The 72,089-nt window shown below is 40.0% G+C and overlaps 1 protein-coding gene and 2 long non-coding RNA genes across 7 annotated transcripts; 1 reads left to right on the forward strand and 2 right to left on the reverse strand.

Moving 5' to 3' along the window:
• Positions 1-11,448: 11,448 nt before the first annotated feature.
• SOX9 (SRY-box transcription factor 9) lies at positions 11,449-37,459 on the forward strand. Of its 2 annotated transcripts, XM_034412720.3 has the most exons (4): positions 11,449-11,545; positions 32,370-32,773; positions 34,288-34,541; positions 35,218-37,459. In XM_034412720.3, the coding sequence occupies exons 2-4, from the start codon at positions 32,370-32,372 to the stop codon at positions 36,033-36,035; spliced, it is 1,476 nt and encodes a 491-aa protein (XP_034268611.1). In that variant the 5' UTR covers positions 11,449-11,545; the 3' UTR covers positions 36,036-37,459. The 2 variants fall into 2 exon arrangements, with proteins under 2 accessions (XP_034268611.1, XP_034268610.1); XM_034412719.3 differs by lacking the exon at positions 11,449-11,545 and having other exon boundaries at positions 31,720-32,773.
• LOC148115380 (uncharacterized) lies at positions 34,244-40,047 on the reverse strand. The gene is made up of 2 exons (XR_015732462.1): positions 39,961-40,047; positions 34,244-34,605 (listed from the first exon to the last, which is right to left on the reverse strand). It is a non-coding gene; the product is annotated as an uncharacterized LOC148115380 (long non-coding RNA).
• A 1,264-nt stretch (positions 40,048-41,311) lies between these two features.
• On the reverse strand, positions 41,312-54,784 carry LOC117662951 (uncharacterized). 4 transcript variants are annotated; one of them, XR_015732460.1, is made up of 4 exons: positions 54,644-54,784; positions 53,908-54,088; positions 43,196-43,346; positions 41,312-41,374 (listed from the first exon to the last, which is right to left on the reverse strand). It is a non-coding gene; the product is annotated as an uncharacterized LOC117662951 (long non-coding RNA). The 4 variants fall into 4 exon arrangements; XR_015732461.1 differs by lacking the exon at positions 54,644-54,784 and having other exon boundaries at positions 43,196-43,271; positions 53,908-54,156; XR_004590557.3 differs by lacking the exon at positions 54,644-54,784 and having other exon boundaries at positions 53,908-54,156.
• Between the last annotated feature and the right edge of the window lie 17,305 nt (positions 54,785-72,089).

Raw genomic sequence — 72,089 nt, forward strand, 5'->3', positions numbered from 1 at the left:
CTTTGGAAATATTATCTTTCACAGCCAAAGAGGCCTTAGGCAAGTTTTTCTTTTCCTGTAATTATATGTCTTACTTACTCAGGATTAATTTAAATATGGATTAATGAATTAAACAAATGTTGTAGATTCACCTGACACAGTCAGCCACAAACTGACTACATGGGCTGAGTTTGAGTTTAACTGGGCTAAAATGATTGTAAATGAAATTATTTTAAATAAACAATGATTTTGCAACAAGGAAAATAATAGAGATTACTTAGTTTAGTTGTTGTAAAGGATTGCAATACATGGAGTGCTTTGTACACTTGAAAGTGCTTTATAAATGCTAATGGTTATTACAAATAATTAGGTAACAAACACTGTAGGTAGAGTCCTTGAGAGTTCACTGTAATTTTCATGTTTGTTACCTCTTTTCCGTGAAAAGGTTGACCAAGGCTAAAAATGTTCTTTACTCAGAAAACATGCCCTTTGCCATATCAAGCCCAAATGTAGCAGCTCTGAAAAGCAAACAACAATCTCCAGGCTTGACACACTAGAGAGGAATCTGATCTTGATAGGAGAAAATAACCTATTACATCCTCTTTACTTAGAATGAAAGTCATGTTTTTCTTTCTGGCCTGAAACTATGCTTTAAACTTTATTCCCTAAAACCCACTTCATACTAAACTACAGGGAAACAGAGAATTGGAGAAAATAAGCTTTCAGCTTCCTAAAATGGATCATCTTCACAAAGACAGGAGAGGCAAATGGGTCACTTCATATGAAAACCAGCCTTCATATGGAGCATTTCTCCAAGGACTAGGCCGGCTTCAAATCTGACCTTGCCCGAGCTCATTCCGATTGTATGATCTACATATCTTGATCAATGCAAAATCTACACATGACCAAAATTTCCAAAGCCATGTAAGAATGACAGAGGGCATGTTAGGGTGGGGACAGTGTGAATAATTGAAGACTCTCAATAAGACACCCAGGCAGGATTTAAATGAAGAACAAACAGCCACGGAATGAAAATGTGTTTGTGTGTCTGTGTGTGTGAAGGATAGGATTTGAGGTAATAAATTGAGTAGGTTACATTGTGAAGCTATTCCTAGCCTGAGATAGAAGTCTTCATGAAAACATCCCTAACTCATCTTTCTCCAATCTGGTGCTCTTTTAGAGATGCTGAATTTACAACTCTTATGGTCCCTAGCTAGCATAGCCACTACTTAGGCTAATGAAGAATACTGAGATCTCAACTCCTCTGAAAGTTGAGGTGAAATGGCACTTGAAGCCAAAAGATCCACATCCAACAAATGATCTACTAAAACTCAGAATGCCTAGTCATGCTTTTGAGACAGTATCCTACTTTTCCTATACAACATTTAGATGGGAAGTTAAAACTCAATTTCCTGTTAAGGGATATAAGAAAACAAAGCTAGTAGCCGTTTAGAAGAGGCAGTGAACCACATGCAAGTATCAAGATGTAAAGCCCTTAATCAGGGAAGAAACAACAATACACAGAATGTTCTGTATTTTTTGGCAAATCTTTCTTTCTTCCTTTAACTGGAACCTGAGAATACTTATCTTTCTCGATAACTATAATACGAAAGAAAATGCGCACGTACTAGATAATTTAAGGAACTCCTCAAGCAAAACAGCAAACACAACTAAATGTTTTTCTGTCAGCACCATGAGCCCTGAGCCCTTTGTTTCCCCCCAAAAAATATCAAACGCAGCCCCCTGTCAAAAAAAAAATGCCAGAAGCCCCTATAGACTATTGGTGGTCCTCGACTTACAACCACAATTGAGCCCAAAATTCCCATTGCTAAACAAGACTGTTGTCGAGTTTTGCCCCATAGGATGACCTTTCTTGCCACAGTCAGGGGTGTCAAATTTGTGTCGTCACATTGTCGTCAAGTGATGTATCGCGACTCTTTTTTCCCCTTCACTAAAATGGGGGTGGGCATGGCCAGCATGATGCATCTGACCCTCGGGCCACAAGTTTGACACCCTTGTGTTAAGTGAATCACTGCAGTTGTTACCTTAGTACAGGTAGTCCTTGAGAAATGACAAGCCATTTAACAACCGTTCAAAATTATGACTGACACACCAAAATTACAAACAAACCTATTTCAAAAGTTACAAAATGACACACACACCCCAGTCATTTGTGCTAACAACAAGACTACAGGGATGATGCAGTGAACCTCGCCTATCTATCCCCCCCACATTTTGCCCAGATTGAACCCCTATACTGTTTAGGCCTGGTCCCCAAGCTCCTGGCAACAAGTGCCATTTTTAGAGTCCCTAAAATGCTACTGCTTTCCCAGCTTTCTGTGCCAATAATTGCCCCCCATCAGTGGCAAGTGAGAGGCTTAAAGCTCTCCTATGGCTTTAGGCTTTGAGTAGCCGACCATTGCATAAAGACAGCTTCAAGACAGCTTTCCAAACCTTTCTCTGCCTTAAAACACCCTCCCTCTCCCCTCCAAAAAGCTATGTTTCTTCAATTAAAAACAACCTGGGAGGGACAGGCATGCTTATCTTCCTTCCCCCCAAAAAAATTAGGTGCTAAAGCTAAACTGCCCTGTCCTCTCCAATCTCTACCCCTTTTAAAAAAAAAACTTTCCTTGACCACAGACTGAAGAGTAGAGGAAGCAAGTAAACAAGATAAGAAAATCTACATTTTTTCCCCTAGAACTGGAGGTAAAAAAAAAATCACCTCCAACTAGAAACTTGTGATATAAAATGGAGGATGCTGAGTCTTTGCAAGATTAGGCTGTTTAACTGACTACCTGTAGGGGGCAGTCTACCATCTAGCTTTGAAGTCCTAGCTGAGCTCCACAGGCAGTCGGAGCTAAAGCTTGCAAAAACCATGCATATTTGCTTTATCTTTATTTCCCTTTAATGTTTGAGACTTCAGAATGATGATGATGATATAAAACTGCCCATTAAAAAAAAAAAAGAATCAATTAGTAATCTCAAGCGAAGAAGATCTGGGAGCTCATGTAAGATCACCAACTCTCTTAGACCAGGTGATAACTTAATATGCTGATGGATTTTGATCTCTTTGGTTCTACTTTGGTTTAAAATACCCTCAAAACTGTAAAATCTGCAACAATGATAAATATCTGTAGCTCGGGTGTAAGATGAGGGTGAAGGTTCATTCTCGGAGCTTGTGGGTTGGTTTCCAAACATTTCATTACCAGGCTAGGTAATATCTTCAGCGAAGTTTAGGGGAAACAATTGGAAACCAACCCACAAGCTCGGAGAACAAACGTTCACCCTCACTGTAGAATCTGTTAAATTCTGCATGGAGTTAATAGATTCTCCATCAATAAAACAAGAGATCATACAGGGTGTATGATTTCTTGTTCCCTTGATACATTTTTACATTGTATGTTTTTAATCTGATCATCACCTTAAGTTTTGTAAAGTTTTTAAGAAAAATTCTGGAACGAATAGACCGTGTGAGACACCCTTATAATAGGTTTCCTACTTCAGGACTTACCCAAGCAAATGTGATCATTGCCCTGAGATATATTTCAACATGTATTTTTATGGTTTAATATCAGAATTGTTTAGGAAGATTTGGCTGGAGAATGCATCCTTTGTTCATAAAACTGAGATCAGTAGACTCTCGGTTCATTCAAGCTGAATTATTTTCAGCGTAGATCGAGCCGTTTGTTTATTTCTCAATTGGAGCCCTTCAAATTTATTAGGGTGCTGTTTATAAAATGGAGAGACGCAAAGGAGGGAAGTGAAGGAAGCAGAATTGGGTCTTGTCCAATCCCAATAAACCCATTTCTCCCTTTATAGGAAAAACGTTCCTATGCCAATACTAATTTCCATACCACTCTCCGTATCAACAGCAGCTTGGTCTCTTATATTTGTCAGTAGCACCGATATATATGCAAAGATGAAATAGACTGAATTTCTTTCTCCCAGTCTCTAAATGCCCATTTTAAGTTGCTGGGAAAGGAATCTCGGCTTCTCCCTAGTATGGGGCATTAAAACGCAGTTTTGTCAGTTTACCTCCAATGTTTGTCTCAAATTTTTACAGCACAGTTAGAAGCCAAGCTGAGAAGTCTCCCACATGCCCTTGTCTGAGATGAGAGGCCTGTGACACAAACACCTACTTTGGTATCTTCCTCCTCTAACGAGGCAAAGAACTTCCCCAGGCGAGCGTATTTTTTTTTCAGAGCTCCCTTATCCTGCCTTCCTGTTTCTTCTAGTCAATGGCATGGAATGTAATTAACTCCAAGGTGTGTGTGTGTGTGTGTGCAGATGTCATATATATGAATGATATAGCTGCCTTTAAGTCAAGCTTGACATCTTGGCAATAGAGCAGAACAGAAGCGATTTGCCCCTGCCTTTTTCCAAGATGGTTTTGATTTACCAGTCTACCTAGACTCCACGTATTCCCTGGAAGTCTTCTGTACAAGCTCTACAGCAATTAAGGCCAACCCTGCTTAACTTTCAACCCAGGTTTAGCCAAGCACTACTATTTGCATATGCATATGTGTAGTATGTAAAAACATGCCTCACCACCATGATCAGAAAAATAGTCCATTTATTTCTGTGTTTGATAGAGGCATGCCTTGCATTTTCATACTCCTGATTTATCCATCTTCTACAACAGGGATGTCAAACTCACGGTCCGTGGGTTGAATGTGTCATGCGCTGGCCACGCCCACCCCCCGGTTTAGCAAATGGGGAAAAAGTCGTGATACGTCACGTGATGACGTGAGTTTGACACCCCTGTTCTACAACAACACTGGGGTGCTTGGGGCTGAGAGAGACAGGGCCTGACCCAATGCTAGCCAATTTTTTATTTTATTTTATTTTGATTTATATGCCGCCCTTCTCCGGAGACTCAGGGCGGCTTACAAGGCGTTAAGCAATAGCCTTCATACTTTTGTATATTTTATACAAAGTCAGCTTATTGTCCCCACAAACCGGGTCCTCATTTTACCTACCTTAAAAAGGATGGAAGGCTGAGTCAACCATGAGCCTGGTGAGAATTGAACTCGCAGTAATTGCAGGCAGCTAGAAGCTAAATACTACCTTTAACAGTAGCATTAGTCTGCTGCGCCATTCAGGCTCCTATTCAATGATCTTCCATGTCTGTCAAGGGACTCAATCCTAGGTCTCCGCAGTGCCACTCCAATGATTTAACTACTACACTATCTTTTATTTTTATTGCATATTATATAAATATCCATGTAGAACAGGGGTGTCCAACCTTGGCAACTTTAAGATGTGTAGACGTCAAGTCTTGTGGCTGGGGAATTCTGGGAGTTGAAGTCCACACATCTTAAAGTTGCCAAGGTTGGACTCCCCTGATCTAAAATATAGCCAGTTTCTTGGGGGGGCGGGGGGAATACTGTTTATGTCACAGCTATCACCACACCTGAGATTAAATTCTCCAGAAAAAAAGATTAGAGTGAAATTAAAAATCAGGACATTTTTCAGGCAGGATCCTTAAATGGCAACACCTGAGTGCATGTTTTCCTTCAAGCTGTCTGAGCAATGAAGGCATGGAACATACTAGTACAATTTTCTATGAGCTTGGCCTTACAACATGTCCAACCTTACGAGAGCCTTTTATTAAAATAACCTGCTCCAACTTCCAGAAGAGCTGGACTTCAGAAACTAGGAACTATGGAAATCCAATACATCTCAAGACCACTAGGCTAAAGAAAAATTAGAAAATTAATAAATTACTTCAGGTTGCTCACTATCTTTCTAATGCTCAAAATAAAGTGTTTAATTCTAAGTAATTTATTGTATTCCTTCAAGTACAATAAGCAGCTAACACAAGAAATCCCCATTATGAAAGCATTTTAAACCATCAGGATTACAGTAAATGGATTATGACATAGACAAATCTATGGGAATCACATGGATTAGGGATGATTCTGTTTGGCATATGGCAGAAATATTAAGCATCATTTAAATAGGAGGGTACAGCTGAAATAGTGAAATACAACATAACATAGAATGATCTTCCTTATGTCATAAAGCAGTGCAGTATATTTTTATTGCAATGGGCTACCAGTGTAATAAAAAAAATGGTTCTGGCCATAAATCTCGCAGGATGACGGCTTAGACCACTTGCCATCTTGCAGCCCAACCTATCTAAACTGATGACATCAAGACCCCTTCCAACTCTGTTACTGTTACTGCAACTCCCAGGTGGGGGCAGGCTATTTTTGACTTACAGAGTTGCTAGGATGAAGGGAGGGAAGGATTTCCTGTGAATCCATCAATTTCTTTAAGCAAGCTTGATATAATAGAAAAGTGCTTCATGATAATCACTAGCATGATAGCATAGAAATATATCATGAATGGGCACACCAACTCACCCATACCTCTCTTTGTGTCTGTGTTTGTACACAATAAATTATTATATAGTTGAACATATATTTATGTTTAATAGAGAGTCGTTGTGTAATGTAAATGTTAAAAAGGTTTTTTTTTCCCCTACTACTAGAGAAGAACCTCATATTCTTCAAGAATGTATGGTGCTGTAGACTCCAGTTCGACGTTTAGCTTGGCCAACAAATTGGAAATCTGTCTTATGCTGACAACCTAATTCACCTGGCAGAGAAATCCACTAGGTGAATGTGCAAAAGAAACATAATCATCTGTCCAGTGCCCTCCACTCGACTGATATGCTTAACACTAAAAAGTCCTTTAATTTTACCATTGTCAAAGGCGGGAAACATAAATGCATGGCCCTGATTCCAACTTTCTTTCAGTATGTGGGCAATTATCTCCGCAAGGGAGGAATGGTTCTGTTTGAAATTGTCCTTTCTTTGCCTGTAATGTTGATCCATCTAATAATAAATGTTACATAGCTGAATATGTATCTGCAGTCTTTACCTTCGTGTTATTGGACTGGTCAATCACAGGCTGCAGGTACTGAAGATTCTGATTGGGTTCAGTCCAATCACATTCCAAATGCGATCTCATTTCCTGCTCCCCAGGTCATTTTGTCCCTTTGAATCATTGTTGTAGACTGATGATGCAAAACACTGAGCAGAGCTTGCCGCCAATGCTCAGGGCCATCAGGCTCAAGGAGTGGATAATTAATATTGAAAGGTGTGATTGCAGTCAAGTGGGATGGCTAATCAGCTACTGATTTCTCTCTAATGTCTTAGATTATTTAGAAATCTAATCTCTATGGGGAGGCAGGGAAGGGGTCTGGGATGGTGGAATTGTAGTAGAAACATGCTATCTCATTTCAAATATAAACATGGAGCAATTATGCCAGCAAGCTGGTCTCATTATTCATTAGGCTGTGTCCTCGAGCAAGGACAAACTTTTCCTTGGCTGTTTCTTTGCCATTGCCAAAAACAGAGACAAAAATCACATTTTGCATCATGAAAGTCAAAGACCTGCACCATAAAACAGACTATAAAGGAACTAGACATTTGGGCATACATTCTTCCTATACCTTTGTGGCCTGTTCTTCAGATAGATAGATAGATTTTATTTTGAAATGAAGAATCCACATTATCGTTTTAACCACAGATGGGAAGGGAATGTTAATCAAGATTTGTAGCAAGGGAAACTGATGTATGAACATGTAAAATATATCACAAAATAAGTAGGAAGCATCATCAAGTTTCTTCAATATTCAGGAGCATGTACCAAAGCTGCGGGGCAGAAGTTCCTGTATACCTATATTTGAACTATTACTGTACAACATTGTTGACTCACTGATATCAGAGAAAGTACTTTGAAGAAATAATCTGAAGGTTGTGGCTCTTCCACCAATGAAAACTGGAGGTTTCAAGAAAACGAGGGCATTCACGTTAATAATCTTTGTTTTAAAAACAATTAAGATTCCACCAAAAATTGAACTACCTTCTAAGGACTTGATATGAAGAAGGCTCACTGGTCCTTTGTAGAAGATACGTTCTTACATTGCAGCCTCCATCTCATTGCCAGCCCAATACTGAGGCAGTACAAAGGTCAGCATTAGATATTCTGATGGATTGCCCAGCAGTCACATAAGAAGGCTTCCTATGCAGACTTTTAGAGTGCATGGAGGAAATTTCAGAAATTGTGAAGAGCAGGCTTGCTTTGTCCAAGCAGATCACCAATCTCTTCATTTCGGAGCCAGTTTGGTCTAGTGGTTAAGGCATCAGGCTAGAAATCTGTGAGTGAGACAGTGAGATCTAATCCCGTCATAGGCATGAAAGCCAGTTGGGTTAGTCCCTTTCTCTCTCTCAGCCCAACTCCACCTCATAGGGTTATGGTTGTGGAAAAAAAGATAAGTGGAGGGAGGAGCATTTGGCATGTTTGCCAATTTTTTTTTATTTTTTTTGGACTACAATTCCCATCATCTCAACCATTGTGATGAATAGCAAGGGTTCTGGGAGTTATAGTTCAGACAGTCACCACAATTCTAAATCCCTAAATGGGATTACAAGGTCATAAAAAGGGAGATTTGTTTTTGTATTTATCCCCCCTAAAGTCATTCAAATTGCTACTCCAGGGTAGTATGCTTTAAGGCAGGGGTGTCAAACTTGCGGCCCATGGGCCAGATGCGTCTTGCGCTGGCCATGCCCACCCCAGGTTTAGCAAAGGGGAGGGGAGTCATGATATGTCACATGACGACATATGTTCTTAGCCCTACATTCATCTAAACTCCATAACAGTCTTTGATGCCTTCAAGAATATCAGTGGAAATCAGTGGCTCAAACTTCAGTTCAGTCGGGAACTCTCTGGCCATAGCTATTTCAGCCAGTCTTCCTTTTTCAAAATGGAATAGGCTATCGCATGAAAAGGCTACATTGGTGAATGTAAGTCATTATCCAATGCTCAAGAAATGATTTACAGTCGTGATCCAGGAAAGTATAATTCACAGGTTCAGATATATCAACTGTATCTGATCTACACACATCCTTTCTCTCTGAAAAAGTGGATCATGACTCATTTTTTACTTAAGCAAACACCTGCATCCTTTTTGTCTGCACAACACTGAAATGACAGTCATTCTGTAAAAGCCCTGGGAACTTCTCTCTTCTGCTGATCCGTCTGGGCTGCCTCCCACCTGCTCTTTTGGGAAGGCCAACATTCCTTCAGAAACTCAGGAGGAGGGTGTTGGTGCTTGTTGCTCAATGAGGATTAAAACCAACGTCTTTTGCCCCCAAATAAAAATGCTTTATTTGTCTCGGATCTCTGGAGGATTACCGTGTTACTCGCTTAATTAAGAAAAACGGTCCTTCTGCCTTGTTCTTTTATTTTTTCCATTTAGCCTTGTCTTCTGCTTTGATCTTTGATCTTCTCTTCTCATCTGCTCTCAATCATTACCTGCTTCCTAGAAAAATCAGCTAAATACAGATCACTTCATTAGTCCCCATGATAGCACCGTGCTTGAGAAATCACATATTCGCCCGCCCCAGCCCTGTACTTTATGCATGTGTGTGTTTGCACACTTTCTTTGTGTGTGTCTCTTTAATTCAGTCTCTTGCCATACTGGGAGGGTGCATCCTTTGCAATGTCTGTTTGTTTTGGCTGTGAAGCCTAATGCCTCTGGGCTGGATGTTAGTCAAACTGACCTTTCCTGTTTTCCGAGTCAATGATCTTAGGTCCCCAAGTCAGGAACAAGATGTTGGGAATTAACCAGCATCTATGGATTGACAGGAAAGAATTTGGGCAGGGGCTAGGTAAGATCAGTTCTTAACTGAAAGAAGGTTCGGTGGTATTTTTAATTTTTAATTTTTAATTTGATTTATATGCCACCCTTCTCCGGAGACTCAGGGTGGCTTACAATGCGTTAAGCAATAGCCTTCATACTTTTGTATATTTATACAAAGTCAGCTTATTGCCCCCACAAACTGGATCCTCAATTTACCTACCTTAGAAAGAATGGAAGGCTGAGTCAACCTTGAGCCTGGTGAGATTCGAATTTACAGTAATTGCAGACAGCTGGTGTTAATCACAATGCTATCAGTCTGCTGAGCCACCAGGTATTAAACTTAAACATGGGACTCTTGATGACATATGCATTTGATGGGCTCATCTTAACCTACTGCAAAACTGACTTCCTGGCCACAGTCATAGGCAACATTAAACATGCTTAAGCCAGTTAAAGCAAAGCACTCACACAGTACTGTGTCCTATGCCTACCAAAATATGATGCAATATGCATACCAAAACATCTTTGCATGTTAGGCCTATTTCCTTTTTCTCTCGGGAATTAACTGTATGATATAAACGGATCAGGCCCCACCATCAGGCAAAGTGAGGCACTTGCCTGGTGGTAGATAGTAAGAGTTGGAAAACAGCGGCAAAGTAAGGGAACTGCAGGTGTGGGACCTGGTAGAATCAACAGGGCACAGTACAACTGTGGTACAGTATAAGGAAACATCATATTGAATGTTTTGGGTTCCTCTGCTCCTGAATCAGAGGCTGAGAAAGTCAAAGGATAATTAGGTCGCTTAGTAAACATCTCTCAAGGAGAGGATGACATGAGACTTAGCAGCCCTGCAAATAAATATTACAAATAGTACAGATGTATTTGATTCCTTGTAACCCTTTGTCCCAAACACCTCTACAAATTTGCTTTGGAACTACGTTTTGTACATATTCCTCTAGAGAACCTAATGCCAAAATGCCACAGCAGGTGGCAGCCTCTGGTTGACTTTGGCTAAACTTAAAAAAAAAAAAAAAAAACTAATCAAAGTCATAGCAAATCTGTCCCTGAATGGGATACCATCAGGAGATCCTAGTTTTTATTCCGTTGCCATGAAAACTATATGGACATGCCCACCTCCACTGTGAAATAGATTTCCATAATGAGGACCATCAATGGCACATGAAGGGAGAGATACTTAGCTGCTGTCACCATTCTTAAGTTGTTCTTCCACTGGACTTACAGAACTCTGTTGCACTGATGCTTAGCCTTGAACTCCATCTCTAACATCAGCCCCCTAAAGGTCATTCAATCTGCTTCCTGCCATTTACACCCCACTCATCCCCAAGCCACTCCACCCTTTGCTCCTGCCAACCCCCATTTTGTAATTATGGGCCACTTGCTCCTCAAAACCACCAGTCACCGAAGGCATCATCAAAGACCCTGTTTTCCTTCAGGTCCAGCCAAAGCAACGTTTGACACTGCCAGGCAATTTCTGAGGGCAAAATAATAAGCTGTTCTCAAGGAATGTCATCATGAACCTGTCATAGCAAGAAAAGAACCATATTCTTCCTTTGTTTCCAATCTGTACTCATACAGCCCGCCCTCTCCTTCTCTCCCCCCTCCCGCCTTTCTCTTCTAAAAAATAAAGGCAATACAATAGATCCTTTCAGGCTCTGCCAAGCTGCTTCTCAACTCGTCTCAGATAAGCACTGGCAGGAAAGGTGACTGTCATCAATATTTTGGTGAATGTTAACTACCTGGGGACAGCTTTGTGAGGGAATAATCCCAAGTAGTTTCGAAGCATGTTTTAAAACACAGCATGCAGGAACTCCTCCATCAGACCCTTCTTGTCAAACAAGCATTTAGGCAACCCAGCTTCCTAATTACAAGACCAAAGTCCTCCTTGTCAAGGTAGGTTCTCCCATCCCGGGTGCTATTTCTATCCCTTTTTTGTTCCTTCATTCAGAAAGATCTAAAAAAGTCTTGAGGGTGGTAGGACATTTTCCCCCTTAATATGTTCCTCTGGGACAGTACATTAAAAATCTTGTTGGGAAAAAAATTATGTAGATCTAGAACTGGAGATCAATATGAAAGCTGCAATCCTTGAAATCCCAGTTCAGATCTCCGATCTACAAATTATATGAAGGATTTTGGTTGAATCGCCACTCTTCTGCAGCACAGGAATAACGATCTGTTGGTCCCTGTACCATTTTGGTATTCAGCTTGTTGAAATAATGTATATGTGAATTGTTTTGAATCCTCGATAAGGTTTTACAATTTTTTCTTTCTGAATCTATGCCCCCTCTTTTAAATTTTTATGTTCTCTAGTGTTATATATCATCATATGCCACATTTGCATTTATTTATTTGTTTGTTTGTTTATTTGTTTGTTTGTTTATTTATTTGTTTATTTATTTATTTATTTATTTATTTATTTATTGGTTCAATTGATATGTCGCCCTTTTCCAGAGACTCAGGGCAGCTCACAATGCATTAAGCAATAGCCTTCATACTTTTGTATATACCTGCTTAGTAGGGCTTTCGCTCCCCCCCCCCATCATATTTTAAGGGACTTGCAATTTTCATAATAGATATTTTTGATATAAGATTATTCCACTTCAGAGTTATGTCTAGGAAAGGTATCTGCGACACCTGATACAATAAAACCATGGCAGGGACCATGATCGTGCCAAAGTATTATTTATCTGAACTTGACTGTGCAAACTTCTTAGGTAAACCCATGTTTGATTATCCTAGGGTTTGGGATGTCTCCCAAACCATAGGAATAAATGTGCATGTTTTTGTAAAAGTTGGGTAGCAACGAGACCTCCTTTGATCGAAGCTGCAATGATATATTTGCTGCTTTTGTTGCCTGCCATTATTTGGAGATATTTGCTTCTTTTGTTTGAATAATGTTTTCCACCTATTAAAACATAAGATGGCACGAAGGACACAGCCGAACAAATATAGGTTGATGATATGTGTATGCATGTGCGAGCTCATGTATATCGGAGGCATCCGCAGCTACAACTCTAAATGCTATGAAATTGGGGAGAGAAACAGAAATGTAGCTCAAATTTAGAGTATGATAAACTGTGGATTAGAAGGCCATTATTAATTCAGATCACTACAGTCTCTACACCTTCTAAAACACTGAGGGAGTGTGTGTCTTGGGACCAGTCTAGGTCAAGAGAAGGAAAAGTAGGGTGCTCCATATATTTTGAGCTTTCCAACAGGGCAAGGGGCTGTGACAGTCACAACTCAAAATTTTAGACTACACCAGACTATCTGCCCGCAGCACTGCCAGGACCTCTACTATACACTCATATTTTTATTTCCCACTTATAGGCATAGGTATGCATGCAAGCCAGGGGTGGGCTCTACTTACCTTTACTACCGGTTCGCAGAAGCATTTTAGTGACGTTGGGGTCGGTTGGCGGAGCCTCCCGCCAGTTTTACTACCGGTTCTATAGAACCGGTGCGAATCGGGGGCAACCCACTACTGATGTAAACACAAGGGCACTGGGTTTATCATATATGCTCACAAACATCTACTGCTCTGAGGCACATGATGAGAGGCAGAATTAGAACCCTTGCCATCTCACCACACAGGTGTACAGTGCACAACTGAGACTTGGTCTTTCACAAAAGGAGTTCCTATATTCTCTAATCATTCCACTCTGATTCTATATTCTGTAACAGAGAGATAAACTCAAGTCAGTGTAAAAACTAGTCTGTTTTTTGTTGTTTTTTTAGCCTAGCCTATTCTACTACTTTGTTCCGACAATAAAATTGGGATGAGGGCAATAATCCTGTATGCCATTTGCAACTTTTAGGAGGAAGACTCCAGATGAACTAATCTGTAAATCAAAAGGCACAATTCCAGGCAGTTTATCAAGCTACAGGCTGGTTTATTAGTTTACCATGCTGAATACAATAGTAGTCTCTATCAGTATCTTCAGATATTTCTTTTAATCAATGTTTTTGATTAGGCATGTCCTAATTGTATTATGCTACTGCCTGTTATAGACTTTTCCTGGAGATTTTGATTAATTTCATCAGTCATCCAGGGAAAGGCAAGCATTTTTATCATGGACTGTATGGGTGCTATCATCTAGAATTAATGAATAACTAAGAAAAAATGTCCAGATATAGGGAGTTATTGCATACAAACAAGTGGTATATAAATAGCAGTGGCATATAAATTTGTATCTCTGCTTACACTCATACAAAGCCATATACTTGGCAATCTGTACATATTATGGAGTAAAGCAAATCTGAGTTTTTAAAACAAATTCTCCATGTGTAAACATACTCCCCCACCTTGAGCAAACTTCAAGCAATCTCTGAACAGATTTTTCTATTTCTAAAATAAATCATTATTCCAAATGAGTGTGGACCTGGCAGTTAAATTATCCAAATGATTCGATATTTGGAAACAACTTAAATGAACTATTTTATAAGTTGAGAAGTGAATGCTTTTTCTTTCTTTCTTTCACTTTCTTTACTCTCTCTCTCTCTCCCTTTTCTTTCTTTCTTTCTTTCTTTCTTTCTTTCTTTCTTTCTTTCTTTCTTTCTCTCTAATTTGAAGGACTAGGAGGGGAGGGAAGGGAGGTGCTCTTTGGCCCATAGGAAATCAATGATCCAGAGACATCTGCAAATGATTAGGACACAGACTTCAGGTAGCTCATAGGAACACGTGCTGTCCATATTACACTCTGCAAGTATATTTCCACAACTTTACTTCTGCAAATAAACAGTCTGGCTTGTCCTGCATTAGTAAGAAACTATACAAACAGGTAGAGAGAATGGCTGTTCTATTCTCTCTTCCAGTTCTGATGGATTTCTCACAAGCCATCGCTTGGGCATGTAATTTGAACGGTTCCCTGGCAGTAATTTAACACGAGCCTTATTTCTAAACAGAATATGGCTAGCTTTAACTTACTGTCATTTATTTATCTCTGCTATGAAACATCATATATAATTTTCACAGGATGTTAGCTTTGACGTACATGTCGTAATTTAACAGCTGCTTGCAAAATATAAGAAAAATCAACACTGGGAGCAATAATAATAGTATAATGTAAAATAGACTGGTTTACAACATTGCTAACATAATTTAATTTTGAAACCGCTCGTAATTGCTTGTGTTGAGAGATTGTAATAATTTCTTGTACAGAGAGGAATCCGTGTACTTAAGACTTAAATCACTTATCTGCAATTTAAGTACTCTGAATTCCAGTAGATATATATAAAATTTCTCCTTACCTATTCATGCATGAATATTGAAAATATGGCAGTCAAATGATAGACTCCAATAGAATCCTGAAAATAAACACAGTAATGCTAAATAAAAATTATACTATGACTGAACTAGTAAAAAAAAAAAAAAAAAGGAAAATCAGGGAAAATAAATTATAGCTTCAGCTTTTCCAATATGCCCTTACTATCTGAGACTGTTAATAGTTTATGTTATAATCAGCCATACGGGGAAAGTGATTAAATACTGCAAAAGTCAGGGATCTCCCCCTTCAAACCAATAAAACTTTTATGAACATCATGTTGAAATCAACAAGGTTGTTGTAACCTCCCCCGCCGCCACTCCCCAGCAAGATTTAGGCTGATTAAGCTCTTTGGGACGGAAAGGGACCAATGAGATTTAAACAGTCAAACTGAATACCTTTCAACTCAGCAACTGCAATGAAATCATCCATTCATGAACCTGCAGAGGTATTCCTATTGATTGCTCATAAATAAATTCTCCCTTTTGAGTCAAACACGCAAAATCCCTTAGAATTTTTTCTTAACTGTGAAAACTAAGAAACAATGCACTGGAATCAATAGGGTTTTGGAAAAAGGAAGTTCTCCTGTTTGCTCTAAAGCCCAATGCTGAGGACTCCCCCAGGACAAGCTATTCAGATAATTTTGAGTCTAAAGGTCCTTGCTAGCTAAGGAAGTTCCTGCCCAGGTAGACTCTGTGTGCACATGTGAACCTGCAATACACATAAAACCAGGCAGAGCTTTATCAGATCGTTCTCAACACACATGGCAATAGGAAATATAATCCAGTTTCAACTGAATGCTTTGATAATCCATTGATTTTATCTAAGTGAAAGAAAAACAAAAGTGTTCAACTTGAGTTTGATTATCCTCCCTGAATGTTACACAATCATCTTTGTTTAATAAAGGGAATCTGCTGTCTTCATTGCCAGGCCGTTTTGAATGTGATGAATTCGCACATTCTTATCAGAATAATTTTAATATGCCTGAATGGAAAGTAAAATGGATTAGAAAAGCCAATATTTTCCAGATGCTTTGGTGTTCAACTGCTGTTAGGCTAAGGCTAAGCCAATATTTCCAGTGGAAAGATAATGAAGGCTATAGTTCAAAGCACCTGCCTGCTTCTGCTCACAACCCTATCTTTTACATTTTGTTTAAGCGGAAGGAAGGAAGGAAGGAAGGAAGGAAGGAAGGAAGGAAGGAAGGAAGGAAGGAAGGAAGGAAGGAAATGTTGACAAGCAAATGATTCTATGCATGTACTTCTTAAGTTAAAAAAAAAGTTCCAATGTGATGAATATTAAGAAAAACATTGTACTCATCCTTTTCCATAAAGTGCTTAGGATTCACTGCTCACTCAGGGCAGAAACATGATCAAGATGTTTGCTTGGCATCATTGTTTACATCTTAGAAAACTGGCCAAAATGCCCTGAATGGGCATTTACTGCAAGTCCAAATCTCACCAGGCTCAAGGTTGACTCAACCTTCCACCCTTTCGCGGTAGGTAAAATGAGGACCCGGATTGTGGGGACAATAAACTGACTTTGTATAAAAAAGAACACCACTTAGGTGGGTCCGAAATCCCTACTAAGCAGGTATATACAAAAGTATGAAGGCTATTGCTTAACGCATTATGAGCCGCCCTGAGTCTCCGGAGAAGGGCGGCATATAAATCGAACCAATAAATAAATAAATAAATAAATAAATAAATAAATAAATAAATAAAGGAAAGTAATGAGATCAACAAAGATGAGGAAATATTTAAGCAAACACTTTAAGCATGTTTTGAAGAGGGGGGGAAATTAAAGTGTATGTGTAGAGTGGGGGATTGTCAGAATTTTGCATATCTATATACTTGAACTTTTTAAAAAAATTCATTGAGGCACTACTGTGGCCCTCTAAAGTTTCATTGAAGAATTTTAACTGCATCCTTATGTCAGCTTGAAGACAACTTTTCATTCTAAAGAAAATAAATTGTAGCAAAGCGGATTAGAATGAATTATGGAATTTATTAGTTGGACGGCATATTTAAACTAAAGTCAGAATCCAGTACTCTTGTTCAGCTCAGAAATCCATTAAACTGCCTCTGAGAACTGGGTACCCAGTCCCCATTATAAAACCTTCAGCAGTGGGAAGTCAACAATTATTCCAGGAAGATGGATCCATTATTTAACAGTTTAGAAAAGTCCTTTAGCCTTAAGCTCCTTTTTTTTAATTTGGCCACTGGTCCATAACCTGCTTTCACTTGCAACAGAGAATACCACTTCTTGCCCATCACAGTGTTTCGCATGGATCTCTACAGGGGGAAGTGATCAAATGTCTCCCACCGGACAGTTCGCTCCCACAGAGAGGGCCTCCTCAGGGTGCCGTCAGCCAGACAATGTTGGCTGGCGACCCCCAGGGGGAGAGCCTTCTCTGTGGTGGCACCTACCCTCTGGAACAATCTACCCCCAGAGAAACGAGTGATCCCAGACCTCCGGACTTTTCGTCAGGCCCTCAAAACCTATTTTTTTCAGTTAGCCGGGCTGTCCTGATTTTATGGTGGGTTTTTAAAATTTGAAATTGGTTTTGAATTGAAATGTTTTAAATTATGGGCCAAACTTTATTTAATTATTTTAAATCTATTTTAACTTTTGTGTACAAATGTTTTACTTTGGCTGTTCACCGCCCTGAGTCCGAAAGGAGAAGGGTGGTATAGAAATCTGAAAAATAAATAAATAAATGTGCATCCTATCATAATGCAAGATCCTTTTGAATATAAGCCATGATGGTTCACATGGGCATGTAAGATGCAAAACTTACATGCCACACGACAAACATTTCATTATGTTGACAGAATCTCAGTTTACTGGGACTGTGATATATTTGTAAATCACTATCACCCCATCCCACTCAGTCTTTATTTTTATAACAAGCCAGACACCTTTCATAATTCTTCATAGGTGGTGAGTTCCAGATCTTCTATCATCCTTGTAGCTCTCCTTTGAATTCACTCCTGCTTCTCCGTATCCATTGACATAGCACTACAAATATGGTCTAGCCAGAAGCCAGCAAGTATAATGGAATGATTGCCTCTGGTGAACCAAATGCAATGATTTGGTTAATGCAGGCCAGGAGTGCTGTTGCATCACAGGGATTGCTCATGTTCTGCTGGCAGTACACTGGTACTCCTAGATTTTCATTTGCATTGCCAAAAACCAAACCTTCCCACTCCCTAATTATGCTTTTGATGTTTCCTACCAAAAGGCTTGTCACAAGTGAAAACCATCCTGTTGGTTAAGACTACCATAAGACCGTCAAGGTCATTTTTAATTATGATGCTGTTCTTTAAATCATTAACTAATCCTAGATTAATGGCTTAAGCAGATTTGATAAATAATCCTTCCATTTCATCCTCCAATCCATTTATAAAGAAGTTGAATAGCAGTGAGTCAGGGATGGAGACCTTGGGGATTTCACCAAATATTTCATTCCAAAACGATGCAGAACTATTAACAAACATCCTTTGTATCTGACCTAGTATTGTTTAGCTACATTTCTCCTTGTCCCACAAGGATATCATGAGAGTGACACACTACAGTTAGTCCTCGACTTACAATCATTCATTTAGTGACTATTTGAAATTACAACAGCGCTGAAAAAAGTGACTCATGACTCGTTTTTCACACTTACGACTATCAGAGTATCCTCATGGTCCTGTGATCAAAATTTAAAAACTGGCAACTAGCATGTATTTATGTTAGTTGCATTGTCCCCAGTCATGTGATTATCATTTGCAACCATCCTAGCCAGCTTGCAACAAGCAGAATCAATAGGGGAAACCAGGTTCACTTAACAACCACATGATTCACTTAACAACTGCAGTGCTTCACTTAACATCTGTGCCAAAACAGATCTTAAAATGGGGCACCTCTCACTTAACAACTGCTTTGCTTAACAAGAGAAATTTGGGGATCAATTGTGGATATAAATCGAGGACTAGCTGAACATCTAGACAGAGGTGGTATTCAGCCGGTTCGGAACGGTTCGCCCAAACCGGTAGCGGAAATTGTGGGCACGTTTTTGAGGCCGGGCACATGCGTGGAAGGTGCACGCGCAAGCAAAGCACATGTGTGGAAGGCTGGGCGCATGCGTGGAAGGCAAGCGCGCCCGAAGCAGGTGCACACGGAGCAAACATATACGTGCATGGCAAATTGGTAGTACCATAATGTGAAACTCACCGCTGTATCTAGATCAGTACCTTGGTTGACCACACTAGTTACCTTGTCATTTAATTTGGTTTTAAAAAAGAGGAAAGGAAAGGTTCATCTGATATTACCATATTTGTTCTTCAGAAATTACATGTTAGGACCTGGGAATGGTAGTTCCCCCCTACCCCTCATATTGAGAGTTCCTTAGTGCTCTCTTAGCTTGCTTGTTTTCTTGCAGATGTTTCATTACCCAACCTAGGCAACATCATCAGGACTGTTTGAGCTCTTCTAGAGCCCCACCACCACTAGAAGCCTTTTCCCCTTTTTGAATATTAAAAGCGCACATGCTCTTCCCCAATTTCTGCAGCTCACAGGTTTTTCAAGGGTTTTCAGTGATTACGGGCAGCAATTCAAAGATCACTTTTACCAGGTTTTTTATAAACCTGGAATATAATTCATATGTTCCTCAATATACAAATTTATATAAGATTGCAATGTGGGTTCTTTCCATATTTTAACAATTCTGAACTGTTTTTTTTTTTCTTTTTTTTCCTTTCCTGGATCACGTGAGGAAGTTCATTTAAAATGTATATATAGCCGCCCATCTTTCAGCCATCTCTGGGCAGCTACCAATCAAAGAATAAAAACTTCAGCAATAATCATTAACTATCACGTTAAAAACTATAAAACACAACCAGTTATAAAACTTTGAAAAATCTGGTGAGGATTCTGAGAGAAGACAGATGCAAAGAATATGTTAAGCAGCTCTACCTTTTCCATATTACCTGATAATATTTATCTAACTTTTTTATGCAACAGATTAATAGCTTGCTTGGCATCATTTATTTTGCCATTGTATAATTTTATTTTATTTTGAAATAAACGGAAAATCAGGCAGATATAGAGAAATAACAGGTGGTCTCCAGGGGTCAAAACTTGACTCAAAGGTACAGATATACAGTATATTTCATTCTCTAATGGATCATTACAATTTTATTTTATTGTAAGAGATTACATACCCATTTTCTAATCAAATTCCATGTGCTCCTCCTGTTAAGCTTTCAGCTAAAATATTTGCTTGACACAACTCATTTCATTAAATAAGACTATAAAATATTAAATCAAACATTAAATTAATGCTATGAATTTTATAGCAAATTAAGACATGCACTTTAAAATCTAGATTTTGGACATGGAGCAATTCCATGTATAAAATTGCAGTCCAAGAATGGCTTCCAATTAAAATTAAACTCTATATTGCATTTATTTTTCAAATACAAAGTTTTTCTAGACATCAAAACATACTCCCACAATTTAATTAAACATTCCTCCAAAGAAAGAATCAAAGAATTTTTATTGGAAAAGTGTATGTAATTCTTGTAGCTGCTACAATGCAATTCAGTATATTATGAAAGGATATATGTTTTAGTGAAGGTTAGCAATAGTTTTGCAACTTTCAGAATTTGTTGCCTTCTTTAATAAATCATTTTCCAATATTATAAGGCTTTATAATGTAACTACTACATATGAAAAAAAGGATCCAAATTCCTTATATTTCCAAAGTTTTTTTAAAAAAAAATAATTGTTCATTTTAACAATCTAATCTAGAGTGATATACCAATTGTAAAACATCTAATAATCTAAGAAAAAATGTTCCTTCAGACTTATTTTATTAATATGTCATACCCAAACTTTTCTTCTTAAATTGCTTTCCTCTCCAGATTAACCTCATTAAAATTTTAGCCTTCCTAATTTCCATTTGTGTTCATCTGGTTAGTAAACTCTTTATTCATCCACACAGGCATCTTGAAGCATTGCACCTGAAGTCAATAAATTCGGTCTCTCTGAAGGCTGAGATACTTGACTAACTAATCTCAATTTTGTGGCATTTTTGGCACTCTGAATTTGGCGGTTTGTTTGCAGATGTTTTATTACCCAACTAGATAACCTCGTCAGTTTCTTCTGACCGTGTTGTCTTAAAGTCCTCCATGAAGTTGTTGCTTTTTCCCCAAGATGTCTAAAACCTTTTGTCTATCAACCAGTACTTCTCTGTCAGGATTAAATCCAGAATTACTGACTTTTTATTTCTTCTTCCACTTCTGGAAGTGGTTAGCAAGAGAGATCAGACATTTTTTGAGCCTTCCATGCTTGGCTGAGTTAGTTTTCCCTCAGATTTCAAGTCGGTTGAAGTCTCCCATTATTGCTATAGCCTGCCCTTTTAAGAACTTGACAGTTGGTTTTAAAAAGCATTTATTGTCCTCATGTTCTGCCTGGATAAGTGTCTAAGTTCTCACATTAATATCTCTTTTGTTTCCTACTCATTTTAATCTTACACACACACACACACACACACACACACACACACACAGGTTTCTCACCTCCTCCCTTTTTGCTGGATCTATTTCTTTTGAGTAGGTTATATCCTTCAAGTTCTACTTTCTAATTCTGACTCTCATCCCATCATCTTATGTGATAATTACCATTCTTGTATGATAAATATCACATTTGTTTTTCCATATTAGGACTTTCAGTACCTCACTCCCATCCCATTTGTTCTCTGGCCATTTGTTTACAAATGCTGGAGACTATCAATGTTATTATTTTCACTATCATGTTTGGAGGATTTCTGATACCATTTCCTGTTTCATACCTCCTTATCATATGCCACCATATTCTTAGGACACAGCACTTATTTTATTTTTCCAGGTTTAGTTTAAATCCCTCCAAGTCAGTTTTGCACGGCTCTTGCCAAAATATCTTTTCCCCTCTGCTTATGAGCTTCCCAAGAATATCTTCTATTACTCTTTCAGGCCTCTTCCAAGCATCCTATTATTCTTGCTGACATCTTTTTAACCAGTTGGTTCCCTTCTCCTATTTTCTCTTTTTCTAGATAACTTTATGTGCCCTGTTCTTCTCAGAAGGCTTTTTTTTTTTTTTCTGGGCTTCTGTGAAATCTCTCTGTGCAATAACTGTGGGCTCTTCCATCTTTCTAAATAAGACCTAAAGAAGAAAGGCTGGTCTCCAGGTCCTTTCATCTTCTCCTCCAGTAAGGAATCAGGCCTGTGTTGCCACAGGTACATTTGGTTTAGCATATTCTTCTGGGAGTTTCAGACCTAGCAACTAGCAAATCCCTGCTGTTTCTGCCTTAATATCAACCTTTTTGATTTGTTCTTTCGTTCACTAAATTCCATCACCATATTCCCAGTTTGCTTTGCTGGTCAAGAAGTTCTCCAAGCCACTGGCTGAGACTACTGTAGTTAAAAACAATCCATAGTAAACTCACAATACTGGTAGGTACAACATAAGCCTTAGATTCAAGAAACATAGTCCCAAATCCAGCAAAGGTGCTCCAAAAAAAAAAAAAAAAAAAATAGACACTATATATATTGTACTAAAACTGAACGAAAAGGAAATCACTTTTAGTTCAGTTTTAGTACAATATATATATATATATAGCATCTATTAAATAATCAATGTTGCCTATTTGTTTTAGCCAATTCATTGTTTTATAGTACAAATTCAGTTAGGTCATAGTGTGGAATAAATTATCTGTATTAAACATCTTTGCAAATTTCAAATATCTGACAAATGGGTGATTTATAAGCAGGAAAGAAGCAGAAAATAGGATAAACCGATAGACAGATTTTACTAAACCTCCATAAGTTAGTTATTCAGTTTCACAGTGTATATTGCCACCACATGTAAAAACAAGAAAGGAGAAAGCACATTGGTTTATCTCGATGTCTGATAATTTTGCTGAACTAGATATCCTTTAAACCATTCAGATAATCTACAGCTCCTATACACTCTGACAAAAAGGCAATAGAACTGTTCAAAAATCCCCAGTAACAAAGTTTTCTGATAGAATCAGTGTGATGTTATAACTCTTGAGTTTATACAGCAGTCTTACTGGAGTTCTGATTTGCTTACAAGAAGTAGATTAAAAATCCCTCACTAGCTCTTTATTTACCATGCTACTGACTATGTCTGTTTCATGCTGAGATCCCTCCTCACAGAAAAATCTTACAGTAAGGGTGCCTACTCACAAGTAAATTCCTACAAAGTTCAAGGGAAATTTCTCCCAGGTAAGCGAGTACAAGATTATTTCATAATTTTTTCAAGAGAAACCATTTAAATAGAATGCATTAGTCTGTTTACCACTAAATGGTGAAGTTGTTTCTTTTGAATTATAACTACGTTGTATTTTTTTTTAATATTTGAAAATAATATTTTTGCAGAAGTGCAAATCAAATTGGTAGCCATACTGTGGCATTGTGAAATCAATATAATAAATATGTAATTATATCCTGTTATTAAATTTTATCCTTAATTTTAAAAGAAAGGGTTTTTTAAAATATGTATATTTAACATAATATGGAAAACATTGAATATAACAAAACAAGGAATAAAATAATTTGGGGGATTGATATTAGGCATAGAAAGCAAACTTTCCAACATAGCTGGGAATTTTGGAGGTTAGCAAATTGGGAGATGGAAATACAAAGTAGTGTTTTTAATGAATGAATCAAGGACTCTTTTCTCTAAATGTATAAAATCAAGAGACATAACACTTATTGTTTTATTTGTATATCATTCTACGTCCACAGAAGTGCAACTGCAACCTTATTTATATCTCTTAAAAATAAATACAGAAAAAGGTAATGAGAGGAAGCACAATTTTAATGGGTTTAGAAATTGTTGGAAATTGTAATTATACTCCAATGCAAATTAAGTATCTTTCAGTGGAGCGGTAGTAAAATGTTTAGCATGCGATTCATCATCCTAGTGAAATTATTGTAATGCAAAAGTTTTTCTTAATCATTTTTTAACTAAATCATATCTTAAATTGCCAAAATGGCTAAGAAAATATATCAAAGAAATAATTTCTAGAAGTGGGTTTTTATAGGTGTTAACTGATGCATACTAGAATTTCTTGTAGAATAATTTATTTCTATAAAACCTTTCTCTCCAGAATCTTAAATGATTCCACTTCACTAATTTTCTTTCGTTCAGAATCTGCCTGCTTGGGCAGCTTTTGAGTATACCTAAACATAGTATTTATTGCATAGACAGGCACACATGCATATATGTATATGTACAGTATATGTATATGTATACTTATATGTATGTACATCAGGGGCGGGTTTCAAAACTCGCAGCTACCTGTTCACTCATGGGCACACGCGTGAGACGCTTATGCACATGCGCAGAAGCATCCGGGCAGGTGGCCGGAGCCTCCCGCCGCCGCCGCCGCCGCTACCAGTTCACCCGAACCGGGGCGAACCGGTAGCAACCCACCACTCGTGTACATGTACATGTAAACGCACATGCACATGTGTGAATCAAGTAACTGTAAATCACTATTCCTTTCTGCACGAAAATGCAAAAAAAAAAAAATCTCTTTTGCTATATTGGCAAACTTGTGGTAATGGATATTAACAGCTAGATTTCATGGCCTTGCAGAACAAGTAGCCACAATGGATGACTTAGACTTAGACTAACTTTATTGTCACTTTGAATGTACACTAATCGGCATACATTAAAATGAAATTTCATTGCATACAGCTCTCAAAGAGTCATCACCTCCAGTATGCACTACATAAACATGACAAAATAAATACATACAAAATTATGCATATACCCACATATATTATATGACACAGAGAAACAACACAGTCTAGTTCGGATGTTCAGATAGGGAACAAACACTCTGCATAGTGGAACTTGAAAGTTTCAATCAGAAGTGGGCGTTGCAGATTTGGGGAGATATGCAGCATGTCTTATAAGCACCTCATCACTAGCCCGTAAATCAAAACTCCAAATTAAGCTCCAAGTAAAATTAAATAGAACAACAATAACAACAACAGAGAGCAGATGAGTCAATGGCTCACTCTACTCCACCAATAGGCTTATTATACAGATGGTGCTCAAAGAAATTATTGCCCTTGATTCAGGATTTGAATACTAAACTCTTAAAATGTCTATTAAAGCCAGGCCTGGTCAAAGACAGCCATTTAAAAAAGGGGGAGAAAGGGAAATACCAAGAGTAGAAGATGACACTGAACATAAGGCATTGCAATGTTTTTTTTTTTTTTTAAATATCAATTTTAAAATAATTCCTACAATTAAGTGACTTCCTATTAACTATTACATGTTAAACTATGGGTGCTCAAAAACTCTTGGCAGCAGCTTACTGCCTGTCATCCAGAGATCAGCAGACGATTTCAGATGTCTCTTTGATCCCCTTTTGATTTCTCCCAAGATTAACCTATAACTTTGTGCAGCAAGTCACCAGAGGTAAAGCTTGACTTAACAGCGTCTTTACCTTTCTGATTAGCTAGAGCTGAGCTTAAGGAAGGAACTTTACCTGAAGCTCAACCAAACAAAGGATGAACAGGATCTCATAAAAAGAAATTGTTCTGCGACAGGTAATTTCTACAAGTCTAGCAACACCAGCCAGCCAAATTTTCTTCACTATAGTAAAGCACAAAGAGTACTTGCTCACTCACTGTCTATCTCTTTGATGGTTGGCAAGAAGTACGGCTGAGCTTCTCGCCACTGCCTATTAAAAGTAGAAATAGTAGAATTCTTTATTGGCCAAGTGTGATTGGACACACAAGGAATTTGTCTTTGGTGCATATGCTCTCAGTGTATAAAAAGATACATTCGTCAAGAATCATAAGGTACAACACATAATGATAGTCATGGGGTACAAATAAGCAATCAAAAACTGGAGCCAATTCTGTTTATAGTGATGTCAACTGTGAAAGGCATAAAAGTGGTTCCTCGGTTTTAAGACATGTCCCTTTTTCAGAGAACTTGAAACGAATATCTGTCCTTCTTTTTATTAAGAAACAGGGGAACGAGGGAGATCAGGATGTACAATATATTCCTCCCTGTAGCCTTCTGAAATTGGAACAATTAAAAGTATCTAATAGAAATACTGTCCCTTTCTTGGATACATTTAAAAACTTTCCTCTGTGCACAACTAAATCACAGCCTTTGGATTTCCAACATACAATATTTCCAGGGATCTTTCCTGGGGTAGGTGGGTGGAATGAATAAAACATTATAAAAGGAACTGATATGGGTAAAATGCCTTTGATAAAAGGTGAGCTTTTCCAATAACAGACAAACAAACAAACAAAAAAAGATTCCTATCATACACTTTATTTAAAAGTGGATTTGCATAGTTTGGAAACACTGGAGGGAATAAAAGGGGACTATTTTATTCCCGATCTGGGGTGCTTTGGGTGGTGGGGTTGGCGGCAGTGAAATTCATTAGTTAGGCGAAATTTGCATAAAGTAAAATCCAGGATCCTCTCTCCCCATTGTGTGCCTGCGTGCATTTCGAAACCTCTTCCAGTGCGTCTCTAAAATAGATGCCTTTGATTTATTTATTATTCAAACTTCTATACCGCCCTTCTCCTTTCGGACTCAGGACGGTGAACAGCCAAAATAAAAACATTTGTGATGTGTCGAGAGCAGTGGCCACTACAGTCGTTAGAAAAATCGAGTTTCCTTCCGCGGCGGCTCAGAGAGCCCCCAACTCTCCAACCGGCATCGCCCCACCAAAAACTTTCCTCGCGCCTCTCTCCACGGTTGTGTTTCCCCCCCACCCTCGTCCCCCCTCGTCCCCCCCCACCTCCCCAGCGCCGGCCGGCTGGCTGGCTGTCTGGCTCTTTTTGCTTCAAACCTTCTCGCCGCTTCGTCACCGCAGGTTTGCGGGTGACATCACGCTTTGCAAACAACAGCTCGGGGGCCCGAGGGCTCAGCGCGCCCAAGGGAACGAACGGGACGCGTTACAAAAAAAAGTTTTTGGGAAGCGCGGGGGAGGGAAGGAGGAGGCGGGGGGGGGGACGACGTGATGCTGGATTTGCAAATCCTGCAAGTGACTCCAGAAACTAGCTGGTAACCTAGCCCGGGATGCTAATTTATAGCACTTCGCAAGGACCCCCAAGACGGTGTCGGGTTTGCCTCTAAGCTACAACGAACCTGCTTGGACCTTGGTTCGCCTGATCTGCACCCGGAGCGGTCCTAACCATCCCTCCCGATCACCACTACCCCCTCCGGTAGCGCAGCAAAGAAGCGCTCCGAAAACTTTAGGGTAGCAATGCGGTCGAGGATAAATCCGCCGGCCCCCTCCTTCCCCCGCGCCGCTTTTTTTGGAAAATGCAACTTCTCAGAAAACTCGATACTTTCCCCTTATTTCCAAATTGGCTGTAAAAAGATAGGAATAAAAGGGGAGAATCAAAAGACAATAGGCGTTGCGATCTATCTCCGCACCCATCGGGAAATCCAAATATAAAGCATTGATAACGGCAGGGTCTACATGACCTCTCTAGATATCGAATTGGTATAGGGTATGATTCCAACACCCATTTTTATTATTATTATTATTATTATTATTATTATTATTATTGCTCAATCAGATGAAAATGAAGTTTATGGGTGGGCAGAAATATAGATCCATAGACAGGGATGGAGATGTGATCACGATAATATTGTTTCTGCTTCGGGACAATTGATATTTTAGAATGAAGGCAGTTAGCCTTAGTTGCTTGCTTCTCATAACGTCATTCCACGAAACAATTCGTTTTTGTTTATTCCTGCCTATTCGATATAAAAGGCGCAAAACTACCTAGTTTTCCCGATCTCTTAATTTCCGACAAAGTCTCATCTTTTTTCCCCTTTTCTTTTCCGAGGGATGGGGGGGGGGGGGGAGAAGAAAAAAAAAGTTTTTAGTTTAACAGAAGTGAAGCTTTTTACCGCGCCGAAGAAGCCCTGAACAACAATTCTCGCTTCCACCTTCTCAGTTAAAGGAAAGTGTTCGCCCCTAAACTCATAACAAAAGAAGAGCATTAGCCTCTTTTAGTTCCCGATGGCATTTAGGACTAAGATTTAAGCCGAATGCAATAATTAACTGCTGGCAAATATGGTGCCAAATTGATCATTTGTTTCCCTCTAAACTAGGGAGTGAAATGTACTGTTAAATGTTGCGAAAAATATACAAAGCGATAGATTCACTTCATGTGTGTTTTTATTTATTTTTTTTCCCTTGTGAAAGCTTCTCCCTTTCCTCGGCTACCCCCTCATCGATCGGTTAACTCCCCCCACCACCCGTTAATATATTGTGGGCGGGGAGACACTACTATATTGGCGTGATGATTAAAGAAACAGATGTCACAATTTATATTCTGTACCTCAAACCTTTTCAAACAATTTTCCCCATCTAAATAGAATATCCAATCGGATATTAGGATCATTCAGTCCGTTGTGAGTTTAAAAAAAAAAACAACAACCCCGCACTATCTCCTAAATACAAGTGGCCTTTGGGAACGGTCTAAGCAGCACAAAAGCTACACGGATGGAGGGAAGAGGACAAACCGAGTTCCGATGCAGACAACTGGGAGTTGGAGCTGCGCGCGGATTCATCAGAGAGGCCGCGGAGTCAATGCAGATCGCCTTTGCAAGGAGCAGCCCCGTTCTACGGGGATTCTTTTTTTTAAAAAAAGAAAAAAACTAGGAGCTTACGTAAACTCTCGCCCCAGCATGGACGTTGAGCGAAGAGCAGGGCGCAGGTTAAAAAAAGGGGGGGACAGGACAGGAACAAACCTCAAACAGGGCACTCTTTCATGTTTCCCTGTATTGATGTTAATGGCGATCATACTACAATGGGAATTGTGATACTTTAATCATATGATCGTGTGAAACGATATTTTTTTTTAAAAAATGCACCTAAGAAACCAACCTCTGCAGTCTGTGAAACGAACTAGCAAAACTAGAGCAAACTCAGTTTAGACTGTCGTGTCTCGAAACCGAGCATCTCTCTCTTAAGAAATGTCTGCGGGTTGGTTCAAGGCTCGGAGAAGCTAAAATGTGCAGGCAAATTGCGGCAGACAATTGCTTCACCCGTTCTCACTCGGGACGGCAAGGCAGCTGCCTTCCTTCGCCCTCTTCTCTCGGGATTGCGGGAAACGGGCTGCGCGTATCCTTTTCAGCCTCGACCTCACTTGGCGTACTGGGGTGGGGAGAATGAATAAGCATCTTTTGGCAACCCAGAGGGCTTGGATTTCAAAAATGGCTTTCCTTCAAATAATTCGGAGGGGAGAGACACATGTCTATGTGGTACTTCGCCATCTAATCTGGCAAATGAGACCCACTGAGGTCAACCAAACATTTTCCACCTTAATATCGCGCTGCGTTTCCTCAGAATCATTTCCCCAAGTTTTTTTTTTCACTGAGATTTACTCCGAGGTAAATAAGTATGGCCGTCTTCACCGGGGACCCCGCGTGTCTATATTTCCTACTGATGCGCGATTGTTCATCAATGTTGCGCATACCTACGTTGCAGCCTTAAATGCAAGTGGTAAATGGATGATAATGCAAAAGAAGCCATTGTTGCACATCTGAGAAAATTCTGGGAGGTGGGCGCGGAGAGGTGATTTGAAGTAGTCAGAGCCAGGGGGAAGTTCCACTCTCCGCATCAGCGCCACCGCCACCTTTATAAATCTCTTTGAAAGCAAGAACTGCCCCGTTATTCTAAAGCCCTTTGATAAGTTTATCACGTGCATTTCATCAGCAGATTTCATTAATTTCATCCTTGAATCGCAAACGGGGCAAAGGAAAATATATGACATTGAAGGCTGACTGATGAAATCGCCCGAGACTTAATCCGTGTTTTAGTGTGCGCGGTGGGGAGGGGGCGTGTTCTGCATGGATACGAGTGTGCCTGTGCGCGCGTTTTAACAACCTTCAAGAAACATCTCTAACTTAAGCACCAAGGCGGTTAGTTTCTGAGCCTATGGCGCCCCCTCTGGATGGAACTGGGAATTACACTTTATCTTCCGCAAAGGTGATTTGTTTTTATAGAAATAACTGTTAAATTCCAAGTTTAAAAAAAAAAAACCAAGACTGAAAGGAGAGTGGAAAAAGCGCAAGCCAAGCCAAGCCAAGGGAAGGCGCCTGTCCTCCCAGGCAAGGCAACATGACAGCTAATGATTTAAATAATCGACAATGCAGGAAGCGGCCATCGCCACGGGCTCCCTAAGAGACCTTTGCGTTTGCAGAAGATGCCCGCGTTGTCTTTCCAGCCTCGATGAAAGGGCGATTATATCAAGAGGCCAATCCATCACCAAGTGCGCCCGGTTTCTTTTTGGGCCCTCTTGACTGGAAGGCCAGATTGTTTTGTTTTACTCTTCCGCCTCATTTTCCCGGGCTCTGCACTGACAACTTAAATCGTCTGGTCAGTGGCATACTTTTCCTCCTCTGCCTCAATTAATTTTAGACGAAAAATTGTTCCGGGGATTAGCCTTTATTTTAAAAGTTCAGAATCACGGACTCTGAAATCAGCGAGGGCTGTCGTGGCCTTTAAAACTAATTTAGTAAAATTGGTCGCTTCTCTGGGGGAAGGAGGTCAGTGGGAAGAGTACGAGGGAGATATACCCTCTGGTCTGAAGTTTGTCGATACGTTCAATAAGCAAACTCAGATCTTTAATAGAAAGGACTTCGCTTAAAAGAAGAAAAACCTGCGTCTCTGATTATGATATATATTTCCCTTTGCGAGCATAGTCTGTTCCCATTTCCTACAAGCAGGCAGTCCGCGCTCTGTGTGGTTTAACTCAGTCCTACTGGATGCAAAGGAAGGTTAATTCCAAAGTTAAATCGGAAGTCTAACCTAGATATACCTGCTCTATTTTTTACTTTACAAATGCTTAGTCAACACAATCTGAAAGGGAAGTTTGCTCATATATGCTTCTATTAAGGGAACATTTTTGATAACATCGTTGAGTTAGAGAAGAAGGCTGAGCTGTCATTTAAACACTTTTTTTTCAAAAAGAAAAACAGGCCATTAGCCTTACTCGCACAAAGCGTGATAGGAGGCTTTAAATACTAACCGCTTGTCTAGAAAGGTTATTCTAAATGACTAGAAAAACGTCGCCTTACTTAAGAAGTATCCAGCTCGATTTTCTTCCTCTCCCGCCCCCCAACCACCACCATAGCCCACTCCACCCCCGTCCCGCGAACGGCAGCTTAGCGCGTTGTCTCCTTCTTCGCCTTGAAACTTTTCAGCACGAGCGAAGCATTAAGATGAGCAAAATCAAAACAAAACCCTCCCATAGGAGAATGAGTCACAAAACACTGACTCGGGGGGGGGGGAGAGGAGGAAGAGGAGGAGGAGGAGGGTGAGAGACAGAAAGAACCAAGTTCTTTCTCCGAGCAAACGGGAGGTTGGTTTGTTGCGCCGCTTTCGGTGAAGCGATACTTCTGCTAGCGAGATGTCCAGCCTTTCCTTCCCTCTGCAAGCAACCCCAAAGATCTGCTTCGATCGATTGGGGGGGGGGGGGGGAATGAAAAAAAGCAAGGAGAAATTTACTGGGACGTATCACAACTAGCGCAACAGTTGGGAAGTACAAAGAGCCAACTGCAGCGTGCGACCAACTTTCTCTCTCTTCCACCTCCCCCCCCCCCACCACACACACACCTCCCTTCGCCTCGGCGCCCCCTCCCTCTCCAGAGGGAGGAAAAAACTTTTTCAGCCAATCAACGCCGTGCCAGCCCTTCCCAGCGAGGGCTGTCATTGGCGTTTCTAAGGCGAAATAAAGCAGAGGCGAGGTATTTATTAAAGAGAGTCGCAAGTGAGCTTTAGGAGAGCCGAGGTTGAGCCTCGCCAGGCGATTTCGAGGGAGCCTTCTGACTTTTCGCGCGCCCAACCACCACCACCACCTCTTCCCCCCTCCCCAAGCCGAGGAATTCGTCTCCCTTTTTTTCAATAGGAGTGGGGGGGGGGGATTTTTTTCCCCTCTCTCTCTCGCTCCACCTCGTTCAACTTTCGCTCTCAACCGACTCCGCTTCGAGCGTCCGCGGACGGAGCAGCAAGCCAGTCCACATGCGCGTTTCTTGAGAGCGGGTTTTTCCTCGAGCGGCGACTTAAGCAAAGCGCGCCCGACAGCCGAGTTTCTGCAAACGCCGCGGCTTTTTTTTTTTTTTTTTTTTTGGCGCGGGGAGAGCGAGACGCTTAGCCTGTGGGGCGCGCGCGGGGGCACATTTCTCCTCTCCTCCTTCCCGGCTGTCTTTCAAGAGACGTCGCTCTTGCCGATTGCTTAGGGGGGGCCCCCTTCCCTTCCCCGTTCTCCTCCCCCGCCCCTTTCTCCCCTCCGCCTCGATTATTTTTTTGTTTTATTCCCCCGCGCCCGCCCGCCCGCCCGCTCGCTCATATTTTGGCTTCGCCCTTTTCTCGCATGAATCTCCTCGACCCCTTCGTGAAGATGACCGAAGAGCAGGAAAAGTGCCTGTCCGGGGCTCCCAGCCCGACCATGTCGGAGGATTCCGCGGGGTCTCCCTGCCCTTCGGGCTCCGGCTCGGACACGGAGAACACGAGACCCCAAGAGAACACCTTCCCCAAGAGCGACCAGGACCTGAAGAAAGAGAGCGACGAGGACAAGTTCCCGGTGTGCATCCGAGAAGCCGTCAGCCAGGTCCTCAAGGGCTACGACTGGACCCTGGTGCCCATGCCCGTCCGGGTGAACGGATCCAGTAAGAACAAGCCCCACGTCAAGCGCCCCATGAACGCCTTCATGGTGTGGGCTCAAGCGGCACGGAGGAAGCTGGCCGACCAGTATCCGCACCTGCACAACGCCGAGCTGAGCAAGACGCTGGGGAAGCTCTGGAGGTAAAGTGGGGGTTGGGAGGGAGGAAGGGAGGGAGGGAAGGGAAGGGAAAGCCGCCGAGGAAAGGGCGCGAAGGCTTGCAGGCTCGGCCGGCCAAGCGCCGGAGGGGCGGGGACAGCGAGGGCGAAGGGAAGGGAAGGGAAGGAGCGCCAGGGCGGCTGGCTTGGGTGGTTGGATGGCTCGCTCGGCGCCCCTTTGGCTTTGGCGCTTCTTGGGATCCCGAGGGATGCCTCGCAGGAGCCACAGCCGAAATCGTGCGGGGCTTGAGTTCAGGAAGGTCATTGGATGGCAGGAGACTGGAACCGGGCAGGAAGGCGGCGAGCCTGGGTGCAGGCAGGGATGTGGAGATGGCTGGGCTTTGCGCGGGACTCGCTTTCAAAAAGGGGATCTTGCCCCTCCCCCCCCCTCTCTCCACCAGCCTAATTTTGGTTTAGGAGCGGAGGGGAGGGACAAAGACTAGAAACCACTGAGTTAGAATAGAAACCACTGAGGAAAAAGATGGGAATGCTTTAGAGAAGAACATTGTGGAAACTCATTAGAAAGGCAACAAGATCGCTTTTTTACACCCCTGAAAGACAATAAAAATATTCCTTAAAATATAGGAAGAATACTCTTGAAAAGTATGTTGTATGTGCCCAGCAAGGCTTCTGTGTTTAGATATTTGGCCTAACTGTTGAAGAAAAAAGAAAAAAAGAAACGACAAAGTTAATAACTTGAGCCCTGCTCTGGAGAAAAACAGGAGTAGAACATCTTGGGTGTAATGATGATTGGCACAAGTTAGCAAGTGCCAACCAATAAGAAGTTGGCTCAGAAGGATGACTAGCAAGAGAAATGTGGGGTGGGGAGGTAGGAGAAAAGAGAAAGTGAGTCACCTGGCTGAAGCATAAGCTAATGACTTGCAAAAAAAGGGGGGGGCTAAGGGAGCCACTTTCGTGGATGCAGAAGGCTTGGAGTGAGTTTAGATGTTAATTCCCCAAATGCCTAGAAGAGGAATCCTGGTATCTGAGCTGTGGCTGAAGCTGCATGTGTCTACAGTGTTTGATTGGGATGAGAAGAGAGAAAAAGGGTTGCTATCTTGTGTCTTCTCCTTTCTTGCAAGGAAGAGAATAAGGCCGCAGAGTGATTGAAAGAATTGCTGAGAAAAAAAATGAAAGGAGTGGTTTGAGTCTTTTTTTCTTTCTTTCTTGCAAGAGGCTCTGGGAAAGTTTGCAGTGTGTTTCTACCCAGAGGGGAATTCTGGAATAGCAGAATGCTAAAGGCTGCCTTTCCTGGTGCCTGTCATTTTATGGTGGATTTTATACACCTTATGTTTTGTCCTCTGCATTATCAGAAGTTCATTCTATCTAGATTTGGGGCTTTTGACAGCTGCCTGCAGCAATGCTGGCCTAGAGGTGCAGTGGCAGAACGTAGAGTAAATTTCTAGCAAATCAAAGGTTCTCTAAATAGTAAAATCATGAAGCTTAAGCTTTGGGTAGAACTTAATCAACCAATGCATGGCTTTGTTTTAATTGCTCAGGTTATTGAATGAGAGCGAGAAACGCCCATTCGTGGAGGAGGCTGAACGCTTGAGAGTGCAACATAAAAAAGACCATCCAGACTACAAGTACCAGCCACGAAGGAGAAAGTCAGTGAAGAACGGACAGGCTGAGCAAGAAGAAGGATCGGAGCAGACCCACATCTCTCCGAATGCTATCTTCAAGGCCCTGCAGGCAGATTCGCCTCAGTCTTCATCCAGCATGAGTGAAGTACATTCACCTGGAGAGCATTCTGGTGAGTGTGCCATCTTCCTCTCCTTGTAGACAATGAGGAAGAACATCCCGTGTAGACAGGTTTTCTAAAGGAGCATCAGTAAGGCAGTCCAGTTAGCAGTCTTTTGCTTTTCTGGAGCAGTTTGCCAAGGAAACATAAAAGAGCTAGATAGCTATTGGGAAAAAGCAATAGCTTTCGTGTACCTACAAGACAGGTCTTCAAATAATATTACCCATCACACTCATGGGAATTAGATAGCCGTAGGTCGTCCTTCAACAGTTCAACATCAACTTCATTGCTTTACTAAGCCATTCCACCAATAGTACTAGTCTTAGTTTTCATCTCAATGTATTACCACCCCTTATAAACTATAAACACCTGTTATTGTAGCCTTATAAAGGAGCCAGTTTTCAACTACATGCAACAATCTGCATTGGTATTTCATTCTTATTGGCATGCTCTCCATCGTCTCCTTTGCATCCAGCCAGAGTTAATCTTTAGCTAAGTTATCACTGCCATGCAACACCTTCTGCTCATTAAAAGTGGCCGCTGGTGGGAGCTTTATGGCCCTCTGGCTGTGCCTGTTATCAGAAGGGAAAGAGACCCAGGTGTGGCTTGCTTGCCCTGTGACTTCAAAGGCATCAAAGAGAACCTGTCCCCTTTGTAACAACTACTATCTCCTTTGTATTCCTTACAGGGCAATCTCAAGGGCCACCTACTCCTCCTACCACTCCTAAAACAGATGTCCAGCCTGGTAAGCAGGACCTGAAGCGGGAAGGTCGCCCACTGCAAGAAGGAGGAAGACAACCACCCCATATTGATTTCCGAGACGTGGACATTGGGGAACTCAGCAGTGATGTCATCTCTAACATTGAGACTTTTGATGTTAATGAGTTTGACCAGTATCTCCCACCCAATGGCCACCCAGGAGTTCCAGTTACCCATGGTCAGCCTGGCCAAGTCACCTATACAGGCAGCTACGGGATCAGTAGCACCACAGCTACCCCAGCAGGCACTGGGCATGTCTGGATGTCCAAGCAGCAGCAGCAGCAGCCACCGCCTTCTCAGCAGCCACCCTCCCAAGCTCAGCCACAGCCACCGCCCCCACCACCGCCGCAGCACACACTCACCACCCTGAGTAGTGAACCAGGTCAGCCTCAGCAGAGGACACATATTAAGACCGAGCAGCTCAGCCCCAGCCATTACACTGACCAACAGCAGCATTCACCTCAGCAGATCAGCTACAGTTCCTTCAATCTCCAGCACTATGGCTCTTCCTACCCGACCATCACTCGCTCCCAGTATGACTACACAGACCATCAGAGCTCCAATACCTACTACAGCCATGCTGCCAGCCAGAGTTCCAGCCTTTATTCTACATTCACTTACATGAACCCCACCCAGAGGCCCATGTACACCCCGATTGCAGACACTACGGGGGTACCTTCCATTCCTCAGACCCATAGCCCACAACATTGGGAACAGCCAGTCTATACACAGCTCACCAGACCATAAAGTTCTGAAGGATGGTGTCAATTCTCCAGACTTACAAAAAATATTTTAAAGCTAAAAATGAATGGAAGAGAGGAAAAAATATCCCAGAATGTGTTGTGCACTACAGCACCCCTTCAGAACTGACCAGATTATTCTCAGTCAAGAAACATTCCATGATGGACTAAATCCTTTGATTTGAAGGCAGTTTTTTATTTTCTTCAAACAGCCAGCTTAGCTTGCATAGGTATGAACTTGTTAATTATTTTTTAACAATAACTAAAAATGAAAAAATATAAACTCTAAAAGTATTCCTCTGTGAGGAATATTCTCTATTTTAAATATTTTTAGTATGTATTGTGTATGATTTGTTACCAATATGATGGGATTTATACGTACTTGTTTTTAGAGAAACTTTTAAAAACTGCTTTTTTCTTTTTTGGGGGTGGGTGGGATGGGGACAGTTGAACCACACTTAGCAAAAGAATATGCCTTAGCTTTTTTCCCTGCTGTCAGAGGTATTTTTCTATAGTTAACAGTCACTTTTAGAGACTAAAATGTGTGCATTAAAAATCAAGGAAAAGGAAATTTTGAGGAAAGGAAAGAAGTGCCCATTATCATGATTGTGGGAATTTGGAAAGAGACTTCTATTTTTCTAGCATGGAAATAAAATACGGGGAGAAAAAATAAAGAAAGAAAAAGCAAGGATACCTTGAGCCTTAAACTAACACTATCAGACGCCTTAAAGAAAAATCCTGTGAAATCTTCCAAAAGACTTGCACAATTATCTTCCACCCTGCCAAGGGAAAAAATGGAACTCCCAAGAAGAGAGCTCAGTTTTACAGGTCTGAAGCTTTTTAATTATTATTATTATTTTATTTGCAACTACAAGCACCAAGTTATAAAGCCAGAACCAGCATTCTCTACCTTGATCCCTTTTCTTCAGCTTCCAACACCAGGCCAACATTTGTGAGACAAATGCGGTCACTCGAAAAACCAAGAGTCTTCCCTGTAAATTACATAAAAAACTAGAATTCTTTATTCCATGAAGACAGCTTACAAAAGAGGGAGATGGGAATGACACAGGGACACCAGCTTTAGCAAGGTTCATGGATGACAGTAGTAGGTGGTTTTTCTTCTTTTAAAATTATATATATTTATTTTGTGAAAAAGATGTTTTTAATCAAGAGGTTTGTTTTTCAATTTCCCCCCTTCCACATTAGAAATCTTTGTAATGTAAACAGAAATACCAGCATCTTACTCAGAGGGTATATGGTGCCTAATTGTTAAATTATGGTCTAAATCAATAACCCTTTATTTATCTCTCAGTCTTTGTTTTTGTATTTTATTATTCCTTTGGAAAGTGTCTTAGGTTTGTACAAATACCTGGCTCCCGTTTGTCTTTCTATCTTTTCTATTTCTTTGGTAAGAATAAACTGGAAAGCTTTTGTGTTGTTTTTCTCATTGTACAAACAAAGCATGGCTAATTAGTGTATCACTGAGTTATTTCTCCCTGAATATTTTTGGACTCATGATTTGGACCAGACTAAATTAATGGAACAGTATGCAGAGCAGAGAAAGTAAGAGTGGACTTGAACCACTCTTTCGTTTATGAAAAATCCCCCAGGTTAAAGCTAACCAGCAAACCTTCCTTTACATGCGGATGTCTGACTTGCAGGGATTTCATTTTGCATGAAGGAACATTTAACTAATTTCTTAAATTGCTCTCCAAAGTGGTCCAATCCACTGTATCACCTTAAGGTTCCACCTCTTTATCCTTTTTTCCGGGTAGGCCTAGGCTTATTCTGCATAAGTGAAGCAAAGCAACAGTGAATGTAAACCAACAAAGCAGGGAGGGGCACATTTCCATTAGGGCTTTATTTATCTGTCCCTTGAAGGTGCCATAGATAGATCTATTCCAGCAGAATAGATGCTGCTGGAACCACCAGACAATGGATGCTTCTCAATTTGCCTAACCAGGCTTTCACTTCATTTGGGAGGAAAATTAGGGAAAGCGACACTGGTGAACTTGTGGCCAAACAGTTAAAATATTGCTTTGGGAAAAAGTTAGCCAACTTTTTTTATTTTAAAATGTTATATTTGTTAATTATTTTATAGGGAATTCAGTAGAAGAAAAGCTTAAAGCACTCTTATCATATGGTATCTTTTCTACTTCTATATTAAAAAAAGCAGATCTCTTGAAAGTATTTCTGTAACTTAAGTAATGTCCTTTCAAAAAGATTAGTTTTAGATAAAAAAACACTTTTTCAGTCATTTTGTTTGCAAACCCTTTGGGTCTCTGTAAAACTTATCTTTTTGTATATTATTGTTTGCAATAAATATACATTGTATTAAACTTGGAATGAAATAGCTATTTTAGCTGCAATTCCGGAAGGGATCCTAACTATCCTAGCGAAGATGCGTTGTTTTTGTTTGATGCAATTACATCTACTGGTGACCTAACCTATGCAATATACTGGAAAATGTGTATACTGTTCTGACCAAAGTCGAATTTGGAGTGTACAGCATTACCCATCTACAACTCTTTAAGGCACCTGCATCTTTTCCTGGGAACACATAGTTTGGAAAAGTCACAACTGGTTTAAAGAGTAGAAACAGGTGTTACATTCATCATAGTAGTTCTGGAACTGGGTCTAGAGACTTATACAACCCTATTCTATAATAACATAGCTATCAGATTCAAATCAGTTTACAAATTATCACAAAATTAGCTAACCAACTTTTTGGGGTTGACAGCCTGTTAGATGTGTTGCTTGCTAATTCTCTTGCAAAGTAAATGGAAGGAATCATGGATGTTCCAGCATTTAAAACTACTGGAGGTTATATTTTCCCTGTTTATCATTCCAGGATATTATTTCTTACACAACCTGAAAATACCATTTTCTTTTCAGCACATGATTACATGTGATGGGCAATGTTACATAGATTAACTTAGTCTTGTTGTCTTCAGAATGCACAGAAATACCTGACCAGTTCCAACATCTTTGACCAAACAGCATTTTTCTAAAGGAATTACAAAAACAAGGCTGAATGCTTCAAGAGTCAATTTGAAAACCATGTAATACAAAATTTGGAACATTTGCTGGGCCTTATTTAAAATGGTTAAGGAAATATGATTCGGAAACATAAGTTAAAATTTGTATGATTAAATGGATGTAGCATTGAAAACAATATGCACAACAGTGGGAATTTCAGTGGAATAAAAAAAAAGTAGTAGTAAATATCATACTTAGAGAAAACTGGTATTGCAAATAATATACCATTCCAGTATGGATTGTTAAAGATGGTTATTACATTTTCTTAAAAAAAAGTATGTGAAGTGTAACTATCTGGTTACTTCTTGCTCTCATATTAATGGCAATGTATAAAGCCCAGGAATTTGGAAGAAGATCTATAACAGAATGAAACTGATTCTAAAAGCTGAATTTCCTTTCCAACTTGGAATCTTTCTATTAGATATTACTAAAACTTATTTATACAGAGCATACCGAATTACCTTTGTACATGCCAACAGTATCTAGGGTACCTTACATTTCTCATTAGAAAATACATACAATTCCTATAATAGATAAAGAGCAAATACAGTATCCTTCATTGTCTAAGATGACTTCACATTTTAAAAATAAATCTGACCCAGAATTTAATTTAATGTGGAAACTAGGTTTGGACTATAATTCTACCCATGGACTTGTACCATATCTGAAGTCTAGGCTAGTCGTTATTTAAGGCATAGATGTTTTTGTAAATCAAAGTGGATTTTTTATAAAATAGGACTAATTTTTCACTTTAACTTCATCAATTTGAATAATGATATTTTCAAAATGACATAGGATACTTAAATCTCTGGGTGAAATGGGCAATTTAGAATAGGAAATATGAATATTGAGGACTAAACTTTATCCTCAGGATGTGTACTTAATTTACTTACTCATGTGATCCTTGTAAATCTCTTGTTTATTCACTTTGTGTTTTCATTCTTTTCTCCTGGTTTCTGTTTCTTTCTTTCTGCCTTTTTTTTTTCCTTTAAAAAGTTCAATTAAAAATATTTAAAAATGGGTAAAGGCAACCAATTTATGAGCAAAGGATGCTAAAGTGCATGCATTGGCTCATGCTCCCACCTGTCATTCATGTGAACCACTGGCTACACCCATTGGGCAAGTCCCCTTCTACCACCCTTCATTCAGAAAAAAATGATCAGATATGGATGGTGCTGAAGGCTGAGGCAGCCAGTTAGAAGAGAACAGCAGGTGCTTTTCAGATGCTTTTGGAGTTCATCCTCCATAACATCTGTCTTTGGCTATTCTGCCTGGAGCAGATGGGAGTTTGACCTTCCTTTGCCTAGCTCTATGGTTAATGCAATACAAGCCCACATTTGGCCTCACAAATCTCAAAAAGACTTGCACTTGCCAGCTTTAGGCTGGATGGCTGCCTGGAACAGAACCCTGGCTAAGTAACACATTGCCTTGTTGAAGGTAATGACGATGGAAGGATACAAGGTAGACTGCTTGCTTTGGCATGAATCACCTAGGGAGTTCACAGGATCATACTGGCTTGCAAATCCTCTCCAGCAAAACAAACAGATGAGGTCATTCCTTGAACTTCTGGGTTTTAATCTAAACTGCTGCTGCTTAGTGATTTTCTCGCTCTCAAAGCATTGGTGGAATTTCTCCCCACAAAGATCTTGCTCGTGGCATGAACAACAGAAAAAGTTAGCTGCCCATGAAAAGCGAGATATGATTCCATCCAAGAGTTGCAGTAAAGCCAGAATAATGATGGTCTTTTCCAGCCGGAGATGTCGATAAACAGTTTAAGGAGAAAACAACAACAATATAATCTGTTTTATCAAGTCAACTAATCACTGCTTCTGTTGTTAAGGGGAAAAAAATAATATTTTTGTGTTTTGGAGGGGTCTGATAGTCAGCTGCCTTAATTTCATTTTAAAGACAAGGAGGACAGATGAGTTTCAGCAAGGAAACATTGAGGGAAACAATATGTTTTGGAGAAGTTACTAGTCTTGGTAAGAAAGGATGCAAAAATAATTCTTAGCACCAGCAGTAGCAAAACATGGTTAGGCCAAAATGACAACATGTTCATGATGCCATCAGGCAAATCCCAGCATTTATGTATTTGTGTCCTTTCTTTTGTCACAGGTAAATTGTACCAGTAGCATGATGACGATGACGTGTATCTATTGTCATTTTTCCCTCTTCCAAACCTCTCCTACAAAATGCCCAGGAACTATTCCGACATAAGCTGCTATTCCATTATATTATATTATATTATTTTTTTTGCCAGAAAACATTGGAAAGAAACCCCAGCTCCCTTTAATTTGTCCAATGTATCTGGAAAGAAAAAAAAATCAGATTTTATTATTTAAATTCTTAAGCCCAGAGAGAGAGGGAGACAAACATATCCAAGCTGGAGAAACAGACCATCTAAGTAAAATCTTTGACAAAAACTGTGATTTTAAATCAAAAAATAATAATCCAAGAATTTGATGAAATCCTCCCACTATCTGTGGTAGTCCTTTAACTTTGTACCATCTATGACTCCAATTTAAGAATAGACAACTTCCGACACCTTTTCATTTTACCACATAACACTTTGCTTCCAACTCTGCCTCCCTTCTCTTTTGTAACTCCTTGTTTTTGATTCCCTATCCAAGACTCCAAAAGTCTATTGTAAGTTCCAACTCAGCCAGAAAAAAGATAGAAAAGATACCCTGACTGCACTGAACAGTGCAAAGAAATAAGTAAGAATTGTTAATTGCCATGAAGGAAGTGGTCCTGTAAATCAGATGACTAGTTCATTCTTGGTCCCACTAAGTAAGAAGTGTTCTCCAAAGTTTCATAAAGAATATTTTTCTTCTTTTTCCCTCTTGCAGAATTAAATGATTATTATTACATGGTTACTTACAGCTAGATAAGCATATTATTAATTATACTTGTATGTTGTGTATGCAAACACACATCGATATTAAATACTTTTAAATATTTTTAAAATGACTTTCATTCCACATAATAAAATATATATTCTTTGCTGTTCTGGTTGAAAAGAAAAAAACACTCGCTGTTATTAGAAAACCAATTTAGTGGTCTGAAATGTAACAGCATCTATTCAGGGACCAGTTTGCATCCAGATTGCGCCTTATATATGTTCCCATGCATACAAAAATGGAGAGTGATAGACATAGAGGAATAATTCTGGTCTCTCCCAACAAAATTAGGACGTCTGGCCGTCCATATTTGTCTCTTTTCTTCACTGCCAGCTCATTACTGTACTCTGAAAGGGCCGGGCTTCAGGGAATGGGTGGGTGGGTGTCAACTGAGATCTTAATAGGGATGCCTAATCAGCCAAATTCAGTTAATTGGGCAAGTCCAGCCCTTTCCTGTTTAAAAAAATTCCTTATATTCATGCAATCAGACTTTCAACTAAACCCACCACCAGGAATTCAATTTGGTGTGTTCAGAATGATTTTTGAAACCCTCTGGTCAAAATAATATGCCAGAGATTCAAACTGGAATCAATGATCTTCGTGCTGCTTGTTGTGTCAAATCCCGTTTTGCAAATAACATTTAAGGGCCAAGCCAGAATTGTTCTTTTCATCCTAGCTCTGTTCTAAAGACTGTCTATTTTGGGAGTTTGAATGATGTGACCCTGACAGATGTTCTCTTGAGAAATGTATAATCTGAATTATAGAAATAGAGTGCTTTTATAGTAACTTCTCTTTCAAAATGATGTTTTGGATTCATATTTGTTTGTAAGTTAAAGCACATGTGCATGTTCATGATATCCTTATCAATTTTAGGGTAGTTTGGGAAACTAAATCAGTTCAAAGTTGTGAACCAAGACAGTTTTTAACTCTCATAAATTCCGAAACAAACATCTTTCCCATAATATCCCTCACCTATAAATATTTCCCTGCCGGTGCAGTGACCTCTATGTCACTTCTTGGTTTTAAAGGCTAATAGTTCCACTGCAGATATTCCATTAAAGAAAAATAGCGTCTACATATATAGTCAGCAAAAGTGTAAGGGAAAGATCAACCATATGAATGCACGAAATGAAAATGAAGTTTAAAAGGCAGAACTGGCTCAACTACCATAAATCTTCAACAACATCTGCCTTATGATGACTCTTAAATATTTCCAAATCCAAATCACCTGTGCAAAATATAGCAGCCTTCTGATCGTGTGAACCCAGTGATGCTGTTGTTACATTTCTTGAGGGAATCAGCTTCTAAATATCACCAATAGCAAACATAATTTTCTGACTATTTCCATATCCCGATTTCTTTTTGTGAAAGAAAGCAATCTTCAAATAAAAAAAAAAAGATGTAGATAGAGATGAGTTAACATACTATGGAATCAGACAAGGATTTGCAGATTATTTTAAATGAAGAATCAAGGGCAGCACTATGGAATTCACTTGCTCCCTATGTACTTATTCATATCTTTAAATGGTTCTCAGAGAACTTGTCCTCTGCCCTGCCTTTAAGTCAATCTTAAAATATCATGGTACAGGTCTCTCATGTAATGGCCCCAATTTGTGACTTCATGAAGCTCTGTACTTTCGTACAGCTTTTGAGCACATCCTTCAGATGGAATGGGACAACGTACCACAACCAACTCGCTGTGGCCAATTCGCCACAGCCAACTCACCATGGCTAACTTGCTGCAGGACAACTTGTCATGGTCAACTCGACATGGCATAACTTGGTACAGGGCAATATAACAATTCTATTTAATTATTTAAAACAAATAATTATTTTAATTTTGGCCATTCACATATCATTCTGTCCTTCTTTTTGCATCCTTTCTTTAATGATTTTATTCCACTATTTCTTTGATATTAGTATAACTCTTGTCCTGCAGCGAGTTGGCCGGGCAAATTGTCACAGACCCTCCTCAGAATCTGTTTGACCAAGACCTTTATTGCTTTGATAACTTATGAACTTATTGCATTTTAATTTGCAACTCATATAAAGATTTTGTTTTTAAGAAAAATCATTTTGGGAAGCTTGTTCTAAAAGAGGGGATATATTGAAAAAAGTGAAAGAGGAGAAGGGGGGGAAGTATATAACACCAAGGTTTGTCCAATAGTATGACGGAATGCTAGAGCGTGATGGGGACATTTAGGCTAACAATTTCGCTCAGTGTAGGAATCAAACTTAAAATATCCCAGACAGATGGCTGCCTGCTTTGGTTGCAACTTATTTAAGGAAGGAAGCTCACCACCTGTCTGGACAATTGGTTCCATTGCTGAACTGTTCTTAGTGTTAGCACTGCTGAACTGTTCTTAGTGTTAGCAAGTTTCTATTAACATTCAGTCAGAACCTGAAACTTAAATCCATTATTCCATAACTTGCACTCTGGAACTAGTTGGAGCAGGCTTTTATCTTCTTCTATCTAACATTCTTTCAGAGACAGTAAACCCTCAGTTTATCAGCCCTTGATACCAAAGAGTGCAATGATGTACAGTATATTGCCACAGTGTTGTACTATTATATTTAATGGATATTCATCAAAAATACCAAACATCAAGTTAGTTTGCTAAAATGCTGTTTCACTGAATTTGAAGAATGCTGTTCTATATGCCCTTTGTCTTCTTTTCTCAAGAGTAGACTTACTCAAATACTTCAATCAAATATCAATATCAATATCAAATACTGTTTCTAGCACCTTAATCATCCTGTTTGCTCTTCTCTGAACTTCTAGAGATAACTTGAGAAGCTCGCAATAGGTATTGAACCACAATTTTTACATCCATGCATTATTTCCTTGATCCTAATTGCAATTCTTTTCTGCACTTTCCAAGTCTATCTTATTTTTTTACTTATATTTTTGAATTTATATTTAATTTTTTTAAAAAAAAATCTCAAAGTGGGATGCCATGAATTTTAGCATACACAATGATAAAATTCCATCAGTGATCTGTATGAAAGCATTATGATATTGTCCTTCATTTATTTCTTTTCCCAAAGATACCACCATAGAAATACCTTTTCTACAGCTGTTGCCCACAGCTGTCCACAATTTCTCCTTAATCCTTTTCTTAATCAATTACTACAACTTACAAGAGAGACTCTATCACAACCATATGCCTCAATTGCTCAAACAGAATTGCAATCTTCATCCTTCCATTGTAAGAACAATCCATTTATGAATTAGTTAGGTACATTGAGTTGGACCAGCAACTGTATGAACAAATATCAATTATTTCAAATTATCCCTGCAAATGTGCAATGACCTTGAGCATCCAGTTTTCACCTTTGTTGTCATAGACATATCATTGTTGTTCATGATGTTTTGTATATTTACCAATCCTTTCCTCGCTGGAATTGATATCTTTATTCTCCAAGTATTCTCCAAATCTATTTTTAAGCTCCCAAAACAGTGATCTACCATGTTCATATCTTTGATGTCAACTGTAAATTCACTTTGGAATGATTGGAATTTCATATGTATTTAACATTAACATTAATTTACTTTCATAATTGCTTCTAGGACTTCTTTATTTTCCAGTAGCCAAGTCATATGTAGATGACACCACACATTCCAGTTTTCATTTCAGCTGTCATTTCTTCAAATCCTTCTATTCTAATTACCTATTTGTTTAAGTTAAACAGCTTGGGAATAACCCTCCCGAGCTCTGTTTTTGCTGACAGAGGCACCATGGGCCATTTCCATTTCCAGGGGGCCCCGCTGGCAAAGGCAACATGGGCCATTTCCAGGGTGGGCCAAATCTAAGCAGCCTGCGGGCCAGATCCGGCCCCCAGGCCTTGATTTAACACCCTGCTGTAGACTGATTCCATTTGAGATCACCTTCAGACCCAAGGGGAGGGGACTTTGACGAGATATAAAGAGTGAAATGGATTCAGAAGGGCAAAATCAGAGTGAAATGAGGCCTATGCTAATGCTTATGATGTAAGCATGCTCCACAGACTGTTCTAGTACACATCTACATCTGAATGACACCAGAATAGACCTGAGTACAAAGCTACCATTACCACTAAATAATACATGCATTGCAGAGATAGCCTTCCTATGACCTTCCTCCCTTTTGTATTCATTTTCTGGTTTACAGCAGCACTCCAAAACAACTTTGTGCCATCAGATTGCCTACCTAGCATCCTTGTTCCTACTGATGAAAACACTTTATACAAACCTTCAGGTCTCTATATATTGTTTTAAGGCCCAACTCAAAGGGGTAATGGTAGCCTGTTATTAAATAGCTACAAGCTTATCTCTGGGATGCGAGTCAAATGCTTTAACTCTTGATAGCCATTGCTTTCTTCCTCTGACATCCAGTTTCCATTAAAAAAAAAATAGGAACTTGCTCCATGCATCTTCCATGAACATGTAGTTGGCCATACAAGGAATTTAATCTTGGGTCTCCCCAATATATTCCATTCAATATAATTTAGTTCCCCTCACTCCTTGATATTTTATAGTAGTCCTAGGGCTGTGCTCATTCTGGATACAGAAACAGATGGTGCTCATTCTGGATTAAGAAACAGATGGTGTAAGTGTGAAATTGGGCTTTCCCCTAGACATGGGGACTAATTACACCAAGTTGCTTGACCATCAAACCGCTATCAACACACAGTCTCACTTCATAAATTTTAAGCTGCTAATAACAGGACTGGACAGAAGTTTTAAAGCTTCAGTAGGCAGTTTAAAATTAACTTACTCCCTTTTGGTGGAGAAAACAACCAATGTAATTCCAGCACTGCTTCTTAAATCGCTTAGATTCCCATGGCACCTCTTGAAAAGGGCATGGCAGAATCTCCATGAAGTATCCATATTATGAGCTCAACTCAGTGACCAAAAGTCCCTAAGACAGGGAGCCAAAGTCCATGCTATGCTGGGAGATCATGACGGATTTCTCAATTGATGCAGTCGTGAGAAGTAGGGATAGCTGATTTGATGAAGAAAACAGTAAGAGGGGTTTGCTGAATTTAAATTTTGCTTGTTGCTACTTTCCTGATCTCAATTGCTGTCCTCAATGTTCATGGCCTTATGTGTTAATGCAAGTGAGAAATATAGTTGATTGGCATGGTGCTTCCCTCCCCCCCCTCCCCCATATGGAGGAAATAACATTACCTCAGCTGCCACACTGCTTCTTAACTCAATCAACAATACGCCAACATTCTTGGCTCATGCTACTTCATAATTGCACTGAACTATCATCTGCTAAATAATGTATAATGACTTATTTCACACATAAGGCAAAGCTATAACCTTGATGCACAACTTTTATTAGGCTGGTTATCACAGTTGGCTTTTGACAAGCCAGGTGCCAAAATCCTAAAAGTAGGAGGAGATTTAAAGGGAAACCCCCCACCACCACCATTTTTTAACATAAAAATGAAATTAAAATTACAGGTTATAGAAGGATGACTCTCAATAAACTCTCTTACACTACATTTTGGAGTTTTTTAAAACCGTAACAAAAGGTGCAGTGGCCTCTGGTTGTACTGCTCTTATAAACTATAGTTTAAACCATAATGACCGAATTTCAGACATCACACTAAGCCCAAACCAAACAAATCACATTATTGCCCATTGTTTAAACCCAGCAACTGTAGCTGCTACTGGAAAAATTGGTTACAGATGTCCCAGTGCATTGTGTAATCTGACCCAAATTCCTTGTCTCCTAATGTGACTGCTGCTATGGCAGTGTTTGAACTCTTACAGTTCTGTTCAGAACTATGGATTCCCTTGCCACTTACCACTTACATTACTGGAAGAACAAGTTTTTAAAGGAAGGAGAAGTTACATGCCTTCAGGTTTTAGGCATATGTTATTGAGCAGATTCCCCACTCACCATAATAGTATACCAAATGGGGAAATAGGGAAATCAGAGGACAGAAATGGTTTCCCTTTATTTTCAGAAATTTCACTTATATGGATTCTGCAACACCAGCCCATTCCCTGATTTTTTTGGAGTGGTATTTGGTGGGACCTGAAGCCATCTGTTTCTTCAAACACAGTTGCCATCTACTGAAGTCATGTGCCAAGGTTAGGCCTGGAGCCTTTCTCTGTAACTTTCTTGAGGCATTATAGGATCAACTTGTTAGTTCCGTTTTCTGGGAAAAAGCAATTTTACTTTATGCGATTTGTCAAAATGATTTTTAGATATTAAAAAAGCAGAATGAATAACAGTGCATCTTAAAATTACAGTGTCAAAAAGATAAGTAATTTCAAAGGAAAATGCATACCCATACCTATTTGGTATTTGTGGCTTTAAGGGTTCTTAATATGCATATTAACATATGCAGAATTTCCAATTATAGAAGATCTATTGTAAGTAATTGCTTCCTACATGTGGAAAACTGGGCAAGGGACAGAATTAGTGTGCTTGTTCTACTTCTGCTCCTTGTTCAAGGGAGAAGTTTTCAACTTATCCCAATTTTCTCTTTTTCTTTTTACTTTTCCTAATAAACAGAGGGGTATCTGCCATGTTTGATGTAGTGGTTAAGGTGCTGGCCTAGTCCTGCCTGAGGCATAAATGACTTCGGGCCAATCACGCTCTCAGCCCAACCCACCTCACAGGGTTGTTGTTGTGGGGAAAAGAGGAGGAGGAAGGAGTTATAGGTATGCTTGCCACCTTGAGTTGCTTATAAAAGTAAGAAAGGATGAATTTAAAAAAAACCCTAATACATAATCTTACCAGACTCCCTCCTTTTCCATTTGAGCGACCATGTTTAATATCCACCCTAGGCAAAGGTTTAGCAAAGGCTTCTGGTTTATGTTGTCACTATAACAAACTCCTTATCCTGACAAATGAAGCAGCTATTACTGTTAGTGATACTTAGGCACAAATAGACTTCACTCATCCATTCCATTGGTGCACTAGATAAATTTTAGAATTTAAAACTAATAATTTAATTACATTTGCCAGGCAGGGTTCTCTTTGGCTGGCCATACTATGTCCTTTTCCTACAGAAAAGAGCAATCTATTCTTAATGTAAACACAGTAAAACTAGTGTTTTGATAGTGCATTTGTCCAAACGTGTCTCCATAATTATAAAATATTTTTAAAACTCTTTTTCTCTCTCTCTTGTATGAGAATATGCTACAGTTAGTGTCACTGGCCCTAGTGTTCCTTTCATTGCAACAACTGCTTTGGTCTTTTTTTTTTTTTTTACTATCTACATGACCTGCCAATCTGCTGATAGTCATTTTAGACTCAATGGTCATTGAAGAAGACCCTGAACTTTAGTCCCAGATCCAAGCTTAGAAATATGTGAAATATTCAGTGTGGGAGTTCTTCTCCAAGGTTGCAGATTTCCACCTCCCCAGACTGACCCATAGGTAGTTCTGTAGGTCAGTATCAAATGACATGATAATGCAATCATGTTTTCTTTTCATTATTCTTTTTAAAATGATCTAAAACTTATGGCGATGTTTCTTTTTTACAGGAAGCTGCTAGCTAGATCAAGCCTCATAATCATATCAGGCAGAGAAAATTATTTCTCTCGGAATTTCTTTGGCCTCTGAAGATGAAAATAATTAATCGAGGGCAGATTTAATAAAAGGCAAAACTGAGATAGGAAGAATGGAAGGTACATTGAAAAAAAACCCTCAAGCCCTCTAAAATTAATGCACTTTTAAAAAAAAACAAAAAAACAATGCTCTGCTATTTTCTAAGATGAGGAGGGAAATTTCTTTCTTCAAAATACTTGGAACAAAATGTGGTGTTGCCATGGTTTCACCCTCACTGGCTGGAAATGACAATATTAGCGGCAGTGACCTGGCAATTAGAAACTCTGTTCCCAGGTCAGACTACAGGGAAAATAAAGAGCGATTACTGAGCTTAGAGAACGCAGAATAATGGCATGGGCTCCTGGGCTCCCTATCTTTTATAACTGGCCCATTTAAATGCAGATTGTGATGACTTTCTACCTGGGGCCTCTAATCTGTCTCCCAGCCCAATCAAACAATAAGCATCTTTTGGCAGAGGAGGCAGGATGGGGATATAGGGAAGAAAAAAGTCAGCATCCCTACATTCAACCATTTCTCAAATCCTCACTGTTGGCTTTTCTCTCCCTCCTTCTTCCCATAACCAGACTTCAACTGCCACGGTTTCACCACAGCCTTTGTAATCCTTTGGAGACTACCAAGCAGAGAGAGCCAATCGTAATATTAAGCAGTCAAAGATGACAAAATCCTTTCACCAGCCCAAAGAAATGGCCCATGTTGATAGCTGCCGGGCTGCCAAATTTTAATCACTAGATTAATCACAGGATGGCTTTGTGGAAAAATTGGCTTATCCCTAGGGCTCCGGGAGAATAGCGGTTTCCAAGCACTCATGGGTTGAAGCACAACTGATTCTATTGCGGAACTGTAATGTGTGGGTGAGGAGTGACACTTTAATGTCCATGGGTCTGCTTAGGATGGGAATATGACACAGAATTGCTTACATTGATCCTTTGTTGCTCTAGATCACTCTCAACCTTGAGAGTAGGTTTATTTTAGGATATGCGGACTTTAACTTCCAGAATTCCTGGCTGGAGAATTTTGGGAGTTGAAGTCTATATCCTGTATCTTAAATTTGCTAAGATTGGGAAATATTCCTCTAGATGAAACTCAGTATTATGCACTATGTGTGGTTTCAGCCTCATGAAGAAGCAGTCTTTGTCACCTGGTCTGGGTTCAGAATTCAGGTGGGGTTGGGTGTGGTTAGTACCTAGCTGGGAGATCCAGGTCAATCCCACAGCCACAGGCTAAAAATCTAAAGACTGTCATGAAAGAAGATCATGCCAAACCATTTCCAGATTGCTGCCAAGTAAATTACCTGAAGTAACCAGGAATTGAGCTCAGTTTGTAGGATCCTATTGTGGTTAATGCAATCTTACCACCAAAACCATATCTCCCTTACTGTCTGTCTTCCTGCTCATCTCTTACTAAAAATACCATTTTCTCAATCGTTTTCCATAATTGATTCTTGTAGCGGCAATTCAGATGATACAGGGTTGTGAAAGGAGGAGTTTGAAGGGTCTGATGTTGAAAGAAGCCATAGACTGCTATAATACCTTATCATACTGGCCATATAATCTGTCATTAAATAATAATGATGTTTTGCTTTGTACATTTATAGCATATAGACTCTGTCTCAATAGGTAGATTCCCTTCCTATTTTTCCTGTGTCTTTTTTCTTTTTCTTTCTTTTTTCTATTCTTTTTTCTCTTTCTTTCTTTCTCTCCCTTCCTCCTTCCCCCCTCCTTCCCTTGAGATACTTTTCCCAGGGTGCTCCAACATGCCTGGGGCCCATTAGCATCCCTTGTGCATAATTAGAGCTCGATGCACTGTTATGCAAAGCAGCCTCAGATGACAAAACTGCATCCTGGACAACTACAGAAATCTGGGAGACACTTTCTCACACAGTTTTAGCCAATGCAAACTGGCACTCTGCATAGTTTCAAAATTAATTAATTGGGGACAGTTGGATCCTCTTGCACCCACTCGTGGCACGCTTCCGATCCCAGCTGCTGAAAAGGACTCTCTTTACAGATCAGTGTGTATTTGTGCTACTGTGCATGTCTCTTTGCGTGTGAAGGAAAGGGAAGAGAATAAAAACTTTTTTAAAAAGTCCTTTTTTTTTTTAATCCTGTCTTTTGTCTCAAATGAATAAAAGATCTCGCAAGAAAAAAGAATAGTTCTCTTTGCCCCTTAAAACAAAAATCATAAGAAGCTGCCTTATGCAAATTGAGCTATTTGTCCATCAAGCCCAGAATAAAGGAACCACCCACCCTACGGTAGGAAAAGCCAGGCTTCTGAGGGTTTGAAGGCTTTTCCAGATAGCCACATTCAAGTATTATGCACCAGTCCTTAAGCCATCAGAAAGCTTTGCTGGCATAAACAGTGTTGCCCTAATGGCCAGGTCCCCCTACTCTGCCACAGTAAGGTGGCTGACAAAGCATTACTTGTCCTTACTGATTTATAGTAGGCAAGGTTAAGGTCGTGATTGGACCATACCCTTAATTTTGTCTTCCCCAGGGATATCTGTAGAAGAGGGGGAGTGGCCACAACTGCAATTGAAGTTGCATGCATGCAGCATGCAACCATTGCATGAATATGGTTGACATCTTGAAAGGAAGAAATGAGAAAGACCTTCTATGAACCACTCGTAAAGCTCCAATCTTTCGTGAGTTCCTGGTCTGAGTACTGGCCAAACTTTGAAGGGATCTGCCCATTTCTGCCTTCAATCTGATTGGCCCAATGTTAGCAGTGAGTTTCAGGAAGAATTTAAAAAGGTTATCCCCAGTTCTAACTCACAAAGTTTAATTTGACATTTGGGGAAGAGAAGTTGGAGAAGGATATTAATTTGAACTACCTAGATTCCCTTCTTCAGGTAAAAAGGGGGTTTTCTCCAATGGAAAGCACCTTCTCTCTGTGAATTCTCCCTTTGCAATTTGGGATCCTGGAAAATTATTATTTGAATTGGCATAGAAAGCTTCCAAGACACAGACTTCAGGTTTGCTTTCTTTTCATTAGAGACTTCAACTCAAGACTTTTTTTGCATCTAGCAGAAAAAGTTTGTCAGTCATTTTATTTCAGTCATTGACCAGCAAAACAAGAGTCACATTTAACTTGCTGAATATGAATACAGCCTATATAGCATAGAAATTGACTAAAGTAAAACAAGCTACAGAATTATATAACACAAAGTAAAATTGTAAATTTAAGTTTAAGAATTTTGGGCATGAAATTAATATAGCTAAGATATTATACATTTTATATAAGGCAATTAAATGATTATTTAGAACAAAAGAATAGTAAAGTTATGGATCTAAAATATAGAAGCATTATAATACTAAAAGTCATGGTGAATAGCATGTGTTTTATTTCTATTCATACCATAAAGCTTTTGTTTCTTATCCATTCATTGTAGATGACACATTAGTTCACAGTTGATCTTTACCAATATTGGCAGGATTCTAGAATCCACCAACATATAATGTAGCCAACTGCAACCAACACAAAAGGATACCCCCAATCCAATCCATACTAGTCAGAAGGACAAGTTCTAACATCACAAATGAATAGCCACTTGTCCAAATTAATGTTCTTTCCATCAATGTTGCATCGAAATTTAGAATTCTTGGGAAGCTTTTCCATGAGTGAAGTTTGACTCCTATTGACTTCCTGTTATTTAATTGGCAAAGTGGTTTTTCGTTTATTTCTTTTGGGACTAGTTTTGGTTTCCCATCCAAGTATCAATGAGATTTTATCCTGCTTAGCTTTTTCAAAATCAGCCATGCTGCTACTTAGCTGAGGTACAATTCATAATTGCCCCTGAAATCTGGACACAGTGGAAATAGCAAAATTTTCCCCTGCACTGATTAAGTTGTTCCTTCGTAGTGCCGTGTGATCTAACTATGTATTAAGCCAGCTTCCTTTCTTTCCAGTATCAGTATTTGGTAAAATGATAAGCTTGGTTCCTGTGCAGTTGAAACTTCTTGTTTCTGGATCCTAATCAGTGAGTTCAGAGAAGAAAGCTTTATGGAGAAGGTAGCAAAGAGGAGAGAAAGTCATATAGTAGGAAGAGCCTATAGGAGGGGGAGAAGGAGAAAGCAGCAGAAATAGGCAGCAAAGAAAAGAGTAGCAGGCAAGTTGTCATAGCGGTGCCCATAAAAACATCTTGTCTGGCATCTTCTCAAACCTGATGGAAGACCAGAGCAAATCCAAATTGGTTTGACCCAATTTTGTAGGAATGTGCATGATTCTGAAGAGAATATTTTGGGGGATTTGTGCTTAAATATTCACAATCATAGGGATAGGATTTTTCTAATTCATCTTCCACAGAGTGATTAACAAAAGAGAGTTGTAGTTCAACGATAGATAAATATGTTTTTGGCCAAATTTACTCTGATGAAAAGATGACATTGTTTCACTGCTGAATATCAAGAGCTCCGTGTGTTGCCTCTGCTGCCAAAACCATAGGGGTGAGAGAGGTTTGCCTCAAAAACCTCTTGGTAATTTCTGATGGATGGATGATGAATCACAAGATTTAGAGGAGTTCCCTCCAGGTCACGACAATGCAAATAACTATGATTGTAACATAGAGCTAAGCTGAATTGAATCACATCTGGTTGAAACTCTACTGGCATTCATATTAGAGAGAACCTGGATAAGACAATATTGAATTTCAATGTTCTGCTTAGAGGAACGGCAAACACTTGAGAAGGGATACATTATAAGACAACAATTTCTTGGCTTCCATAATCCCTTTACTCTTCAAGGCACTCAAAACCATAATCAAACACAATATGCAAGCTAAGTAGAGCAAAGGCCCCTGAACTTTAGGAGAAGGAAACTTCTCATCCTTCCTCTGATTCTATTCAAATGCAAGAAGAATGGATGGCTTTTGGGATGTTGTGGGACCAAGCTGGAGAAATTTTTATGGTCTACCCATCCATACATGCACACAAAGACATTTATATATAAGTGCTCAAAACTTCTCCTTACTAGCCTCTCCCTGTCTCAACTGCATGGTGATCAGAGCAGATGGGGAATTAAAGTACTCCATTCCATCCGACAACCTCAATGTCCAGGAGCCTCAGCCTCCATCCAGAACTTCTAAAGAATAGAAGTTAAAGCTACCTTTGCTACCAACAACAGTTCACAAATGTGACACTGCCACTGCTTTTGCTACAACTCCCTGCTCTTTCTGCAAATGTCTATTGCCACTTTTTTCCCCCATTCCTTCTGTTCAACACCCAGAACCACCACAAAGAGAAATGAAAGCATGGGTGTCCAATAGGAACCATCGTGACATCATCACACAAATGTTACAGATGTTATCAATCATATCTTGATGCAAATAAAGTACAGGATATAATTCACATAATTTGTGGGATGAATTCATGGTGCACATGATATCTTTGCCCTTGGCTTTCTTCTGCAAAGCCTCATGAGTAGCTAGAAAGAATCAGTCTTATCATGATTATACATCGTCTGCTCATATCCAGGCTGGATTAGAGGAATGAATCTACATGAGTTATTGCTCAACATGTTTTAAAATACAAAAAAACACAATAGTCCGGATGCTTTTGAAGGCCAAGCACTTAAACATCACTGTACTTACTACTATATCAATTTCTAGTGCTTCCTAGTCTTAATATCCGGTGCTGGTGGTTATTTTTAAAGGCCTAGCACTTTGGACCATTTGTACCCATCCAAGTGTACCACAAGGTTTGAAGTGGTCCTGTCCTTAAAAAAATATTAACTTAGTGGATGTTCTAGACAGATCATTTTGTGTTGCCAGGCCATTCCAACAAATGTCATTTCCTCTAGGCTTCCCAATTAAGCAAACGTTGAAAAATATTCTATTCCCAGATGACATTAATGGATGTTCTATATATAGCTCTATATTTAGCTATTACTTTCTGAACTCTTCATTTAGCCACTCTGATTTCATATTTGGGTTTTATGTAGCTAATAGTGTTGCACTGCTGCTGCTAAAACAACTGTTTGTTGCTTTAAGGGCTAAACGTTACAGACCATATCTGTTTTAACACATCGTAAGGCTGTATAATGAAGGAAGCAGGTAATGTCCTTAACTCATTGAGTTAAAGACACTCGTTTCTTATGATAGGAGATAAATGTTTTCCCCATGAAGGGAGTGCAGAAATTGCTAGCTTTTCCCCCATTCATTGCTGGAGAATGGAAATGCAGATCTCTTAGACAGTGCTGTCAATCTCTACTATATCCACAGAGATCTGCATTTCTATATGCAATATATAAAAGAATCTGAGGTAAGACATTTTCTGAAAAGCAGGCTACCTGCAATAGAGATGTGTATTCTGAACATCCTTATCAGCATGCGAGTGACAGGCCCGTTTCCTCCATCTGTCTATTAGTCAGTCAATTGTTAAAGTAATGAGAAAGGCAAATTGGGAATAGAGCCCCTCCCCCTGCCATATTCCCATCCTACTGAAGAATATGGGCCACCAACTATGAAGACCGAGTTCAGAGGTAAACAGGTGCACTCAAACTAAGGCTGCAAACCAGGAAGAAGACACACCAGGAAGCCTGCTTTCTTCCTCTCTCCAGTCATCCATCCTGTGGAACAACAGAAAAGGGACATCAGGGGCTAGTGCTGAGAGGAAAGAAAACTTTGATGGTGACCTTTAGGAGCATCCCTGCCTTTGATTCTTCCCCAGGACAGACATTCTGTATTGCAACACTTGCCAATCAGCCCAGCATGAGGCTACGTATTGTTTGAATCCATAGCCTTTAGTACTCCCACTTAACTTGCTTGAGACTGCATGAACGGCTGAGGAGTCCACAACCTAAGGTAGATGCAGATACCAGGGAATGAATCAGTCTGCTTCTCCTTATTCTCTTATCAGCTAGAGCCGTATCCAATTCCTTTTCCCTTTGGGTTATTTTAGACACTTGCAGTCTTAAATATGCACATACAAACCAAGGACTGCTGCTTGGGAATGTCCTATGTGGCCCACCTACAAAGAGGAAGAAAGTTCACCCATGGGACTATTCCAAATGGGAAGGCCACACAGAGGCCTATCTTTGACTGGAGTAGGTTAGCACATTATTGGCGGAATAGAGGAGATGTCTAGGCCTCAGGCTCATTTAATTTAGCATTGACTACACTGCCTGTATGTAACTTTCAAAAGAATCTTTCAAGAACTTCCTTAAAGATGATGAAGACTAAACCTGGGACTTTCACCATGCAAACATGTTCTGTATCAGCAGACTATAGATATTGATTTTACAGATTTCTTCAACAGTCACTAGGTGAGGAAGCTAGGAAAAATACACAAACAAAGGATCATTTCACTAATTATATTTTGCCTCCTCTATCCACTTAGGAAAGTTGGAAGCTTCACAACAGCCAGTTGGTGTTATGGTTGTTGTTATTTGACAGAGGCTGATACAGACAGGCAATGACCTTATTGGAAGGGAAGAACTGGAGTTTTCAACTTGTTTTTGGTACCTTGTGCTTCCCCATCCTCTCTCTTCCTTTATCCAGATACACTAAACTACAAGAAAAACCCCATCCATTGACTTTTGCTTTACCAAGATTGGACTGTCACTTTTTCAACCACTTATCATCAGATTATGTTTTTTTTTTCACAAAGATTTTATTTTAAAACAAAAATAAAACATAAAAACATCATCATTCCCAAATAATTACAGACAGTGTATCGATCGGTTAACATCCTTTTGTGCTCCCTCTTCTCTTCAAAATATCACTATACATCCAAAGCTTATTTTCATAAGAAATATTCCACTTAATTTATCTCAACATCCACATATTATATATTTATCTCCATGTCTTATTGTCCATTCATTGATAAAATAAATCCCATATCAAATAATATTATCTTCCTGCTCTCTTATTTCAAATGTCAATTTACTCATTTCAGCATAGTCCATCATTTTCTTAATAATTTCTTCATCAGTAGGTGTCCTTTCTCCTTTCCAATTTTTTGCAAATACAATTCTAGCTGCTGTTAAAAGGTTCACAATTAAATATTACAATTCCTTATTATATGTCTCTGGTAAGATCCCTAATAAAAACATCTCTGGTTTAAAATCAATATGTCTCTTAGTCATTTTTTCCAACCACGTGTGTATCTTAGTCCAATATCTCTTTGCATCTCCGCATGTACACCACATGTGATAATAGGATCCTGGAGCCTGATGACATTTCCAACACTTCTCCAATTTATTCTGAAACATTCTGGCTATCCTCGTTGGGGGTAAATTCCACCTGTAAAACATCATATACAAATTCTCCTTATAAGCTGTAGACATTGTCATTTTATAATTATGTGACCCAATTTTTGTTATTTCTCTAAATCAATACGGTAACCAAAATTTCCTCATCATTGTTTCTTTAACTTGTTCTTCTTCCAGTTTTACTTCTAACAAATATCCATACAACTTTTTAATTATATGATCATCAGAGCCCATTAAAATCTTATCTAAATTAGTCAAGACATTATAAAAACCTTCTTGCTTGAGATCTTCTCTATATCTAGAAAATATTTGCATATATGAAAACCAATCCATCTTATATCCCTGGTCTTCTAATTCCTGCTTTAATTTAAGCTCACCCTTTTCATCCAACAATTCACTATACCTAATAATTTGTTCCCTTTTGAGTATTACTGGATATGAAAAAGCTTATCCAGGTTGGAATCTTCAGATAATGGTATTTTTTGATCTTCTCCCAATTCAACCATAAAGCTTCACGTATCTGATTATCATCAGATTATGTTGACCCATTGTTAGAAATTCTGTTTATATAAAGCACCACAGAGCACAGAGTACAGTCACCATGTGCTTTACTGCTCAACTATATATCTGTAACAGGAAACTATTTACAACAAAAGAGCATAGAGTATATACCATAGATCCGAACTTGTAAATACTGCCATTTGCTGGCTGAATACTACTGTAGCTATTGCACAGAAATACATTCCAACAATGAATTTCAACACCCAAACACAATGGTGCACTGTTGTATCAAGACCATAGGCTATCCCTCCCATTTCTCTAGCAATGCATTTGAAATTGTCCACATGTGACCCTCTCCTGAGATTTATGGGATCCGAACTGCCAGATCCTTTTTAAAAACAGTTCCAAAATTTAGGATTCTACCATTTATCCCCTTTTGGATTTTTTCCCTTCAGTCATGAGCCACAATTCTCTTTTAATAGGATGTGCCCATATTTTAACTTATATGTTATTGATTTGTTAACTTCTTGTACTTGTAAGCGTGGCAATCTAATACAGGTAGTCCTCAAATTACAACCATTCATTTAATGACTGTTCGGTGTTACAACAGCATCAGAAAAAGTGACTTATGACCATTTTTCACACTTACCACCATTACAACATCCCAATCACATGATCAAAATTTGGATGCTTGGCAACTGGCATGTATTTCTGACAGTTGCTGTGTCCCAGGGTCATGTGATCACCTTTTGCAACCTTCTGACTAGCAAAGTCAATGGGGAAGCCAGATTCACTCAACAACCATGATACTAACTTAACAACTGTGGCAAGAAAAGTTGTAAAATGGGGCAAATTTCACTTTACAACAGTCTCACTTAGCATTGGAAATTTGGGCTCAATTGTGGTCATAAGTCAAGGATTACCAGTACTTTTTTACTGAGCAATATGTTCTACCAGGTTGGATGGGACTTATTTCTGTCCTAGATAAATATGGAGGATGGGAAACCTGCTGGCTGTATGTTAAACCCCACCCTTCAGAATTCAGTATTGAAATACACTACTGTGACAAGAGCATAATTATCATCATAGCTTTTTTCTAAAGGGCAAGCTACCTATTTTATTTACTTATTGATTGATTCAATGTCTACAGCCACCATCTCACATGAGGACTAAAGAGGCTCACAGAATTAACAACCAAGGCAAAATAAAATAAAAAATACAAATAATCATATTAAAGTAAGACTAAAGATGATATTTCAAAGAGTGGGGACACCAAGACAGAAAAGGTTCTCTGGGCCCTGGGCCCTGTCAAATAATACTTCTTACTAGACAGGATCCATTACATGCCTCTCCTGCTAAACCTAATGGGATGGATAGATGTAATCAGGGAGAGGCAGTCCCTCAAATAACTTGGTCGTATGTCATATAGGGCATTATAGGTCATCACCAGCACCTTGAATTGGACCTGCAATCAATGATACTCACAGCCGGGAGGTGTAATATTTTATCTTTTAAAGGAGCAGGAGTGATTAAATCCAAAATAATTTTAAAAGTGCTAGCATTTCAGTTGCATTCAGGTGACAAAGGCAAAAAAATGGTAACAAGGTCAAATATGATCTTTCTAGCTTCAAAAAAGGGTATCAGAGCCAGTGAATAGGGGGGAAAAAACTTTAATCACAGGGCAAATAAAATATTGATGTGATCATTTGGTTGCATCTGAATTGTCTCTGATTTAGCAGCATTTCCTAAATGAACCTCAGCATCCTCCAAATCATCATCACCTTATATGATGTGGCAACATCTTTTATGAAAAATTAGCTGCAGAAAGTTTGAACCACAAGAGTTCAATGATGTCAAAAGCTGCTGATAAAAAATGTGTCTCCAAACATTTATACATTCTGGCAAATTGGAGATGTATGCAGTGCAATCAATTGTACAGGATTGCACAACCTAGTTTAACTAGGCATCCTCCAGATGTATTGGACTTCAACCCCATAATCTCCCAGTCAGTGTAGATATAAGAGTACCAGCCAGCCCTAATATATTACAGTCCCATTCAATTTCAGTAGAAACAGAAAATACTGAGATGTGACAAGTTGATAAAATTCTGTGAATGTAAGAATATCACCTGTTGTAAAAATTGAAATATATATTTCAAAGTTATTTGAATTTGCAATCTTCTCTGATCTGAAAAACGTAAACAGTCAAAACTGAATAGCATTTGGATGCATATTGCCCAGAAATAATTCAGCTGTAATAAAAAATGGGGGGAAATACAGAAAAACACCACAATGGCAATCCACTTTCAAATCATTGCCATGAAAACAACATGAGGATTCTACGAGGTCCCCAGGAGTCAAGCTCAAATCAAGGTGCCTTTTCCTTTAACTCTGTAAATGACTGTGGCTTCAACTCCAGCTTAAAGAAGAATATGCTACAGAAGACTTGCAACCAAAGTACTTGGCTTTTTAGAGCACCAATAGGTTTGAAACATTTAATTAAATGGACTGATTGATTGGTTCAGGGAAGGAACAGAATTCTTCTGGAGAACTGGGGTATTCTGGACGTGTCATATTAAGTGTCTGATCTCCACAGGATTTTATTAAAATTGCTTATGTCACCCAGAAGGTTGCAATCAGGAGCTTCGATGAGCCAGTTCTGGGTCACTAGAAAGGTCAGTGCCTGACTTTCCTTCGGTCAGAAGGTCCATGGGGCAGGCAAAGCAAACACGCTGGGGAACTCCAGCCAGAATTGGATTTTGACCTTTTTCGGCCTTGGATGTCCATGGTGATCACAACTTCCTGTGTTTTGCCTAGGGATACAACTTCAGAAAGCTGGGAGGAGGGCAATAGGACATAGGAAGTACTTGTTCTCTGTCTGAACAGGCTGGGAGAAGAAAACACTTGTGAATCAACAAGGGCTGGGCAGAAAGGCAGTTCACTTCAAAGCAGGCCCTCATTTTTCACCCTTGCATTTAACAGCTACTAGATGGATATTTTTAGTAACCGTAACTAATACATGAACTGATGGATCTGTTTCCTCTGTCAGCTAATCAATTGACCAATCAATCAGCATTAGAGCACCGAGGAGTTTTTCACGATAATTCATTCAAATGACCATCCTGCTCGGAAAGTACATCCCCACAGTCAGTTAAGCAACCAGAAGCCTCGCTTTCAGCCAATGACTTTCCAAAGGGGAGAGGATCTTTGTCTAGACCACAATCTCATTCACTTTTCTTTCTCTAGGTACTGTAGCTGGATGAGTCATTTAGGAAAACAAAGTAGGTTAACCATTTTTAAATCTGCAGTGAGCTTGCGCAGGATTAGTAAGGTTGGATAACTTTTTATCTCACTGTTCCATTGTTAATTTTAATATGGACAGGGAAAGCATTGCTCAGTTTTTCTGAAGAACTCAAGGAGGGCTGTCTATAAAATAAGCAGTTCTTCATTATACAGAAGATGACCCTGGGTTAACCTCTCACCCTTTGGCTTTCTGCTCTAAAGTACCACTGACAATGTAAGACAGCATTCAACAACTTGGCAAGTTGGACTACATGAGTTTTTCAGTCCACCAAAGTCAGCCAAGGCCTTCTGCATATCCTGTGACATGAAAGGGCCTTCTCTCCTACAATTATTTCTAGCCCTAAGAGATCCATTCCTTTCCCTGATGATAACTCAGTATCTTCTGTTGATGGTTTTGCTCCTCAGCCTTCTGATAGCCCTGGAGATTGATTGATTGATTGATTGATTGATTGATTGATTGATTGATTTGGTGGCTAGGCTTTCTACCTGCTGCTTCTATTTATTTTCAACTTGTTTTTCTTTTTTTTAATGTGAATGTTTCACCATTACTATGTTCGCTGATTCAGGCATTTTATTAAACTGTAAGGACAGAACAGGAATACTCCAATAAAATAAATATACTGCCATGGTTTACTAAATGGGAAAAGCTGTTAAGAGACTAGCCCTGGTGAGTAAAAAAGTCTTGATCAAAGGCACCGTGGGACCATGTGACAGCAGTTATGCACATTTTCATTTCAGCAGGACACAACCAGTTGCACAGCCAAATATCATGTGTTAACGGGATTGCCCAGGCTAATGTCTACCCCACTTTCGGGGGGGGGTCTGATCAATAACACATGTGTGATTGACAGTTGTGCATATGCCTAAAGTGATTCCTGACCACCCACGTGGAGTGAGTAACATGTCCTATCACTGTTGTGTAATTGTACTCTGTCTGCTCTTCATCCACACTTGGCCCGTTATTATAAATGCGGCTACTTCAAAACATTCTTTAAGGAGAAGATAAATCCACAGAGAAGCTGAAGAATAGAGTTTGTGATTAATGATTAATCCAGAGCACCTTGCCAAGCTCTCTAGAATTAGCTTCCTCCACCCGTGTCTGTAAACAAATATAGGTCAGCTATCACACCTGTTGTTGCAGAAAAGATGGTGGTGGAAGGATTTTTTAGAGTAAGGTGCTCAATAAAAAAATATTTTTGTTGATGTTTTTAAAGGAAAGGAACATCATGCTTGTCCCAAGTTCTCCGAGGAAGTGATCCAAAATAAAAGAGTATTTAGATCAATTTGTATGTATATTAAATAATATAAAGAGGCATCATTAGAGTAGGATGATCCCCAACTCTCAAATATTTTTGGACATATAAGATTCTGGTAGGTTCAGGTATCTAGATGTCTTGATGTTGTTCAGTCACTAAGTCATGTCCAACTCTTTGCAATCTTCTGGACCATAGCATTCCAGGCTTCCCTGTCATCCATTGTCTCTTGGAATTTGCCCAAATTCATATTCATTGTGTTGATGACACTATTTAACAATCTCATTCTCTGCCATCCCCTTTTCCTTTTGCCTTCAACCCTTCCCAGCATCAAGGTCTTTTCCAATGAGTCCTCTCTTCTTATTTGGTGGCCAAGTATTTGAGCTTCAGCTTCAGTAATCTAGACGTCTTTTATTAAACTCTTAAACAGCTAGAAAAATGCAAATACACTAACCTGTGCAGTGTCACTGCATTGTGCTTCCCAAACTATGAGCCTTGATGGCGCAGCAGACTAAAGCACTGTTAAGTAACACCAGCTGCCTGCAATTACTGCAAATTCAAATCTCACCGGGCTCAAGGTTGACTCAGCCTTCCATCCTTTCGAGGTAGGTAAAATGAGGACCCGGATTGTGGGGGCAATAAGCTGACTTTGTATAAAAAAGAACACCGCTTGGAGGGGGGCAAAAGCCCTACTAAGCAGGTATATACAAAAGTATGAAGGCTATTGCTTAACGCATTGTAAGCCGCCCTGAGTCTCCAGAAAAGGGTGGCATATAAATCGAACCAATAAATAAATAAATAAATAAACTCAGGGGAGCAAATATTATTTTCTTAAAAATTAGTCAATCTCAAATCCTGTTTTCACAAACACATAGCTTTCAACTCTTCTGTACTGGAAGAGATGTATCTGGAGTGCTTTCCTTGTGAAATCTGAAGTCACCAAGTATTTTGAAGTAATAGCAGTTTACAGGCAGATTTCGGCCTACTGCAAGTATATAATTCAGTGATGGAAAACTTCAATGTCTCATATATATCAATTCATGCACTTTGCATCATGCCAACCTTAACGATTACAGGTGGTGGTGTAAATACTGTATGTTTAAAAAGAATGAAAGAGAATGTCATTATAGGACAAGCAAGCACCATGGCTCAAACAAACAAGATTTTTTTTGGGGGGGGGAGGGGAATCCACCTCATTAGCAATGCAGAATCCTTAGCCAACTTGGATAAAACAGCAATAAAAATTTATGGGAAACAATGGCACAATGGAAAAATGGGCAAGCACTAATAGGCCAAATTTTAGTAGGAAGAGGATATCTTAAACAAACTATACTGTCAAGCTTCAAACCCATAGGCACGCAAGGAAACAAGCATAGCAAGATAGAACACAACTGGGTTTTCAGGAATGTCAAAATAAGTCCATTGAGACATGAGATATCAAAAGAACAGCTGTATGGAATAGCAGCTGCTTAGCCAAAGGAGTGTGGCCAAAAATGGGTTCTATCTGAGAGGCGATTGGAGGATTATTGCAAGCTGCATGATCCAGTATGTGAGCAAGAGGCTGGAAAGCCCTACTGAGGGTGACTTAAAGGATCTTAACTGTAACCATTGGGAAGCTAAGGGTAGTAGAATTGAAACCTGAAAATCTTCTGGAAAATTTACGATCCAGTACTCCCCCTGAACAATTCAAACAAACCGGACTAAATGGTCTCATGAAAATATATGAATTGCCTTATACCAAGTCAGTACACTGATCTATCTAACTCAGTATGTTGATGTAGTACTGGTGTTTCTCCAAGAGATGGATTTTTTTCCTTTGCCATATGTTTATGTAGAGAGGAGAAGTTAGAAATCTTTGCCTTTCCCTGTTCATGCCTGAGCCTTAAGGCAAGAGCACCTTCTCTCCTCTGACGTTAACAGGGAGGAGAGAGGATTTCCAAACTGCTATGTGTTTTTACCATTCTGAAAATGCCCTAAATTGTTTTATCCTTATCTACAACTTTTTACAGGCCACTGATAATCTAAATTCAATGTATCTTAGCTCCTGCTTCTGCTCTCCCCCTCTCTCTCTCTCTGTCTCCCTCCCTTAACCTGTTTAACGCTTTTAAGTTCAAGGATTTGCAAAGTAAATATTATAAAAGATGAAAGGTAGGTCTGAGGAAATAAGCTTTGATAAGAACCTTTTTATGGCATGCAAACTCTGTTCTGACCCTCTCAGCTTGAAAGGCGGTGCTAATTTTAAAAGCCTTATGTAAGTATCACCCTGAAGTGAAATAATGGCTAAATGAAATGTCAGGCAATCCATTAAATATAGCATGCAAAGCTCCCAGTAAATTGAAATTTAATTTTAGTGTTTGATGAACTAATTTAAAATTAAAAGGAACTGTAGGAGAGGAAGTGGTTCATAACAGGTAAAATTAGGAATTTCCTATTATCCTACATACTTCCTCCCTGTTCAGACCTCTACCCTTTTGTCACAAAATTGAGATATGACTTTCAGATCACAATAATTTTTGCTGCTTTTGGAGAAATAACACTTTAGTCTATCAGTACACATAGTATTCATTTAAGTCCATTGCTTAAATTAATTTCCAAACATTTTGACAAATTATGTTTTCTTAGAACAGATAACTTTCAATGGCTTGAACTAGCCATTGATTTATACATGATGCAAGGTCACGTTGTCACATCCGGTGCCAGCCAGCTGAGCTCCAGGAAGCTGCCAATCAACTGTATGGGGGAGAATGCCCCCTCCCCCCCAAGTATGGCAAGCCAGTCGGGCTTGACAGACAGCTCCCCCTACCAGGAAGACAGTAAACATATATATGTTAATCATGGTTGTGTATCCACGAGTGCCTGGGTTCCATCCCTCCCCCCTGGTTTGGGAGGATAGGTCTTGTGGAACTTTCAGATTACCGTATTTTTCGGAGTATAAGACACACCTTTTTATCCCCAAAAAGGGAGTGAAAATCTGGGTGTGTCTTATACGCCGAATATAGCCGAATGTAGCCCCGCCCATCCACCGGCCCCCACCCTTCGGACATTTTCGGGCAGTTCCAGGTGGCGGGGATCTGGGTCAGGGTACAGCCTGAGGAACAGCCCTCTTTGGGATGGTCTGGGGGGGGAATCTGCCCGGCAGCTTTGGGGAACAAGGCGAGCCCCATGGTTTGCCAGGTCACCCCTCTGGCCGCCCAGCAGGCAACTGTTGTGGCCCGCCAGCAGCTTTCGCGGATTGTGGCTGATCCCGATGACGAGGAGGCTGGCGTAGTGTCGCACCAGCAGCCTGTGCAGCTGGCGCTTGCGTCGGACAGCAAGGAGGCTGAAGAGGATGTGATGCCAGAGGCAGAGACTCAGCCAGGGCCTTCAGAACCTCCAGAGGCTCCTTCAAGTGAAGAGAGTGAAGTGGAGGAGCCTCTTCTCAATGCTCGAGCACGCAGGGCTGCCAACAGGCAGGAGTGGCTACTCAGGAGGAGGTCCCCTCGAGAGTAAGGCTTGGGGTTAATTGGCCACTCCCTTAGCCTATTTAAGTTCGCACACAGATAGCAAATGTTGCTGGAAACAATGTTTGGTCCTACGCAGAACATTTTGAGAGTGAGTTTTTTGTTACAACTTGGTTTCTGGGCTGATTGCCAACCCTTGTTTGTTTAATCTCTGTAATTCATAGCAGGCTGATAAGGACATTGGTGGTTAAAGCCTGCATTTTGAAAGGAGTTTTTGGAGCTATGTGTGTGTGCTACACTTCTTGGGACCCATAGCTGGGGTAGAACAGCAACTTAGGGCAGACAATGATCGCAATGAATTCACTCCCCAGCAATGTGAGGAGTCGCTGCTGCTGCTGCCTAAGCCCTCTCCGTGCCCAGGAGCCGAGCGAGCCGAACGGGAGTTCTTAAAGTGAAATGTCCATCCTTTCCAGCCACTGCTGCCCGGATTCCCCAATACAATTCTCAGAGCTGCGTTTCAGGTGGCAGGTGGCCTGTTCCCCTGCAATGTGCAGCGGGGAACTGGGAACCGTTTTGGATTTGGGGAGGGGATTGCAGCACTGCCGCATGCTTTTCTTCCCATTGCAGAGCCGCGTGCCCCCGTCCTCCTTCTCAGCAGACTCACCTTCTCTTTCCTCCTGGCCAGATCCGCCGCCTGAAACGTGATGCACTTTTTTTGCCTCTGCACACCCCATGTTTGGAATCGGGAAGGGAATCACGGGTCTGCCTCCTGAAAATGCTTTCCTTTGGAATCCTGATGCAAATCGTGGCGCTCGCCTTGTTTTCCCCGAAGCTGCCGGGCAGATTCCCCCCCCCAGACTGTCCCAAAGAGGTTTGTTCCTCAGGCTGTGCTCTTTCCCTCCCACCAGAGCATGCGAGGGGTTTCTTTGGGGGAAAGCAAGTAGTCCCTGCAGATCGCAGGAGCATCCTCATAAGTTTTCTGGAAAAGAATTTATCAGTAATCAACGCCCTCTTTCCCAGACAACTTGCAGGAGGAGGAGGAGGGTGGCGTAAAGCAGTGCTGCCTTAAATGCTGGTGGGCAGAGGTAGAATTCTTGTTTTCTTGTTTTCCTCCCCCAAAATTAAGGTGTGTCTTATACTCCGGTGCGTCTTATACTCGAAAAATACGGTAGTTGAGCGGCCCGCATGTCCTTCTCTGCCTCTGTCAAGAGGTACCCTTTCCACAGCACCAGGTATTGCAATCGACCCCTGTGGACTCAGGAATCTAGTACTCGGTGTATTTCATATTGATCATTGCCAGAGGATCCTGGTGGGTGTGGTGGGGTCCTGATGTGGGTGTCCTCTACTGGCTTTAGCAAACTGCTATGGAACACTGGGTGAATGCATCCCAAAAGGTGAGGCAGTTTCAACTCTACTGTGACCGGATTTATCACCCTCACTATGGGGAAAGGACCAAGAAACTTTGGGTCCAGTTTCTTACAGGGTATTTTCAACCGCAGAGAGGTTGAGAGATACACTTTCCCTCCCACCTGGAATGGTTTGTGAGGGCATCACTTTTTGTCTGCTTGGACTTTGTATGCCTCGGCTGCTTTTGTTAGTGTTGTTTTGTTTTTACGGCGGTACATACGCCTTGTATGGTACCCATCCACTCATTGAGCCGACAAGGGGAGGGTGGTTCCTGCGGGTACTCAGGAATAGGCACAAAGTCTAACCCGTTGACCACCCAGAATGGAGTGAACCCGGTGCTACTATGCACTGCATTGTTGTATGCCACCTCCACAAATGGCAGAAGATCTGCCCAATTGGTCTGCTGGTAGGTGAATAACATCTGAGGTACCGCTCTATCATGGCATTAATCCATTCAACTTCCCCATTGGTATTTGGGTGGAAAACTGAGCTAAGACCCTGAGAGGAACTGATCCTTTGGATGAACTCTCACCAGAACTTTGCTGTAAACTGCACACACACACACACACACACCGATCTGATATTATCCACCAGGTCACCCCATAGAGATAGACATGGGTGATGAATAATTTGGCCAGTTTCCATGTGGACGGTAATCCGGAACATGGCATGAAATGGGCCTGTCTGGAGAAGAGATTGATAATAGTCCATATAATGGTATGGCCATTGCTCTCTGGCAGCTCCACGATAAAATCCATTGCAATGTCCTCCCATGGCTGGGTCAAGTCTGCCACCATTTGTAACAGATCAGGGGGCTTTCTCCCCAATGCTTTGAGGTCGCACAGACGGGACAGCTTTTCATGTAGTCTTCTACACCTGCTTTCATCTGAAGCCACCAGAACTGACATTTGGTGAGGTGTAGGTCTTGAGGAACTTAAAATAGCTCACCTGTTTGACGTCACAGCACCTATGAAGCACCTTCTCCCGCAGGGCCAATGGGACGTATAGTTTATTACCCTTTCATGCTGGTCCGTCTCATTGGGTTAGTAACAGTCAGCCTCTGTTGCTGCTGTGTTCACTGCAGCCAGAGCCAATGCCGTCCCAGCCGGGCTTCTCATCACCGCACCGGGTCATCACTACACTGTGTGGCTGTTCCTGCTGCCACAGCCGTTTCTGCCTCCCCCTCCCCCCCAGGTATGGCAAGCCAGTCGGCCTTGACAGTTTTAACTTTATGATTTGTTGAGTGACTATAAAGGAAGGACTAACCTATCTAGGTTGAAAAAATCTAGTTCATTATTTCTCAACCTTAGCAAACACCGATCTAGAGAATGACTAGAGCAGCAAATCTCTGCCCCCATCTGGTAGCTGTCTATTTTGTAGACTAATAAAGGTAAAAAAAAAAAAAAAAATCAAGCTTGACTCTTGGTGAATTCGTCTATCATTTTCTGGGCAACAATATCGAATTAGTCATTATCTTCTTCCAAATTTTTTAATTTATTGTTTTTGCCTAGCCTACAATCTATTGCTTCCTAATGATCTCCCACTGAAGTATTAACCAGATCTGACTTTGTTTTCATTTTCAAGACCAAAGTTAATTAGATGCTGCCAGTTAGCTATATTTCACTTGTTTCTTTCCTAACACAACCCATAATGGTTTAACTCACATAAATTAGAAACATCATACCACACTGTTTAGTGTGCAAACAGAATACTTTAGTATAGCAAAGGTTTTAGTATATTTCAAGCCCATATTTGCCTCCAGACTGGAGGAGAGCTAGGCCCTGTCAGGCAGCTGGTGAATGAAAGTAGTTCCATGCAGCCTTTCTATTTGTGCCAGTGGGCACAGGAGGCTGATGAACCTTCTGCTTCAGCTACAGAACAGTAGAAGCACCTGGAAAATCCACCAACAAATCTATGTGTGTTTTAGAAGACAGTGGCAACATCAGAAAAGAATTAGTAGCCACAGTCATGTGGTAGGGTGAGAGAGAAAGAGAGAGACAGAGAAAGAGAGGCTCAGGTTCTTCATCAACTAAGAGAAACAGAAAAGGTGCCATTAACCACTTCCAGAATTTGACTTTTGGAACAGAAGAAATTGAAATAAAAGGAAGAAAGAGAAGCAGCAGTGACTTCACAGAAAGACAACTTCATAAAGACAGGGTTGATGTTCCTTCTCTATCTCAAAAGAAGGAAGGAATGTGAAGGCACCTTAGACAGGGAGAAAAGGAAACATGTGGGTGACTGTAGGTCTTATTTTATAGAATAGCTCTCTGTTTCAAGGGCTATTCAGTCCAACTCTGGTATGAAATGGAGCAAGAGCCTTCAGGTTCCCCTTCTATAATGAGTTCCTGGGGAGAAGACAAGCAGGCAGCCCAGCCTGCAATTTTCCCCTAAAAGGAAATATTGCATATTTTTGAAATCTGTCCACATGCAGATGAAATCACAGATGCAAACCTGCAAGCTACCATTTTACATCTGTAGATGATAGGCCAGAAAGCCAAAATATGGGTTTGTGGCGAGAACCCAATACAAGATCAGAGGGTACAAAGGTCATTGGACACACCTTGTCCTCTTTGTTTGGATCACTTTTCAATCCAAAAGCCTGATCTACGAAAAGATAACTAAAAATAGAGGCCTTGGCAAGGGAGATTCATCAAAAAGGGATAGGATTAAGTATTAAGTTTAAGAGTACCTCCTCTAAGATGTGTTGCATCCCAAGATTCATGTGATGAGATTTAGGGTTCTTTTCTCATTTCTCTGCATGTCTCTGCATGTCATTTCTCACATGCAGATTATAACATATGGTGTGCATGTATAATGTTGCTGGAAAATTGGTTGATATTCCTCTGGAGCTGTGGTTCTCAACTTCAACAACTTTAAGAGGTATGAATTTCAACTCAAGTACTGCTTACAGTACCTTTTTGTATTTTAATGAGAAAAATCAGGTTCAACCACTTATGGCATCTTTAATCTTTAAAAGGGGAAATGAGCATCAGTTAACTTCAACTACATTAGTAACTAGTCTGAACTATGCTCCCATATCTAATGATATGGAAGTGTTTGGTGAGCAGCATCAATAAATCCATTTTCAATCAGTGACCATAGGGGAAAAGGGTTGCTTTAATTCAGGGGTCTCCAAACTTGGTAATTTTAAGACTTGTGGACTTCAACTCTTAGAATTCTTCAGCCAGCAATACTGTGTGAGCAATTCTGGGAGTTGAAGTCCACAAGTCTTCAAGTTTTGAGACCCCTGCTTTAATTTAATTGAAATGGTACACGCCCACTTTGTTGCATTCTAGAGGTGTGCTCAAGTAGTGTGTAATATCTACAGAATTTTCATTCTCAGATAGCATGACAAAGGAATGCCAACATATATCTGCAGTTTAGACATCGATGTGAAATGAGCTGTAGACAGCCAATGTTCCAAATTAGCTTTAAATGCAGTTTCTTTGCTGAAAGTAATGGTGGTAGCTAAATAGGACAAGGCACTTCTTTAGTTCAACAACAAAATAAATGCATAACTAAGGTTCAGATTCACAAGAACAAGTTTGCATTATTTATGTTGTGAACTTAGACCAGCTCAGTGTTTTTTAAAAAATTCTGAAGTGATCAAAGGTTTAAGGGGTTCACTGGAATGTAAAATCCCAAAATTGGCCTAATGTACTTTCTCAGATTATTTCTATTGGTCATTAACTTAATGGAGAGAGGGAAATTTTAGGTGATTACAAGATAGAAACAGCAGCCATTGTGCCTCTGTTGCACCTTGCTTCTACTTGAACTTCGTGTGACATACACAATATCATCCTGTGAGTGACATCATCATGCTGCAGACAGATGTATTTCTCCATCCCAATAAAGTGAGCATGCCAAAATCCATTTATTCTGTGCATTAAACCAAAAACACAGGAATGGTGGAAGGAGAAGGAATGGTAATAATTTTGTCATAATTCCCTTATTAACTGTACCCTGCACATTGCCTCTTCCACTCTCCCTCCCCCCCTTTATTGCATGCCTTCAATTTTAGACTATATTGGAGATTAGCTTTGCAGAGACACAAAGCCAGCATTGTGGAGCTCTCTCTGGTTGCAGTATGGACACTTGTTGAAGTCCTGCTCTGGTCAAACCAGTTTTATCAGACTCTGTAACATTGCTTATTTATTTTATTTATTTTTATTTTTTTCTATTTTTCTATTTTTTTGTCATTTTTCTTAATATCTTGTTTTTTGTTTTTCTTGAGTTAAATAAAGGGCCACCATCTTTTTGCAGCCAGCAGCTTTTTGTAGTTTTGTTTTCTGAGGCAAGAGGGTAATGTAACAATTATCATTGGTTTGTGCCATAATCATCAAAATTATGACAAATCAAGGCTTGAACTATCTCGTTTTGCATGTAATGAATCTATCTCATATATTAGTTTCACCTTTTAAGTTGCATTACTGAAATA

This window comes from Pantherophis guttatus, chromosome 2 (assembly GCF_059756535.1).
Source record: "Pantherophis guttatus breed Tessera chromosome 2, ASM5975653v1, whole genome shotgun sequence".
NCBI lineage: Eukaryota > Metazoa > Chordata > Lepidosauria > Squamata > Colubridae > Pantherophis > Pantherophis guttatus.

What these genes read in the sequence shown, in the direction of transcription:
- SOX9 (XM_034412719.3), top strand. Translation starts at nt 32,343, where the DNA reads ATGAATCTCCTCGACCCCTTCGTGAAGATGACCGAAGAGCAGGAAAAG. An exon ending in ACGCTGGGGAAGCTCTGGAG is followed by an intron (nt 32,774 to 34,287) that starts GTAAAGTGGGGG and finishes TTAATTGCTCAG; the next exon opens with GTTATTGAATGAGAGCGAGA. An exon ending in TTCACCTGGAGAGCATTCTG is followed by an intron (nt 34,542 to 35,217) that starts GTGAGTGTGCCA and finishes TATTCCTTACAG; the next exon opens with GGCAATCTCAAGGGCCACCT.